The 71100-nt window shown below is 46.5% G+C and overlaps 4 protein-coding genes across 5 annotated transcripts in view; 2 read left to right on the forward strand and 2 right to left on the reverse strand.

Annotated features, from left to right (window-relative positions):
• dhx9 (DEAH (Asp-Glu-Ala-His) box helicase 9) overlaps positions 1-5103 on the reverse strand; it is a 39198-nt gene extending 34095 nt beyond the window's left edge. Inside the window, exons 1-4 of the mRNA XM_034555532.1 lie at positions 4837-5103; positions 4560-4733; positions 745-885; positions 249-378 (exon numbers count right to left, since the gene is read on the reverse strand). Of these exons, the coding sequence (XP_034411423.1) occupies positions 249-378; positions 745-885; positions 4560-4670 (382 nt within the window). The 5' untranslated portion in view covers positions 4671-4733; positions 4837-5103. The remainder of the gene's footprint in view (positions 1-248; positions 379-744; positions 886-4559; positions 4734-4836) is intronic.
• Positions 5104-8452: 3349 nt separating this feature from the next.
• Positions 8453-28121, forward strand: lamc2 (laminin, gamma 2). Its single transcript, XM_034555534.1, is given in 22 exon segments — positions 8453-8559; positions 10399-10575; positions 10669-10786; positions 12570-12685; positions 12796-12927; positions 13459-13648; positions 14753-14865; positions 15427-15819; positions 16501-16743; positions 17126-17262; positions 17438-17594; positions 17681-17886; positions 18183-18262; positions 18347-18484; positions 18902-19046; positions 19136-19285; positions 19406-19520; positions 20145-20281; positions 20283-20342; positions 21253-21411; positions 21487-21586; positions 26518-28121. Coding segments are annotated over 22 exon segments (3405 nt in total). The 5' UTR covers positions 8453-8471; the 3' UTR covers positions 26769-28121.
• A 795-nt stretch (positions 28122-28916) lies between these two features.
• On the reverse strand, positions 28917-57197 carry nmnat2 (nicotinamide nucleotide adenylyltransferase 2). Its single transcript, XM_034555555.1, has 11 exons — positions 57004-57197; positions 46661-46749; positions 43565-43632; positions 43046-43124; positions 38387-38513; positions 38209-38289; positions 36848-36892; positions 36635-36711; positions 30271-30372; positions 30121-30188; positions 28917-30003 (listed from the first exon to the last, which is right to left on the reverse strand). Exons 1-11 carry the CDS (start codon positions 57086-57088, stop codon positions 29901-29903), a joined length of 924 nt encoding a protein of 307 aa, XP_034411446.1. The 5' UTR covers positions 57089-57197; the 3' UTR covers positions 28917-29900.
• Positions 57198-66841: 9644 nt separating this feature from the next.
• The window catches only part of smg7 (SMG7 nonsense mediated mRNA decay factor), a 32089-nt gene continuing 27830 nt past the window's right edge, over positions 66842-71100 (forward strand). For both annotated transcript variants that reach the window (XM_034555536.1, XM_034555537.1), the window contains exons 1-4: positions 66842-66956; positions 68812-68843; positions 68970-69087; positions 69179-69311. In XM_034555536.1, the coding sequence (XP_034411427.1) occupies positions 66931-66956; positions 68812-68843; positions 68970-69087; positions 69179-69311 (309 nt within the window). In that variant the 5' untranslated portion in view covers positions 66842-66930. The remainder of the gene's footprint in view (positions 66957-68811; positions 68844-68969; positions 69088-69178; positions 69312-71100) is intronic.

Here is a 71100-nt window from a genome sequence, read left to right on the forward strand (position 1 = left end):
ACATGAGTACTGGCTGAAGGTAAATGATATCGTTCTCATGATGCGTTCAGGCTCTGCTCAGTGAACATGAGTACTGGCTGAAGGTAAATGATAACGTTCTCATGATGCGTTCAGGCTCTGCTCAGTGAACATGAGTACTGGCTGAAGGTACATGATAACGTTCTCATGATTTTAATAATACATTATCTGGATCCTTGATCAATAAGTAGCATCATCTGAACCTTTAAATCTCTAACAGAGATTCGTACCTTGTTCTGTTTTCAGCACCAGGTGAGGAGGCAGAGGACCGCTGGAGGGGAGGCTCCCAAAGACCCCGCCTCCTCTGCCTCCTCCGGCTCCTCCTCCATCAGGTTGGTCTCCACCTGGAGGAGCGCTCACCTGTTGGAACGAGACTTTAACCTCGAGTGTAAAGCTTCAGTGGTCCAGTCCCAGGGTCCCCCAAAGCCTGAAGACCTGAACCCTCAGGGACTCACTGAGAGACTTTGTAAACAAACACACGTTGTGTACAAGTGTGTGTTTATTTTACTGTTATATTCACAGCTTCACTAACGAAACGTCTTTATCTTTAACGTTGTGTAAATATTATATTACAGACTGAACACCTGTCTTTGGTCACGTCTCCATGGTAACTGCGTGTTTAACCTCACATGGCTATGAATTGTGGGTAATTCTCTTGGGCAAAGTCTACATCTAATGCTGACTTATGGAAAGAGTTCATGAAGTGTATTGTGTGTGTGTGCTGACCCCCATAGCCGGGACCTCCGCCGCGCTCATCTCTCCGGTCCGGACCAGGTAGTTGACGAAGTCTCTGGCGGCGTTGGTCTGCGCGTCCTTCTTGTTGGTCGAGTTGCCCATACCGGTGTAGCTGTAGCTCTCCACGCGGGCCTAGGAGGGTTAGAGGAGGGTTAGGGGGGTTAGGAGGGGGGTTAGGGGGGTTAGGGGGGGGGGGTTAGGAGGAGGGTTAGGAGGGTTAGGGGTAGGGTTAGGAGGAGGGTTAGGAGGGGGGTTAGGGGGGTTAGGAGGGGGGTTAGGAGGAGGGTTAGGAGGGTTAGGGGTAGGGTTAGGAGGAGGGTTAGGAGGAGGGTTAGGAGGGGTTAGGAGGGGGGTTAAGAGGGTTAGGAGGGGGGTTAAGAGGGTTAGGAGGGTTAGGGGGGTTAGGAGGAGGGTTAGGGGAGGGTTAGGGGGGTTAGGAGGGGTTAGGATGAGGGTTAGAGGAGGGTTAGGGGGAGGGTTAGGGGGGTTAGGAGGGGGGTTAAGAGGGTTAGGAGGGTTAGGAGGAGGGTTAGGGGGGTTAAGAGGGTTAGGAGGGTTAGGAGGAGGGTTAGGGGGGTTAGGAGGGGGGTTAAGAGGGTTAGGAGGGTTAGGGGGGTTAGGGGTAGGGTTAGGAGGAGGGTTAGGAGGAGGGTTAGGAGGGGTTAGGACGAGGGTTAGGAGGGGGGTTAGGAGGGGGGTTAGGAGGAGGGTTAGGAGGGGTTAGGAGGGGGGTTAAGAGGGTTAGGAGGGTTAGGGGGGTTAGGAGGAGGGTTAGGGGAGGGTTAGGGGGGTTAGGAGGGTTAGGAGGGGTTAGGATGAGGGTTAGAGGAGGGTTAGGGGGAGGGTTAGGGGGGTTAGGAGGGGGGTTAAGAGGGTTAGGAGGGTTAGGGGGGTTAGGAGGAGGGTTAGGGGAGGGTTAGGGGGGTTAAGAGGGTTAGGAGGGTTAGGAGGAGGGTTAGGGGGGTTAGGAGGGGGGTTAAGAGGGTTAGGAGGGTTAGGAGGAGGGTTAGGAGGATTAGGAGGAGGGTTAGGGGGATTAGGAGGAGGGTTAGAGGAGGGTTAGAGGAGGGTTAGGGGGGTTAGGAGGAGGGTTAGGAGGGGTTAGGACGAGGGTTAGAGGAGGGTTAGGGGGGGTTAGGAGGAGGGTTAAGAGGAGGGTTAAGAGGGGGGTTATGAGGGGTTAGGAGGGTTAAGACGAGGGTTAGGGGGGGGGGTTGGAGGGTTAGGGGGATTAGGAGGAGGGTTAGGGGGGTTGGGGGGGGTTAGAGGAGGGTTAGGGGGGTTAGGAGGAGGGTTAGGGGGGTTAGGAGGAGGGTTAGGAGGAGGGTTAGGGGGGTTAGGGGGGGGGTTAGGAGGAGGGTTAGGAGGGGGATTAGGAGGGGGGTTAGGAGGGGGATTAGGAGGGTTAGGGGGGTTAGGAGGGGGGTTAGGAGAGGTTAGGACGAGGGTTAGGGGGGGTTAGGAGGGGGGTTAGGAGGGGTTAGGAGGAGGGTTAGGAGGAGGGTTAGGAGGGTTAAGACGAGGGTTAGGGGGGGGGGGTTAGAGGGTTAGAGGATTAGGAGGGGGGTTGGGAGGGTTAGAGGAGGGTTAGGGGGTTCGGGTTAGAGGAGGTTTAGAGGGTTTCGGGTTAGAGGAGGTTTAGAGGGTTCGGGTTAGAGGAGGTTTAGAGGGTTCGGGTTAGAGGGTTCGGGTTAGAGGAGGTTTAGAGGGTTCGGGTTAGAGGAGGGTTAGAGGGTTCGGGTTGGAGGGTTCGGGTTGGAGGGTTTGGGTTGGAGGGTTCGGGTTGGAGGAGGTTTAGAGGGTTCGGGTTAGAGGAGGTTTAGAGGGTTCGGGTTAGAGGAGGTTTAGAGGGTTCGGGTTAGAGGAAGTTTAGAGGGTTCGGGTTAGAGGAGGTTTAGAGGGTTCGGGTTAGAGGAGGTTTAGAGGGTTCGGGTTAGAGGAGGTTTAGAGGGTTCGGGTTAGAGGAGGTTTAGAGGGTTCGGGTTAGAGGAGGTTTAGAGGGTTCGGGTTAGAGGAGGGTTAGAGGGTTCGGGTTGGAGGGTTCGGGTTGGAGGGTTCGGGTTGGAGGGTTCGGGTTGGAGGGTTCGGGTTAGAGGAGGTTTAGAGGGTTCGGGTTAGAGGAGGTTTAGAGGGTTCGGGTTAGAGGAGGTTTAGAGGGTTCGGGTTAGAGGAGGTTTAGAGGGTACGGGTTAGAGGAGGTTTAGAGGGTTCGGGTTAGAGGGTTCGGGTTAGAGGAGGTTTAGAGGGTTTGGGTTAGAGGAGGTTTAGAGGGTTCGGGTTAGAGGAAGTTTAGAGGGTTCGGGTTAGAGGAGGTTTAGAGGGTTCGGGTTAGAGGAGGTTTAGAGGGTTCGGGTTAGAGGAAGTTTAGAGGGTTCGGGTTAGAGGAGGTTTAGAGGGTTCGGGTTAGAGGAGGTTTAGAGGGTTCGGGTTAGAGGAAGTTTAGAGGGTTCGGGTTAGAGGAGGTTTAGAGGGTTCGGGTTAGAGGAGGGTTAGAGGGTTCGGGTTGGAGGGTTCGGGTTGGAGGGTTCGGGTTAGAGGGTTCGGGTTAGAGGAGGTTTAGAGGGTTCGGGTTAGAGGAGGTTTAGAGGGTTTGGGTTAGAGGAGGGTTAGAGGGTTCGGGTTGGAGGGTTCGGGTTGGAGGGTTCGGGTTGGAGGGTTCGGGTTGGAGGGTTCGGGTTAGAGGGTTCGGGTTAGAGGAGGTTTAGAGGGTTCGGGTTAGAGGAGGTTTAGAGGGTTCGGGTTAGAGGAAGTTTAGAGGGTTCGGGTTAGAGGAGGTTTAGAGGGTTCGGGTTAGAGGAGGGTTAGAGGGTTCGGGTTGGAGGGTTCGGGTTGGAGGGTTCGGGTTGGAGGGTTCGGGTTAGAGGGTTCGGGTTAGAGGGTTCGGGTTAGAGGAGGTTTAGAGGAGGTTTAGAGGGTTCGGGTTAGAGGAAGTTTAGAGGGTTCGGGTTAGAGGAAGTTTAGAGGGTTCGGGTTAGAGGAGGTTTAGAGGGTTCGGGTTAGAGGAGGGTTAGAGGGTTCGGGTTGGAGGGTTCGGGTTGGAGGGTTTGGGTTGGAGGGTTCGGGTTAGAGGAGGTTTAGAGGGTTCGGGTTAGAGGAGGTTTAGAGGGTTCGGGTTAGAGGAGGTTTAGAGGGTTCGGGTTAGAGGAAGTTTAGAGGGTTCGGGTTAGAGGAGGTTTAGAGGGTTCGGGTTAGAGGAGGTTTAGAGGGTTCGGGTTAGAGGGTTCGGGTTGGAGGGTTCGGGTTGGAGGGTTCGGGTTGGAGGGTTCGGGTTAGAGGGTTCGGGTTAGAGGAGGTTTAGAGGGTTCGGGTTAGAGGGTTCGGGTTAGAGGGGGTTTAGAGGGTTCGGGTTAGAGGGTTCGGGTTAGAGGGTTCGGGTTAGAGGGTTCGGGTTAGAGGAGGTTTAGAGGGTTCGGGTTAGAGGGTTCGGGTTAGAGGGTTCGGGTTAGAGGGTTCGGGTTAGAGGAGGTTAAGAGGGTTCGGGTTAGAGGGTTCGGGTTAGAGGAGGTTTAGAGGGTTCGGGTTAGAGGGTTCGGGTTAGAGGAGGTTTAGAGGGTTCGGGTTGGAGGAGGGTTAGAGGGTTCGGGTTAGAGGAGGTTTAGAGGGTTCGGGTTAGAGGAGGTTTAGAGGGTTCGGGTTAGAGGAGGTTTAGAGGGTTCGGGTTAGAGGAGGTTTAGAGGGTTCGGGTTAGAGGAGGTTTAGAGGGTTCGGGTTAGAGGAGGTTTAGAGGGTTCGGGTTAGAGGAGGTTTAGGTTAGAGGAGGTTTAGAGGGTTCGGGTTAGGACTGGACCCCCAGCAGAAGGACTCACCTCGCACATGAACTTCTGCCGGTTCTTGTTGCCTGCAGCTCGGATGTCGTAGCTGGGAGTCAGCTTCTTCTTCCCACACCAGGCGTACAGGAAGTTCTTGATGTCGGCCATGTTCACCTGCCAGGGGGGGGGGGGGGGTACCTTACCTTAACCCTAACCCGGGGGGTACCTTACCTTAAAGAAGAAGAGAACAATAGGAACTTCATTCATCGTGGTTCCAGTGCATAACACACGTCCACAGAACCCACTCTGATAAGAGAACTCGTTGTTATCTCACCGGAAGTCAGCGCTGGTGAAAGGTTAAAGGTCGCAGAAGGAGAACACCTGTACGTATGACGTCATACAGGAGAGGAGCGCGCGGCTTCGGGGGAAGAAAGGAGATCTCCGACAACAACGGCGCGTCGGGCTGAACGTCACCAATTAACACGGGCGCCTCTTCCAGCGGAACACCGCAGCGATGCGGTTACAAACGTCCGTAAAGTCCACTTCCGGGAGTAAACGCGCAGGTTTGTTTCTTCCGAGCAGCGGGCGGAAGCTCGTCTGTTTCCGGGGAACTCGTCCTGTGTGGTTCACTGCCGCTCGGCTCGTCGGTGGCGCCGCCTGCCGGACTGGAGGCGAACCGCGTTGATCCTTTTATCCTGTTTCTGTGGCTCCGTGTTTATTTAAAATAATACTTATTATATAATATATATAATAGTTAATTTCATCCGACTTAAAAGTAACCAACGTTACTTATTGTCATAATGCACAGAGTGCTGAAATAGAAAAACACAATAACAAAAATATAATAACAACAAAATATAATATTTTATAATATAATTATATAATAAATAAAAATATCAGGAGGAAATATAACTAAATATATAATATGTGTAAGATATAATTAAACATAATAGTCACACAACATCTCTGCACGCCCGTTATTTATTATTATTATTTATTGTTTTTACAAATCTGCTACTTTTGTACTTTTACATTTTTGTAAAAAATAAATAAATGTACAGAGGGATTAAAGGTAAAGTACTTCTATACAAGTACCGTACTCAAACTTAGAGGTACTCTACATCTCTACATTTACCTGACAATATTATTTACTTCAGCTTCAGCTCTGTTTTTACTCCAAACAAAGTATTCCTAATCTGTGGTATTACGAAGTACTTTGACTTCAGTACCAGATCAAAGTACTTCTTCCACTCTGTCTCTAAGTGTCCGATAGATTAGGTTACGTTTTAATAAAGAGTACAACATGCGTAGTACATGTACTAGAACACGGCTAGTGAAGCTGAAAAGTGAAGTGTTGAGAAATGCAGCCAGGTATTTATATTGTGTGTGTGTGTGTGTGTTCAGGGTGTGGCGTTGAAAAGGAACAAGCCAGGGCGTCGCTGGGTGTGTGTGTGTGTGTGTGTGTGTGTGTGTGTGTGTGTGTGTGTAATACAGCCTGCAGCGGTGTATTTGTGCAGGTGGGAAAGTGTTTGTGTGTAACCAGTACAGGCAGGGTGTGTGTGATGGGTCATAATGAGTGTGTGTGTCTGCAGGGTGTGTTTGAAGCCTCAGGAAACAGTCTACATGGAAACAATCCTCATTTTGAATGTTTAGTCAGTCGGTCGTTCAGACATTTTAACCTCCAAGACAACAAACAAACAAAAACATGAACAACACCTGACGCTGTTGTCGTAACAATCATGAGGAACATCATTTATATAATATTCATGACATATCATACAAACATACAACCTGAGTACTTCTGATTGGTGTCTTATTGGTGTTTTATTGGTGTCTTATTGGTGTCTTATTGGTGTTTTATTGGTGTTTTATTGGTGTCTTATTGGTGTCTTATTGGTGTCTTATTAGTGTTGTATTGGTGTCTTATTGGTGTCTTATTGGTGTCTTATTGGTGTCTTATTGGTGTTTTATTGGTGTCTTATTGGTGTCTTATTGGTGTTTTATTGGTGTCTTATTGGTGTCTTATTGGTGTTTTATTTGTGTTTTATTGGTGTCTTATTGGTGTTTTATTGGTGTCTTATTGTTGTCTTATTGTTGTCTTATTGGTGTCTTATTAGTGTTGTATTGGTGTTGTATTGGTGTCTTATTGGTGTCTTATTAGTGTTGTATTGGTGTCTTATTGGTGTCTTATTGGTGTCTTATTGTTGTCTTATTGGTGTCTTATTGGTGTCTTATTGGTGTCTTATTGGTGTTGTATTGGTGTCTTATTGGTGTCTTATTGTTGTCTTATTGGTGTCTTATTAGTGTTGTATTGGTGTTGTATTGGTGTCTTATTGTTGTCTTATTGGTGTCTTATTAGTGTTGTATTGGTGTTGTATTGGTGTCTTATTGGTGTTTTATTGTTGTCTTATTGGTGTCTTATTGGTGTTTTATTGTTGTCTTATTGGTGTCTTATTGTTGTCTTATTGGTGTCTTATTGGTGTCTTATTGGTGTTTTATTGGTGTTGTATTGGTGTCTTATTGGTGTCTTATTGTTGTCTTATTGGTGTCTTATTAGTGTTGTATTGGTGTTGTATTGGTGTCTTATTGGTGTCTTATTGTTGTCTTATTGGTGTCTTATTAGTGTTGTATTGGTGTTGTATTGGTGTCTTATTGGTGTTTTATTGTTGTCTTATTGGTGTCTTATTGGTGTTTTATTGTTGTCTTATTGGTGTCTTATTGTTGTCTTATTGGTGTCTTATTGGTGTCTTATTGGTGTTTTATTGGTGTTTTATTGGTGTCTTATTGGTGTCTTATTGGTGTCTTATTGTTGTCTTATTGTTGTCTTATTGGTGTCTTATTAGTGTTGTATTGGTGTTGTATTGGTGTCTTATTGGTGTCTTATTGTTGTCTTATTGGTGTCTTATTAGTGTTGTATTGGTGTTTTATTGGTGTCTTATTGGTGTTGTATTGGTGTCTTATTTGTGTCTTATTGGTGTCTTATTGTTGTCTTATTGGTGTCTTATTAGTGTTGTATTGGTGTTGTATTGGTGTCTTATTGGTGTTTTATTGTTGTCTTATTGGTGTCTTATTGGTGTCTTATTAGTGTTGTATTGGTGTTGTATTGGTGTCTTATTGTTGTCTTATTGGTGTCTTATTAGTGTTGTATTGGTGTTGTATTGGTGTCTTATTGGTGTTGTATTGGTGTCTTATTGGTGTTTTATTGGTGTCTTATTGGTGTCTTATTGGTGTTGTGTTTGTGTCTTATTGGTGTCTTATTGATGTTTTATTGGTGTTTTATTGGTGTTTTATTGGTCTCTTATTGGTGTCTTATTGTTGTTTTATTGGTGTTTTATTGGTGTTGTATTGGTGTCTTATTGGTGTCTTATTGGTGTCTTATTGGTGTCTTATTGGTGTCTTATTGGTGTTGTATTTGTGTCTTATTGGTGTCTTATTGGTGTCTTATTGGTGTCTTATTGGTGTCTTATTGGTGTTGTATTTGTGTCTTATTGGTGTCTTATTGGTGTCTTATTGGTGTTTTATTGGTGTCTTATTGGTGTTTTATTCATATTCAATCCGAACGTCAGTCTGAATCTAAATCAGACGAATATGAATTATGATACCAGCGGGACAGAGCGAGTATTCTTTTATATTTCTGTCTTGTGAAACGTCTTTGTGTCATAAAAATGTAAATATGGTGGAAAGAGTCCGAGTGAAGGTCCATCACAACACACACACACACTCTCACACACACTCACACACACACACACTCACACACTCACACACTCACACACACACACACTCACACACACACACACACTCACACACTCTCACACACACACACACTCACACTCAGTCACATCCTCTGACTGTGTGTGAGTCAGTGTGTCTCACTCTGCTCGGCGTGCCCAGGCCTGCAGGCAGCAGCAGAGGAGATAAAAGCCCACGCCTGACTTTGTGCTTCACAGTTTCTTCTGCTTCATCCTGAAGATGAGGAGCGGCTGGACTTCCCTCTTCGTTCTGCTTGTGGCGGCGCTTGTTGCCGTGCAGGCCGCCTACACACACTACACACACTACGGTGAGTACCGGCTTCAACGCCACTTCTACTTCTCTCAAAGGACATCTTGAGATCTCCTCCAGGAGCAAAGTTCACTTTCAGCTCCTGCTCGGCCTTCAGGAGAAGGAGGTGTTCAAACTGAGCTCTGAACCGCTGGTTCTCTTCAGTTGAGACGCTTCCAGAACATTTATTCTTTATTCTAAGTCTTCACAACAAACTCAAAGAACTTCTTTAGAGTTTGAAACAATCTTTTAAAACACTTTATAATGTATCACCTCTGGTTGTTTTGGTAGTTCATTTATTATTATTATATTTAATATTGCTTTACCTGTATGTATAAATGCTGCTGTAAAGTAATTATCTATTGATCTATAATAAACAGTAATATTATTAGGAATAGAAAGTACATACAAATCATGTGGTGTTTACAGCTGAATAGATAAAATGATGTAATCATATTTATATAATTTCTGCCGAGAAGAGGAAAGAAAATTATCAAAAGGTCAAAAACGATCAAAGTTATTATTAATATTTATTATTATTATTATTATTATTATATCCTGCCAACAAGCAAACAGAAGTACCGTGATATTTTAAACTAGATTATTTTATAAGCAGCCAGGATTTTAAAAACAGGGTCGAGGATCATTTGTTGACCTTTTTGTCCGTTTAGTTTTTATGTTTTGTTGTTGATGGTATTTATGGAACCACATTGTGTGTTCATGAGAAATCCTGTTTAGACAAGAGTTAGATCAGATATACCAGAGTGAGTCACGCGGAGTGATACGGAGGTGAGGCGGTCAGACACCAGAACACTGACGCCCCGGCGGAGTGATACGGAGGTGAGGCGGTCAGACACCAGAACACTGACACACCTCCAACTCCTTCGACCTTTTAAAAAGTCCTAAAACCTGAAACTGTGTTTCTGTGGTTGGAAAAGACCAGAAGCACGATGCTAACAGTCTTTGTGCTAATCTAGGCTAAACACATCCTGGATGATCGGACATCCTTTGACATAATTAACTTCTATTGGAGCAGTGTTCAGGGTCTTGCTCAAGGGCATCCCGGCAGCACCCAGGAGGTAAACTACCTGTCCGCACTGCTGCATTCTGGGAATTGAACTGGCTATACTCCCGACTGAGCTACGCTGCGTTAGCATTAGCTCTACTTTGAATTGTTTCAAAAGTTTTCACACATTACATTTAAATTAATTCAACACTTGAAGAAGAAGTGAACTAAAAATAAAGAACTAACGTTAGCTAACCCTCGCTTTCACGTGTTCGCTAGCAGCAACCTGCAAAAGTCTGTCTTGTGATCGTTGACGCTTAAAACTAGACTGGTATTGACTGGTTTGGACCAGGGTAGGCTGGTATAGACCAGTATTGACTGGTATCCACTGGTTTAGACCTCTGGAAACATTTCTACAACTCACTGAGCTTTTGAGGAAAAGAGAACATTGAGTCTTTTTAACACTTTGCACTAAATGCACAGATTTCCTTTAAATTTGTGGGTTAATAAAATTGAATGTGCAGTTTTATTGAAACGTTCTCATCTCATTTTTGTTCTTCAGAGGATCAACCATTTATATAATCCCCCCTCAAAAGAATAAACACATGGCCATTCTTCTTGAGCCACCTTCAGGACATACGTTACATTTCTACAATATCTAAATAAAAAAAAAAAAGTGATGTTATGTAAATTATGTAAAAAATCCTAAAAAACATCTAAATTGCACCTTAAAGCAAACCTTAAACTGTGAAAGTATTTCGGACAAATGCAAAACAATGATTCGATGAAACTAGAATGTGAAAAAGACCAAACAAGACGAGATAACCCTCTGAACCGCCTCCACTCCTGCAGCAACAGTGCGCTGTGACTGCAATGGCAGATCTCGGTACTGCCTCCGGGACGCCCAGGGCCTCCACTGCGTCGACTGCCAGGGAAACACTGCGGGCCGCCACTGCGAGCGCTGCAAGGACGGCTTCCACCTGGCAGGGGCAGCACTGAGCTGCACACCCTGCCGCTGCAACCTCACCGGTGAGAAACCACAGCAGATATCTTCAATCTATATGCTCCCAAAGCTGTGAAAAAGAGCCACTAATCCCTTTTATTACGTTTCTTTGCCTCCAGGTTCTGTCAATGCCACATGTGACAGCAGGGGGCGCTGCAGCTGTAAAGAAAGAGTCACAGGAGATAAATGTGACCGCTGCCTAGACGGACCGATCGGACCAAACGGCTGCTCGCAAAGGTGAAGAAACACATCAGATTCCTTAAAACTTAATAGATGGATAGGTAGATAGGTAGATAGATAGATGGATGGATGGATAGGTAAGTAGAGAGATGGATAGGTAGGTAGGTAGGTAGATAGATAGATAGATAGATAGATAGATAGATAGATAGATAGATAGGTAGGTAGGTAGATAGATAGATAGATAGATAGATAGATAGATAGATAGATAGATAGATAGATAGATAGATAGATAGATAGATAGATAGATAGATAGATAGATAGATAGATGGATGGATGGATAGGTAAGTAGATAGATAGGTAGGTAGGTAGATAGATAGATGGATAGATGGATAGGTAAGTAGAGAGATAGGTAGGTAGGTAGGTAGGTAGATAGATAGATAGATGGGTAGGTAGATAGATGGATATGGATGTAGATAGATAGATGGATGGATGGATAGGTAAGTAGATAGATAGGTAGGTAGATAGATAGATAGATAGATAGATAGATAGATAGATAGATATATGGATATGTAGGTAGATGGATGGATGGATGGATAGATAGATGGATGGATAGGTATGTAGAGAGATATATAGGTAGGTAGGTAGATAGATAGATAGGTAGGTCGATAGATGGATATGTAGGTAGGTAGATAGATAGATGGATGGATGGATAGGTAGGTAGAGAGGTAGGTAGGTAGGTAGGTAGATAGGTAGGTAGATAGATGGATATGTAGGTAGGTAGATAGATGGATGGATGGATGGATAGGTAGGTAGAGAGATAGATAGGTAGGTAGGTAGATAGATATATAGGTAGGTAGATAGATGGATATGTAGGTAGGTAGATATATAGATAGATGGATGGATGGATGGATAGGTAGGTAGAGAGATAGGTAGGTAGGTAGGTAGATAGATAGATAGATAGATATATGGATATGTAGGTAGATGGATGGATGGATGGATGGATAGATAGATGGATGGATAGGTAGGTAGAGAGATAGGTAGGTAGGTAGATCCTCTTCACCTGTTCCGGATAGTCCAATTTGCAGAGGAGACAGATGAGGGCTGTGAACTAAACCTATTGAAGAAGGGGTTTAGCTTGTTGGTCCTCTCCAGGGAGCCCCCTGGTGGTCTCCCTCCACCTTTGAAGCCAGTTATCTGCTTCATCTCGGTCCACACCTCCCTCACATTGTTCTGCTGAAGCTTTAACACATGAGCTCAATCCTGTCCCCAGACCTGAAAGCTGATTTCTTCTTAAGAAGTGCTTTCAGGTCACTGGTGATCCACGGCTTGTGGTTTGGGAAGCAGCGTACAGTCCAGGGATGGTATGGTGGTGTGTTCACAGAATTTAATGTATTCTGTGATGCAGTACGTCATGCTCTTGATGTCCACCCCATGTGGTCCACACAGCACATCTCAGTCCGTTGACTCAAAGCAGTCCTGCAGGGTGTCATTAGCCCCCCTAGACCACCTCCTAACAGTCTTGGTGGTCACAGGCAGCCTCTGCACCAGAGGAACATACCTGGGTGTCAACAGGACCAGGTTGTGATCAGACCTGCCAAGGGGGGGAGTGGGAGTGTATGCATCCTTAGCATTAGCATACAGTAGGTCCAGAGTTGTATTGTTCCGTGTGGGGCGGGGCTTCATCTGCTTCTCTTTTTCATTGTGCTTGAATTAAATGTAACTGCAACTCAGCACACAGACATTATCACATATAAAACTATTGGTCACAAAATTCTTCTTCTTACTATTTTTTCATTTCACATTTTCTTTGCCACTTCTTGCCGCTCGTTGTGTTTTTCAGCCGTCGGCCCAGAGAGGATTCTGGGAGTCAGATGTGTTTCTGTTACGGTCACAGCAGCAAATGTTCTGCACAATCCAGTTACTCCGTTCACAGCATCACCTCCACCTTCGCCGACGGTAACTTTCAACCCGGTTCATTTTCACAATAAAAGTCAATCTCAATAGTTAATTTCAAAATAAAATCTCCCAGAGAACTCCGGCTGTAAAAGACTGTGACGTGTCTTCAGGTCCGGATGGCTGGAAGGCGGCGACGGCACAAGGCATCACCCCCGACGACGTTCACTTCCGCTGGTCACCAACACACCACGACCTGGAGGTGATCTCCAAAAACAGCCTCCCCGTTTACCTGTTCGCTCCAGGTGAGAACAAGCCCCGCCTCCTTTGTGCTCCTCCTGTCATCTGCTTGTCTTGACGCCTACAGGACACTCCCTGTCGTTTCTCCCCTCCTTGCCTCTCCCAATGTATCCTTCTTTCTCCTCCTACCACGTCTACTTGTCCTTGTTTCCTTTCTTTCTCTCTCCTCCCTTCTCCAGCTATCATGTCTCTTCTAAGTCTCATGCCCTCTCTTCTCTCTCTTCTTTCCTTACTCCTCATACTCTCTCCATGTCTCCTTATCCTCCTCTCCTTTTCGTTACTTCCTCAAATCTCCTTATTTCCTTACCTCTTCTCCTTCTCATCTCATCTTCTCTGCTCATTTCTCCTTTCCATTCTTTCTTTTCCTCTCATCCTCCTTCTTACCTTTTCTGTATTTCGTTGCCTCCCCTCCTCACTTGCCCAGCCCGTTTTCCTTTCCCCCTTTCGCCTCCTTTTTTCTTCTCCTATCCTCTTTGCACACATCTTTATTGTCTTGTCTCCTCCTTCCGACCAGTTGTTTCTCTCCTCTGCCACAGCTCCTTACCTGGGGAACCAGCTGCTGAGTTACGGTCAGAACTTTTCCTTCTCATTGCGTCTGGACCGCGGCGTCCGACACCCGTCCACCAACGACGTGGTTCTGGAAGGAGCCGGCCTCCGAGCAGCCGCCTCGCTGGGCGACCTGCGATCCATCGTCCCCTGTGGACAGAAAAGAAACTACAGTTTCAGGTGAGAACGTGGACATGCTGAGAGGCGATTCCATAGTCACTGGTGACACGATAAACCCCACCCACCTGGCGCTCCAGGCTGCTCAAATCAAACACTCACGTGTGGCTGGGATTCAGACACGACAGTCAGGGTTCGACCTCTCCCTTTTTCCAACTTAAATATTTTTTATCAACATTCCTGAAGGATCCTGCTGCCGCGATCAGACAAGTAGTAACAAAGTCCTCCAACAGAAGCTGAATGCCTAACGCGTCCTTAAAATTCTCATGTTCATGGAAAATAATTTAACTTAATGAGAAAGGAACGGTGCAGAAGGGAGACGGAAGGCATATCGCTAGATAGGCCTTCAGCGTTCGACACACTTTAAATCTTTAATTGTAGATACATATAAAGTTCCAGCTGAAGGTCTCAGGGAAGGGCCGATGCTGAAGGTCTCAGGGAAGGGCCGATGCTGAAGGTCTCAGGGAAGTGCCGATGCTGAAGGTCTCAGCGAAGGGCCGATGCTGAAGGTCTCAGGAAAGGGCCGATGCTGAAGGTCTCAGGAAAGGGCCGATGCTGAAGGTCTCAGGGAAGGGCCGATGCTGAAGGTCTCAGGGAAGGGCCGATGCTGAAGGTCTCAGGAAAGGGCCGATGCTGAAGGTCTCAGGGAAGGGCCGGTGCTGAAGGTCTCAGGGAAGGGCCGATGCTGAAGGTCTCAGCGAAGGGCCGATGCTGAAGGTCTCAGGAAAGGGCCGATGCTGAAGGTCTCAGGAAAGGGCCGATGCTGAAGGTCTCAGGGAAGGGCCGATGCTGAAGGTCTCAGGGAAGGGCCGATGCTGAAGGTCTCAGGAAAGGGCCGATGCTGAAGGTCTCAGGGAAGGGCCGGTGCTGAAGGTCTCAGGGAAGGGCCGATGCTGAAGGTCTCAGGGAAGGGCCGATGCTGAAGGTCTCAGGAAAGGGCCGATGCTGAAGGTCTCAGGGAAGGGCCGGTGCTGAAGGTCTCAGGGAAGGGCCGGTGCTGAAGGTCTCAGGGAAGGGCCGATGCTGAAGGTCTCAGGGAAGGGCCGGTGCTGAAGGTCTCAGTCAGTGATGCAAAGTGTGAAAACATTTCTTCTGTCCAATGAACAGACTGGATGAGCAGCCCGGCAGCAGGTGGAGGCCTCAGCTCTCAGCCTCACAGTTCCAGACGCTCCTCCAGAACCTCACCGCCATCAAGATCCGGGGAACATTTGGCGAAAATGGTAAGCTTCCTTTGTTGTTTTTTCTTACTTCCTTTCCTCATCCACCCTGTGCTTCCTTTAGGGAGCACACTTCACATTCCTTCAGCTTCCTCCAAAAGACATTTTGGTCAGATTTCGACACTTGGATTCTGGATATTTGGTGGACGATCTTGATCTTTGGGCTGCACGGTGGTGTAGTGGCTAGCACTGTCGCCTCACAGCAAGAGGGCCGCGGGTTCGATTCCCGGTCGGAGCGGTCCTTCTGTGTGGAGTTTGCATGTTCTCCCCGTGGCAGCGTGGGTTCTCTCCGGGCTCTCCGGCTTCCTCCCACAGTCCAAAGACATGCTGCAGGTTAATTGATCTCTAAATGTCCCATAGGTGTGAATGTGAGAGTGAATGGTTGTATGTCCCTACATGTGCCCTCGATGGACTGGCGGCCTGTCCAGGGTGTCCCCTGCCTTCGCCCTATGTCAGCTGGGATAGGCTCCAGCGCCCCCTAATGAGGATAAGCCGTATTGAAAATGGATGGATGGATGGATGGATCTTGATCTTGATTGAACCGTTGTGTCTGTTTTTTTTCAGGACGCGGATATCTCGCCAATGTGCGGCTGGTGACGGCGCGGCGGGCCGATGGCACCCCGGCCCGTTGGGTTCAGACATGCAGCTGCCCGCCGGGTTACGAGGGCGAGTTCTGCGAGCAATGCTCAGATGGCTTCAGGCGCAGAACCCCCGCGGACGGCGCCTTCAGCCCTTGTGAGCCTTGCAGCTGCAGAGGAGGCAGCTGCGACCCGCAGACGGGCGACTGCTACTCCGCCGACGAGACGCCCGGAGAGCTCAGCTGCTCCAAGGGCTTCTACCGCGACCCCTGGCCGCCTCGCACCTGTGTGAAGTGCCCCTGTCCGGAGGGGGTGACCTGCTCGCTGGCTGCCGGTTCACTGGCGCCCCGATGTGACCGCTGTCCAACCGGAACCACAGGTTGGTCCACAGACTATTACGTCACCTATTTGCACCTCATACTATTAAAATGGTTTCAAAGAAAGATTTCTATGAATAGACCTCTTTCAAAAACCCCGCCCTAAAGCATTCCCTGTTTTATGGTCTGTTTGACTCTAAATGACCATAATTTACTAAATGAACATCATTCTGTATTGAAGAAGACTTGAAACTAAAGATTGAGACCAAAAACTAATGTTTACAATGTTTACTGAGGGAATAAATCAAGAGAAGTAGAGTCATTTATATAGACTTCTATGCAACCAGAGGAGTCGCCCCCTGGTGGTCAGGAGAGAGAATGCAGCTTTAACACATGAAGCATAGACTTCTATACAACCAGAGGAGTCGCCCCCTGGTGGTCAGGAGAGAGAATGCAGCTTTAACACATGAAGCATAGACTTCTATACAACCAGAGGAGTCGCCCCCTGGTGGTCAGGAGAGAGAATGCAGCTTTAACACATGAAGCATAGACTTCAATACAACTAGAGGAGTCACCCCCTGGTGGTCAGGAGAGAGAATGCAGCTTTAACACATGAAGCATAGACTTCTATACAACCAGAGGAGTCGCCCCCTGGTGGTCAGGAGAGAGAATGCAACTTTAACACATGAAGCATTTTACGTGGACATTGTTCTTGAGTATTGTTCTATTCGATGTCCCCTCAGGTCCTCGCTGTAACGTCTGTCAGGAGGGGTTCTATGGCGTGCCTCCTCGTGGCGACGCCACCCAGCAGACCTGCCGGTCTTGCCAGTGTAACGGACACATCGACGTCGACATGGAGGGAAGCTGCGATCGCAGCAGCGGCGAATGTCTGAAGTGTCTGAACAACACGATGGGGCTGAGCTGCGAGGCCTGCATGCCGGGTTTCTACCGCGGACCCGCCGCCGCCGCCACCGCTGCCTGCAAACGTAAGAACAATCCGGACGCCGCTGATGCACGAAGCTCTCTGTTCTCGTCCAAAGGAATTGATCGTAATAATCAATTCATTCTTTTAATGATTAGCAAGCTATTAGCTAACATTTAATGTGGTTTAAAACAATCCTTCACACACAGAACCAAGAATCTGCACATTTTACAAACAAATAAATGACCATTGAATCGTGAGATGAAGCTTTTACTGTATAGTTACAGCCTCCACATTTACGGGGAAACTGCAACAGTTCAAAGAGGAAAAGCAAAGAACATGTTTTGTATTTCTGATGAAGTTGGTTAACACAGTGGTTACGCCCAAACCTTTTTCCCCTGTTCATCAACATGCATTGACGGTTGTTCACTTGTTTCATGGGCCAGCGTGTGACTGCGACCTTCGGGGCTCTGAGTCCAGACGGTGTGAAGACGGGGGTCGCTGTCGGTGCAGACCGGGCTACGAGGGTCTGAGGTGCCAGAGGTCCGACTGTCCCGCCTGTTTCAGCCCCATCAAGACAAAGGTAACAACAACCGTACGCAGAATCTGGTTTGTCTGTCAGTTCAAGAAACGTACAATCGAATCGAGGACAACTTGTGGTTCAGTGTCTCTCTCAAGGACACTTCCACAGGAGCAGTCGGGGGTCGAACCTGCGACCCCGTGGTTAGTCACACAAGGTTGAACTCTTTGTGTTTCAGATGGAGGCGTACGGCGGCAAGCTGAAGGAGCTGAAGACTCTGTTCTCAGACACGGACGCAGGTTTGAAACCAGCCGGCAGGGGCCAGATAGAAGCCGCTCTGAGGGCCACCGAGGAGCTGGTGGACGACCTGCAGTACGACACGGAGCTGCTGGCAGGTAAGACATCCATTCGCCCTGTTTTAAGATCGTCTCCTATCCAACGCTCGACGGCAAAGTGACTCCACGCCTCTTGTGTCCAACAGGCCTGGAGAAGAACCTGCAGGGCCGCCTGGCGTCCATCAGCAGGAGCCAGCTGGCCGAGGGCCGGGTCCTCCAGGACGTCGGCGACGTGGCGGACGACGTCAAACGAAAACAGCAGACGTACAAGACGAAGGTGGAGGAGGTTCAGGGTCTGATGGAGGAGATGAAACGCAAGCTGGACGAGGCCAAGGCCAACCTCAGATCAGCCGTAAGACACATGAAGCAGAAGGTCACGTCTGGAGTTTAAAGGAGCATAACATGTTTCTACTGATGTGTAATAACATATAAGATGGTAATCTTCACTTACTGGAGTCAGTCTTCATGACGTCTGATGAATCAGATTAATGTTGACGTGACGTGATGTTCGTCTGTTTCAAGTAAGAATTTCATGAAGTGAAACCGCTGGATTAAAGGAAATGTAAAAGAGGTTTGATCAGCGAGTAACCAGAGAGGTGTGACGATGAGTAGTACTTCCCTCTAACAGCTGCTCTTCCTTCCTGTCAGGAGATTCCTCTTGGAGACGCTCCGTCGGGGTCCAACCTCCTCTCTTCTCTGGAGCAGACGGCCAACAGTCTGGCTGACAAGTGAGTCATGTTTATGTCCCGCTGAAGACCCATGAAGAGGTTTACACCACGTGTTCATCACTTCCTGTCTGTCCCGTCCTGCAGACATCAGGCGAAGGCGGACGCTGTGCAGCGGAGCGCCAACGAAGCTCTGAGCGACTCGGAGAAGAGTCTGGCTCTGGTCCGATCCCTCATGAACAAAGAGAACAAAGTCAAGGAGCTGATAGGAGATCTCAAAGCCACGTGAGTCTCCTCAGTCGGGCCGAGCTCCTTCGCTTAAGATTCCTAATTTCTAACAGGGGGATTATGGGTAATTAGTCTGTAACGTTAAGAGTGACGGACACTACGAGTCCCACCGGTCACCTCGGTGAGGACGGTTGCTTCCTCTGTGAAGTGTGTCCTTGATCCGGTCTTCAGAGCAGCGTGAAGGAGGTCAGTCTGAGTAGAACTCGTTGGGTCCAGCAGCTGGTGCAGTGTTTTTAATCCTGAATTAATTTATGAGGGGTTCTCCATAGGCATGGCCGCTGAGGCTCATGGGTATTGTATTCTTTAAGGTACTCTATGAACCGGGATGGCGTGGACGGTGATCAATAATCCAGGACCCTGGGACGATCGTTAACGTGCGCTGAGACTCTGAACTAATGGCGTCTGTGTGTTCAGGTATGACAAGGCCTCGGCCCAGGTGAAGGGTTTGGAGAACCAGGCGACCCGGCTGAGCGGCGAGGCCCGAGACGAGAGCAGCATGGCGGACGGCATGCTGAAAGACATCGCCAGCATGGGGCGAAACATCCCGTTGTCCCTGAAGGTGAGACTAAGATGTGAGCGGTCCACCTTTTTGAAAAGTCCTCAAGACCTCGGGAGACACTCAAAGTTCTGTTTTCCCATCATGCTCAGGGACAGGTGGACGCCATGGTTTCCAGGTTGGACGGCGTGAATCAGGCGGTGGACGGGGACATTTCAGACTTGAAGGCGCTGCAGGACGGCGTGCAGCGAGACAAGGCCGCCACTGGGGACTTGCTGGAAATGGGCAAGGTTGCCCAGAAGGTACTGAAGGATTATGGGAACCCAGTCCGATGTCCAGTGTGCACAATACCGGGCGGGGGGGGGGGGGGTCTGAACACGTCTGAACGTGTCTGAACTTCCCGGTTGGTTTCCTCTCTGCAGGGTTTCAACGAGCTGCTGGACAGAGTCAACATGGCCAAGGCCGACACGGAGAGCGTTCTGCAACGTATCCATAGCAACACCGATGAGCTGGACAACGCCCTAGACACCCTGAGAGGTAGACAGACAGAGAGACAGACAGAGAGACAGACAGACAGACAGACAGAGAGACAGAGAGACAGACAGACAGACATACAGACAGAGAGAGAGACAGACAGACAGACAGAGAGACAGACAGACAGACAGACAGACAGACAGAGAGACAGGCAGGCAGACAGACAGACAGAGAGACAGACAGAGAGACAGACAGGCAGACAGACAGACAGACAGAGAGACAGACAGACAGACAGACAGACAGGCAGACAGACAGACAGAGAGACAGACAGACAGACAGAGAGATAGGCAGGCAGACAGACAGACAGACAGAGAGACAGACAGACATACAGAGAGAGAGACAGAGAGACAGACAGGCAGACAGACAGGCAGGCAGGCAGACAGACAGACAGAGAGACAGACAGAGAGACAGACAGGCAGACAGACAGACAGACAGACAGAGAGACAGACAGAGAGACAGACAGACAGACAGACAGACAGAGAGACAGACAGAGAGACAGAGAGACAGACAGACAGACAGACAGAGAGACAGACAGACAGACAGACAGACAGACAGACAGGCAGACAGACAGGCAGGCAGACGCTCTTCGGTTATAAACTCAACTGAACTCCTCGTCTTGCTCCACAGGCTTCGACCAGCAGATCGATGGTGGCAAAGCTTCGGCGGACGCCGCCATCAAGCGCCTCCCCGGCATCGCCGCCGCCGTCAAGCAGGCCGTGGGCGACAACGCCAAGACGGCCTCCGTGCTGGGAGACCGGTCCTCAAGACTACGCCGAGGCGCTGGGAAGCATCAATGTGCTGCAGGACCTGGTCCACGGTCTGGAGGTACCGGAGCTTTTATATTTTAATATATATATATATATATAATATATATTTATGTGTGTATATATATATATATATATATATATATATATATATATATTTTATATATATATATATATATATATATATAATATATATTTATGTGTGTGTGTATATATATATATATATATATATATATATATATATATCGATGGAAAAAGTACCACCTGCTAAATAGCTATTAATAATTAATAAAATACTGGGCCCTTCAGTGCCAATAACCTCTTTGAGAAATTTAGTAGGAATAAAATGAAGGCTGCATGTGGCTGATTTCATGTGTGATATAAGTTGGGATAAAAAGGGCAATGAAACAGGCTGAAAATGACTCAAATAGTTGTGAATGTCCTACTGGCATGTACAACGTGGGTTGGGGGTAATGTGTTGTCTTATTTCATTACCTTATTATTAAAATAATGTAAAAACTTCTCACACATCTCCTGTGAGGCATCAATAAAATGACAGGGGGGGGTTATGACCTCGTCTATGACCTTGAATAAGACTCTGGGGTTTGAATGATTGTTTAGAATTAAATTGGAGAAGAAAGAGGTTTTTGATTCTTTAACTGCCTTTTGATAGTTATTCATCGCCTCTTTCCAAATATCATAGAATACGTGTAGAGCAGTTTTCCATTTTCTTTCCTTTCTCCTCCAGTCTCTCTTAAGTTCTTTGGTGGATTCATTTATCCAGGGCGGTGGTGTTCTGTTTAACTTGTTGACCTTGGGGGGGGGATTCAAAAGAGAGAGCAGCTCCAGTAGAACTCTGAACATGTGCAGACATGGAGTTAAAACTGAGGATGAAACCACACTGAACACACTCAGATATCCTGAACATATGTTGAAGGATGTCTTATGAATGGATTGAATGGATTTCCCAGGGTGCACTGGGCTCTGGGCCGTCTCACGCTGGTCTGCTGAAGGAAGCCACCGAGCTGAACCGGGAGGTCCAGGACCTGAAGACACAGGCGGCGGACGCAGCTCAAGACGTGGACCTGGAGCTGGACGCCAGCAGGACGCTGGAGGCCGACGCCGGGCAGGTAAGGCGTCACCTGTCCGTCACGGGGAGTCAGAACCTCTGAGGTCAGATCACCATGACAACGTTTCCTCCGCAGGCGGCCGAGCGAGCGGCGGAAACTCTGGACGGCGCCAGAAGAACCGGAGACGCCGTGGGGAGAACCCTGAGGGACATCCGGGGCCTGCTGGCCAACATGAGTGAGTTCAGTGCTCCTGCAGCACCTCCTCCTCTCCTCCTCCTCCTCACCTCCTCCTCCTCCTCTCCTCCTCACCTCCTCACCTCCTCCTCCTCTCCTCCTCCTCCTCACCTCCTCCTCCTCCTCTCCTCCTCACCTCCTCACCTCCTCCTCCTCTCCTCCTCCTCCACCCCTCCTCCTCCTCCTCTCCTCCTCACCTCCTCTCCTCCTCCTCCTCTCCTCCTCCTCCTCCACCCCTCCTCCTCCTCTCCTCCTCCTCACCTCCTCCTCTCCTCCTCACCTCCTCACCTCCTCCTCCTCTCCTCCTCCTCCACCCCTCCTCCTCCTCTCCTCCTCCTCACCTCCTCCTCCTCCTCTCCTCCTCACCTCCTCCTCCTCTCCTGCTCCTCCACCCCTCCTCCTCCTCTCCTCCTCACCTCCTCCTCCTCCTCTCCTCCTCACCTCCTCCTCCTCTCCTCCACCCCTCCTCCTCCTCCTCCTCCTCTCCTCCTCTCCTCCTCCTCCTCTCCTCCTCACCTCCTCCTCCTCTCCTCCACCCCTCCTCCTCCTCACCTCCTCCTCTCCTCCTCTCCTCCTCCTCCTCCTCTCCTCTCCTCTCCTCCTCACCTCTTCCTCCTCTCCTCTCCTCCACCCCTCCTCCTCCCCTCCTCCTCCTGTCCTCTCCTCTCCTCCTCCCTCTCCTCTCCTCCTCCTCCTCTCCTCCACCTCTCCTCCTCCTCTCCTTCTCCTCTCCTCCACCCCTCCTCCTCCTCTCCTCCTCCTCTCCTTCTCCTCTCCTCCACCCCTCCTCCTCCTCTCCTCCTCCTCTCCTTCTCCTCTCCTCCTCACCTCCTCCTCCTCTCCTCCTCACCTCTTCCTCCTCTCCTCCACCCCTCCTCCTCCTCTCCTCCTCCTCTCCTTCTCCTCTCCTCCTCCTCTCCTCCTCACCTCTTCCTCCTCTCCTCCTCCACCCCTCCTCCTCCTCTCCTCCTCCTCCTCCTCCTCCTCTCCTTCTCCTCTCCTCCACCCCTCCTCCTCCTCTCCTCCTCCTCTCCTTCTCCTCTCCTCCACCCCTCCTCCTCCTCTCCTCCTCCTCTCCTTCTCCTCTCCTCCTCCTCCTCCTCTCCTCCACACCTCTTCCTCCTCTCCTCCACCCCTCCTCCTCCTCTCCTCCTCCTCCTCTCCTCCTCACCTCCTCCTCCTCTCCTCCTCACCTCTTCCTCCTCTCCTCCACCCCTCCTCCTCCTCTCCTCCTCCTCTCCTTCTCCTCTCCTCCTCCTCTCCTCCTCACCTCTTCCTCCTCTCCTCCTCCACCCCTCCTCCTCCTCTCCTCCTCCTCCTCCTTCTCCTCTCCTCCACCCCTCCTCCTCCTCTCCTCCTCCTCTCCTTCTCCTCTCCTCCACCCCTCCTCCTCCTCTCCTCCTCCTCTCCTTCTCCTCTCCTCCTCCTCCTCCTCTCCTCCACACCTCTTCCTCCTCTCCTCCACCCCTCCTCCTCCTCTCCTCCTCCTCCTCTCCTCCTCCTCCTCCACCCCTCCTCCTCTCCTCCTCCTCTCCTTCTCCTCTCCTCCACCCCTCCTCCTCCTCTCCTCCTCCTCCTCCTCTCCTTCTCCTCTCCTCCACCCCTCCTCCTCCTCTCCTCCTCCTCTCCTTCTCCTCTCCTCCTCTCCTCCACACCTCTTCCTCCTCTCCTCCACCCCTCCTCCTCCTCTCCTCCTCCTCCTCCACCCCTCCTCCTCTCCTCCTCCTCTCCTTCTCCTCTCCTCCACCCCTCCTCCTCTCCTTCTCCTCTCCTCCACCCCTCCTCCTCCTCTCCTCCTCCTCTCCTTCTCCTCTCCTCCTCTCCTCCACACCTCTTCCTCCTCTCCTCCACCCCTCCTCCTCCTCTCCTCCTCCTCCTCCACCCCTCCTCCTCTCCTCCTCCTCTCCTTCTCCTCTCCTCCTCCTCTCCTCCTCACCTCTTCCTCCTCTCCTCCTCCACCCCTCCTCCTCCTCTCCTCCTCCTCCTCCTCCTCCTCTCCTTCTCCTCTCCTCCACCCCTCCTCCTCCTCTCCTCCTCCTCTCCTTCTCCTCTCCTCCACACCTCTTCCTCCTCTCCTCCACCCCTCCTCCTCCTCTCCTCCTCCTCCTCCACCCCTCCTCCTCTCCTCCTCCTCTCCTTCTCCTCTCCTCCACCCCTCCTCCTCTCCTTCTCCTCTCCTCCACCCCTCCTCCTCCTCTCCTTCTCCTCTCCTCCTCCTCTCCTCCTCACCTCTTCCTCCTCTCCTCCTCCACCCCTCCTCCTCCTCTCCTCCTCCTCCTCCTCTCCTTCTCCTCTCCTCCATCCCTCCTCCTCCTCTCCTCCTCCTCTCCTCCTCCTCTCCTCCTCCTCTCCTTCTCCTCTCCTCCACCCCTCCTCCTCCTCTCCCTCTCCTCCTCCTCTCCTTCTCCTCTCCTCCTCCTCCTCCTCCTCCTCCACCCCTCCTCCTCTCCTCCTCCTCTCCTTCTCCTCTCCTCCACCCCTCCTCCTCCTCTCCTTCTCCTCTCCTCCTTCTCTCCTCCTCACCTCTTCCTCCTCTCCTCCTCCTCCTCCACCCCTCCTCCTCCTCTCCTTCTCCTCTCCTCCACCCCTCCTCCTCTCCTCCTCCTCTCCTTCTCCTCTCCTCCACCCCTCCTCCTCCTCTCCTCCTCCTCTCCTTCTCCTCTCCTCCTCCTCCTCCTCTCCTCCACCCCTCCTCCTCCTCCTCCTCTCCTCCTCCTCCTCCTCTCCTCCTCCTCTCCTTCTCCTCTCCTCCACCCCTCCTCCTCCTCTCCTCCTCCTCTCCTTCTCCTCTCCTCCTCACCTCCTCCTCCTCACCTCTTCCTCCTCTCCTCCACCCCACCTCCTCCTCCTCTCCTCCTCACCTCCTCCTCCTCTCCTCCTCTCCTCCTCCTCCTCTCCTCCACCCCTCCTCCTCCACCCCTCCTCCTCTCCTTCTCCTCTCCTCCATCCCTCCTCCTCCTCTCCTCCTCCTCTCCTCCTCCTCTCCTCCACCCCTCCTCCTCCTCTCCTCCTCCTCTCCTTCTCCTCTCCTCCTCCTCCTCCTCTCCTCCACACCTCTTCCTCCTCTCCTCCACCCCTCCTCCTCCTCTCCTCCTCCTCCTCTCCTCCTCCTCCTCCACCCCTCCTCCTCCTCCTCCACCCCTCCTCCTCCTCTCCTCCTCCTCTCCTTCTCCTCTCCTCCTCACCTCCTCCTCCTCACCTCTTCCTCCTCTCCTCCACCCCTCCTCCTCCTCCTCTCCTCCTCCTCTCCTCCTCTCCTCCTCCTCCTCTCCTCCTCCTCCTCCTCTCCTCCTCACCTCTTCCTCCTCTCCTCCACCCCTCCTCTCCTCCTCACCTCCTCCTCCTCTCCTCCTCCTCTCCTTCTCCTCTCCTCCACCCCTCCTCCTCCTCTCCTCCTCCTCTCCTTCTCCTCTCCTCCTCCTCCTCCTCTCCTCCACCCCTCCTCCTCCTCTCCTCCTCCTCTCCTTCTCCTCTCCTCCTCCTCCTCCTCTCCTCCACCCCTCCTCCTCCTCCTCCTCTCCTCCTCCTCCTCCTCTCCTTCTCCTCTCCTCCACCCCTCCTCCTCCTCTCCTCCTCCTCCTCTCCTCCACCCCTCCTCCTCCACCCCTCCTCCTCTCCTTCTCCTCTCCTCCATCCCTCCTCCTCCTCTCCTCCTCCTCTCCTTCTCCTCTCCTCCACCCCTCCTCCTCCTCTCCTCCTCCTCTCCTTCTCCTCTCCTCCTCCTCCTCCTCTCCTCCACACCTCTTCCTCCTCTCCTCCACCCCTCCTCCTCCTCTCCTCCTCCTCCTCTCCTCCTCCTCCTCCACCCCTCCTCCTCCTCCTCCACCCCTCCTCCTCCTCTCCTCCTCCTCTCCTTCTCCTCTCCTCCTCACCTCCTCCTCCTCACCTCTTCCTCCTCTCCTCCACCCCTCCTCCTCCTCCTCTCCTCCTCCTCTCCTCCTCTCCTCCTCCTCCTCTCCTCCTCCTCCTCCTCTCCTCCTCTCCTCCACCCCTCCTCTCCTCCTCACCTCCTCCTCCTCTCCTCCTCCTCTCCTTCTCCTCTCCTCCACCCCTCCTCCTCCTCTCCTCCTCCTCTCCTTCTCCTCTCCTCCTCCTCCTCCTCTCCTCCACACCTCTTCCTCCTCTCCTCCACCCCTCCTCCTCCTCTCCTCCTCCTCCTCTCCTCCTCCTCCTCCACCCCTCCTCCTCCTCCTCCTCTCCTCCTCCTCTCCTTCTCCTCTCCTCCTCACCTCCTCCTCCTCACCTCTTCCTCCTCTCCTCCACCCCTCCTCCTCCTCCTCTCCTCCTCTCCTCCTCCTCCTCTCCTCCTCTCCTCCTCCTCCTCCTCTCCTCCTCACCTCTTCCTCCTCTCCTCCACCCCTCCTCTCCTCCTCACCTCCTCCTCCTCTCCTCCTCTCCTCCTCCTCCTCTCCTCCTCTCCTCCTCCTCCTCCACCCCTCCTCCTCTCCTCCTCCTCTCCTTCTCCTCTCCTCCACCCCTCCTCCTCCTCTCCTTCTCCTCTCCTCCTCCTCTCCTCCTCACCTCTTCCTCCTCTCCTCCTCCTCCTCCACCCCTCCTCCTCCTCTCCTTCTCCTCTCCTCCACCCCTCCTCCTCTCCTCCTCCTCTCCTTCTCCTCTCCTCCACCCCTCCTCCTCCTCTCCTCCTCCTCTCCTTCTCCTCTCCTCCTCCTCCTCCTCTCCTCCACCCCTCCTCCTCCTCCTCCTCTCCTCCTCCTCCTCCTCTCCTCCTCCTCTCCTTCTCCTCTCCTCCACCCCTCCTCCTCCTCTCCTTCTCCTCTCCTCCTCACCTCCTCCTCCTCACCTCTTCCTCCTCTCCTCCACCCCACCTCCTCCTCCTCTCCTCCTCACCTCCTCCTCCTCTCCTCCTCTCCTCCTCCTCCTCTCCTCCACCCCTCCTCCTCCTCCTCCTGACCTCCTCCTCCTCCTCCTCAGACCAGACTGGGGCGGTGGACGAGGCTCAGCTGCAGCGCCTGGAGGCCTCTGTGGCCGACGCCCAGAGGGGCGTGGCCGGCCTGAGGCCTCGTCTGAGGGCCGTGGAGCAGCTGGAGGCCGACCGGCGGCGCCAGCTGAGCGGCGTCCAGCGGGACGTCTTCAGCATCCTGAGAGACATCGAGAACCTGGAGGAGATCTTGGGGGCCGTCCCCAAGGGCTGCTACAACAGCCTCCCCGTGGAGAAGCCCTGAGGACCTCCTGGTCCACCATGAGCACCTCCTCTAAAAGGATGAGGACCTCCTGGTCCACCATGAGCACCTCCTCTTAAAGGCTGAGGACCTCCTGGTCCACCATGAGCACCTCCTCTTAAAGGCTGAGGACCTCCTGGTCCACCATGAGCACCTCCTCTTAAAGGCTGAGGACCTCCTGGTCCACCATGAGCACCTCCTCTTAAAGGCTGAGGACCTCCTGGTCCACCATGAGCACCTCCTCTTAAAGGCTGAGGACCTCCTGGTCCACCATGAGCACCTCCTCTTAAAGGCTGAGGACCTCCTGGTCCACCATGAGCACCTCCTCTTAAAGGCTGAAGACCTCCTGGTCCACAATGAGCACCTCCTCTTAAAGGCTGAAGACCTCCTGGTCCACCATGAAGACCTCCTGGTCCACAATGAGCACCTCCTCTTAAAGGCTGAAGATCTCCTGGTCCACAATGAGCACCTCCTCTTAAAGGCTGAAGACCTCCTGGTCCACAATGAGCACCTCCTCTTAAAGGCTGAAAACCTCCTGGTCCACCATGAAGACCTCCTGGTCCACCATGAAGACCTCCTGGTCCACAATGAGCACCTCCTCTTAAAGGCTGAAGACCTCCTGGTCCACCATGAAGACCTCCTGGTCCACAATGAGCACCTCCTCTTAAAGGCTGAAGACCTCCTGGTCCACAATGAGCACCTCCTCCTATCATCAACTATCCTTTTGTTTAAATGAACTATAGCACTTGATCCTACATTTCCCACAATGCAACCTGATACCAAGGCTGAAACGTTCCTCATGTCATTCACACCGTAGAACAGTTCAGGGTCAAAGGTCTTGCTCAAGGACACGTGGACCAGGGATCGAACCGCCGGACTGTCGTTTCTAAAATGCTTTAATTGCATTTATTCTGCCACATTAAACCAAAACACTATTTTTGGACATTTTATTTTTATTGTATATATTATATCTGAGCGTCTCGACATGATGCTGCGTTCATGTCACGTTTCAGCGTCCGTAAATATCAGTTTCTGACTCGAGTGGAAGAAACAAAAAAGTATTCCTGTTTTTTACAGATCATTCTGGTGTTTTACAGTAAATACACTTAATTATTAAATCCAGAAACACAACTACCGAGATCCTTCTTTTTTACTAATCATAAATAATGAGCAGGTTGTTAAATATAAAAGTAGAATATCTACCCTTAGATGGAAGTGTATGAAACTACATGTCTGTGTGTCAATGTAAACATATTCTATTTACATCTGTACATAAAGTACATTTCTATATCTCTTTACATTCAGTGTTTGTTTCTGTGTTGAAACTGATTTTAAATAAAAAACTTTTTTATTGGATTTATGTTTCAGTGTCTCCTCATTCATCACTTTGATTATATTAATGTTTTTCATATTTCATACATATATTTAGACTCTTTAGATAATAACAATGAGGGTTCATGACAGTTAAATACACACATATTTAATTGAGGCAGCTTGTAAAATGCTTGAAAAATGAAAACTCATAAAATGTTAAATTATAAAATTGTTTCCATCTTTGTTTGTTTGGAGATCAAAGACATTTAAATGTTTAAAGAGTAACTTTCCCCTTAAAACTGAAAACTAGTATTTAGTCGTAATGTTGCTGATAAATCTACATTGTGTTAAATAAATATACAACAATGCTGCCATCTACTGGTCTACCGTTGTAATTTAATGGAGTTATTAGCTGATCTGGAGTCAGCTTTCATATTTAATGGAGTTATTAGCTGATCTGGAGTCAGCTTTCATATTTAATGGAGTTATTAGCTGATCTGGAGTCAGCTTTCATCACCCACATGTTAAAGGAACAGAGACCAAACCTTTTTGTGTTCTGCAGCTGCAGCATGACATCATGGTGGAGCTGGCTAGCTCGCTGACTGGTTAGCTGGCTAGCTGGATGACTAGTTAGCTGGTTGACTGGTTAGTTGGCTAGCTGGATGACTAGCTAGCCTGCTGACTAACCAGCAGCTAAATGAGGGAAATGTAACAACTTCCTGCTTCATCTACAGAACATCAAACACACAAACACACACACACACAAACACACACAACACACACACACACACACACACACATCTGGACAGAGTTCATAGAAAATGGACAGACGTGGGTGATGATGGTCCCCACTTTATATCTTAAATATTTATTTATACACTCACAACACATCAGATTCTATTAAATGATGAACGTTCATGCCAGAACCAAACATGTCTAAGCATGCAGTCTACGGTCAGAAGAGCTACAGGAGCATGTGAAGAAGAAAACACAACAACAACAACAACAACACTGCTGCTGAGGATTTGTTTCACAAAAGTTCATCATCACCATCATCATCATCAGCACCCTCAAAGCTCCGGTTCAGAGACGACCTTCGACCTTCAGCTCGGAGGTCAAACTCGGGTTTCCTTCAGAATGTTTTTGTGTGATTGTAAATGTGATTGTATTTAATTTCATTGTATTGTTCGGATTGTACGTCAACGGTGGAAAGACGAAAGACGCATCTGAGCGAGGTCGATAAAAAGAACGCCGGTTTCCTGCTGCAGACCGGAGTCAGCTGACCAGGGTCAGAGGTCAGAGGTCAAAGAACAAGATTCTAAAAAACTCCATTTCACGACATTTATTTCTTGACCTGCTTGGTTCTGTTTTATTTAAGTTAATTGAGAGTAAGAAACAATGAATTGGGTACTTTGAGACCTTCCTTGGTTCAGGCCCCAAACCCTCGTTTTTTACCCATCTGCCCCGGGGGCGCTGAGCCTGGCTGAGTGTGTGACAGAAAACAAACACTGCCGTCACCATCGCAGTGGAGAAATACACCAATGAGACGTGTGCAGCCCTTAGGGTCCCCCCCCCCCCCCCCCCCCCCCCCTCCCTGATGGTGACGTCACATGACACTAAAGCTCAAAGAAGAGTATATGTTTGACACAGAAGACAGAGAAGGAAGTTTTAGTTGTAGTTTTTTTAGGGGGCTGGGGTTGGGTGTTATATTTATATATGTCATAGGTAGCCCCCCCCCCCCCCCCCCCCCACACACACACACACACACACACACACACACACACACACACACTCTCCCTGTTCTCATGCAGGTTGACGTCTCTACCCGGAGGCGTTGATGTATAGCTGACTCTGCAGGATGTAGTCGATGACGGGCTGACTCAGGTAGTCCACAACATGGCCGTCACCGTGCTGCAGGGCCAGTCTGGGGGGGTATTAATTAACTCAGGTTATTACATTTTAGATTGAACTTCATCACTGTTAGAACATCGACTAAACTACAGAGCATCTGTTGTTCAGAGGATCTTTGTCTCTTCATCACCTGCTCTTGGTGGAGCTGACGACGGACATCGGGTGGCTCATCCCGTCCGTCACCATGGTGATGTTGTCCTGAAAACCAGAGCAGAGACCAGATGAGACAATGAAGAGGACGTTTCTCCGTCAGATGGAAGCAACGGACAGAGATGAGGACCTTGAACTTGCGGAGGACGGAGGAGTGATTCATGATCCTCTCCGTGTCGGCTCCGTCACGAGGAACCACCACGATCCCAAAGTCCCCCACGATCACCTCCATCTGAAACCACAGGAACAGCACCTTCAGTCAGACCACATGGATCCGTCTCGTGGTCTGTCCAGGATCAGGGGCTTCAGGGTCACATGTGACCCGGCGGTTAGCGGTCCTGGATTAGTTCCTACAAGACAAAGCTCTGGGACTCTGAGGAACTTTCATTTGACCTTCTGCACATTTTCTCTCATGTCCTTCTTCTTCTAACGGCGATATCGGTGTTCTAACCCTGACCCTGACCCCACACCTAACCCTAACCCCTAACCCTAACCCTAACCCCTAACCCTAACCCTAACCCTAACCACCTAACCCTAACCACTTAACCCTAACCACTTAACCCTAACCACCTAACCCCACACCTAACCCCACACCTAACCACTTAACCCTAACCACCTAACCCTAACCACCTAACCCTAACCACCTAACCCCACACCTAACCCTAACCCTAACCCTAACCACCTAACCCTAACCACTTAACCCTAACCACCTAACCCCACACCTAACCCTAACCCTAACCCTAACCACCTAACCCCACACCTAACCCTAACCCTAACCCTAACCACCTAACCCTAACCACCTAACCACCTAACCCTAACCACTTAACCCTAACCACCTAACCCCACACCTAACCCCACACCTAACCACTTAACCCTAACCACCTAACCCTAACCACCTAACCCTAACCACCTAACCCCACACCTAACCCTAACCCTAACCCTAACCACCTAACCCTAACCACTTAACCCTAACCACCTAACCCCACACCTAACCCCACACCTAACCACTTAACCCTAACCACCTAACCCTAACCCTAACCACTTAACCCTAACCACCTAACCCTAACCACTTAACCCTAACCACCTAACCCTAACCACCTAACCCTAACCCCCTAACCACTTAACCCTAACCACCTAACCCTAACCACTTAACCCTAACCACCTAACCCTAACCCCCTAACCACTTAACCCTAACCACCTAACCCTAACCACCTAACCACTTAACCCTAACCACTTAACCCTAACCACTTAACCCTAACCACCTAACCCTAACCACTTAACCCTAACCACCTAACCCTAACCACTTAACCCTAACCACTTAACCCTAACCACTTAACCCTAACCACTTAACCCTAACCACCTAACCCTAACCACTTAACCCTAACCACCTAACCCTAACCACTTAACCCTAACCACTTAACCCTAACCACCTAACCCTAACCACTTAACCCTAACCACTTAACCCTAACCACTTAACCCTAACCACCTAACCCTAACCACTTAACCCTAACCACCTAACCCTAACCACTTAACCCTAACCACTTAACCCTAACCACTTAACCCTAACCACCTAACCCTAACCACTTAACCCTAACCACTTAACCCTAACCACCTAACCTAGACTGAGTTTGACTTTCTAGATTCTTCCAGCAACAAGTCACATGACACAATAACAAAGAGGAAGAAATGAGTATATATGTATATGTATATATACATATATATATATACACATAAATATATGTATGTATATACACATATATATGTATATATACACATATATATACGCGTATATATGTATATATATATAAGTATATATATATATATACATATATGTATATATACATATATATATATATACATATATATATATACGTGTATATATATATAGGTATATATCTGTGTATATATATACCTATATATATACGTGTAAATATATATATAGGTATATATATACACATATATATATAGGTATATATATATATGTGTATATATATATAGGTATATATATACACATATATATATAGGTATATATATATATATATGTATATATATACATACATGTATGTATGTATATATATATATACGTATATATACGTATATATATATATATATAATGTTCTGACGTTCTGATGTTCCAATGTTCTGATGTTCTGACGGTCTGATGTTCTGATGTTCTGACGGTCTGATGTTCTGATGTTCTAATGTTCTGACGGTCTGATGTTCTGACGGTTTGATGTTCTAATGTTCTGACGATCTGATGTTCTGACGGTCTGATGTTCTGATGTTCTGATGTTCTGATGTTCTGACGGTCTGATGTTCTAATGTTCTGACGATCTGATGTTCTGACGGTCTGATGTTCTGATGTTCTAATGTTCTGACGGTCCGATGTTCTAATGTTCTGACGGTCTGATGTTCTGATGTTCTGACGGTCTGATGTTCTGATGTTCTGATGTTCTGATGTTCTGACGGTCTGATGTTCTAATGTTCTGACGATCTGATGTTCTGACGGTCTGATGTTCTAATGTTCTGATGTTCTGACGGTCTGATGTTCTAATGTTCTGACGATCTGATGTTCTGACGGTCTGATGTTCTAATGTTCTGACGATCTGATGTTCTGACGGTTTGATGTTCTAATGTTCTGACGGTGTGATGTTCTGATGTTCTGACGGTCTGATGTTCTAATGTTCTGATGTTCTGACGGTCTGATGTTCTAATGTTCTGATGTTCTGACGGTTTGATGTTCTAATGTTCTGACGGTGTGATGTTCTGATGTTCTGACGGTCTGATGTTCTGATGTTCTGATGTTCTAATGTTCTGACAGTCTGATGTTCTAATGTTCTAATGTTCTAATGTTCTGACGATCTGATGTTCTGACGGTTTGATGTTCTAATGTTCTAATGTTCTGACGTTCTGATGTTCTGATGGTCTGACGGTCTGATGTTCTAATGTTCTGATGTTCTAATGGTCTGATGTTCTGATGTTCTGACGGTCTGATGTTCTGACGGTCTGATGTTCTGATGGTCTGACGGTCTGATGTTCTGACGGTCTGATGTTCTGATGTTCTGACGGTCTGATGTTCTAATGTTCTGATGTTCTGACGGTCTGATGTCCTAATGTTCTGACGGTCTGATGTTCTGACGGTCTGATGTTCTGATGTTCTGACGGTCTGATGTTCTGATGTTGTGACGGTCTGATGTTCTAATATTCTGATGTTCTGACGGTCTGATGTTCTGATGTTCTGACGGTCTGATGTTCTGATGTTCTGACGGTCTGACGGTCTGATGTTCTGATGTTCTAATGTTCTAATGTTCTGACGATCTGATGTTCTGATGTTCTGACGATCTGATGTTCTGACGGTCTGATGTTCTGACGGTCTGATGTTCTGATGTTCTAATGTTCTGACGGTCCGATGTTCTAATGTTCTGACAGTCTGATGTTCTAATGTTCTGACGATCTGATGTTCTGACGGTTTGATGTTCTAATGTTCTGACGATCTGATGTTCTGATGTTCTGACGATCTGATGTTCTGACGGTCTGATGTTCTGACGGTCTGATGTTCTAATGTTCTGACGGTGTGATGTTCTGATGTTCTGACGGTCTGATGTTCTGATGTTCTAATGTTCTGACGGTCCGATGTTCTAATGTTCTGACGATCTGATGTTCTGACGGTTTGATGTTCTAATGTTCTGACGGTCTGATGTTCTGATGGTCTGACGGTCTGATGTTCTAATGGTCTGATGTTCTGATGTTCTGATGTTCTAATGGTCTGATGTTCTGATGTTCTGACGGTCTGATGTTCTGACGGTCTGATGTTCTGACGGTCTGATGTTCTGATGTTCTGAGGGTCTGACGGTTTGATGTTCTGACGGTCTGATGTTCTAATATTCTGATGTTCTGACGGTCTAATGTTCTGACGGTCTGATGTTCTGACGGTCTGATGTTCTGATGTTCTGATGTTCTGACGGTTTGATGTTCTAATGTTCTGACGATCTGATGTTCTGACGGTTTGATGTTCTAATGTTCTGACGGTGTGATGTTCTGATGTTCTGACGGTCTGGCGTTCTGATGTTCTAATGTTCTGACGGTCTGATGTTCTAATGTTCTGACGGTCTGATGTTCCAATGTTCTGATGTTCTGACGGTCTGATGTTCTGACGGTCTGATGTTCTGATGGTCTGACGGTCTGATGTTCTGATGTTCTAATGGTCTGATGTTCTGATGTTCTGACGGTCTGATGTTCTGATGTTCTGATGTTCTGACGGTCTGATGTTCTGACGGTCTGATGTTCTGATGGTCTGACGGTCTGATGTTCTGATGTTCTAATGGTCTGATGTTCTGATGTTCTGACGGTCTGATGTTCCAATGTTCTAATGTTCTAATGTTCTGACGGTCTGATGTTCTAATATTCTGATGGTCCGATGTTCCAATGTTCTGATGTTCTGATGTTCTGATGTTCTGACGGTCTGATGTTCTAATGTTCTGACGGTCTGATGTTCTGACGGTCCGATGTTCCAATGTTCTGATGTTCTGACGGTCTGATGTTCTGACGGTCTGATGTTCTGACGGTCTGATGTTCTGATGGTCTGACGGTCTGATGTTCTGATGTTCTAATGGTCTGATGTTCTGATGTTCTGACGGTCTGATGTTCCAATGTTCTAATGTTCTAATGTTCTGACGGTCTGATGTTCTAATATTCTGATGGTCCGATGTTCCAATGTTCTGATGTTCTGATGTTCTGATGTTCTGACGGTCTGATGTTCTAATGTTCTGACGGTTTGATGTTCTGACGGTCCGATGTTCCAATGTTCTGATGTTCTGACGGTCTGATGTTCTGATGTTCTGACGGTCTGATGTTCTGACGGTCTGACGGTCTGATGTTCTGACGGTCTGATGTTCCAATGTTCTGATGTTCTGACGGTCTAATGTTCTGACGGTCTGATGTTCTGATGTTCTGACGGTCTGATGTTCTAATGTTCTGATGTTCTAATGGTCTGATGTTCTGATGTTCTGACGGTCTGATGTTCTGATGTTCTGACAGTGATGTTTTGACGGTCTGATGTTCTGATGGTCTGATGTTCTGACGGTCTGATGTTCTAATGTTCTGATGTTCTAATGGTCTGATGTTCTGATGTTCTAATGTTCTGACGGTCTGATGTCTAATGTTCTGACAGTCTGATGTTCTGACGGTCTGACGGTGTGATGTTCTGATGTTCTGACGGTCTGATGTTCTAATGTTCTGACAGTCTGATGTTCTGACGGTCTGACGGTCTGATGTTCTAATGTTCTGACGGTGTGATGTTCTGATGTTCTGACGGTCTGATGTTCTGATGTTCTAATGTTCTGACGGTCCGATGTTCTAATGTTCTGACAGTCTGATGTTCTAATGTTCTGACGATCTGATGTTCTGACGGTTTGATGTTCTAATGTTCTGACGGTTTGATGTTCTGATGGTCTGACGGTCCGATGTTCTAATGTTCTGACAGTCTGATGTTCTGACGGTTTGATGTTCTAATGTTCTAATGGTCTGATGTTCTGATGTTCTGACGGTCTGATGTTCTGACGGTCTGATGTTCTGATGCTCTAATGTTCTGACGGTCTGATGTTCTGACGGTCTGACGGTCTGATGTTCTGACGGTCTGATGTTCTAATATTCTGACGGTCCGATGTTCCAATGTTCTGATGTTCTGACGGTCTGATGTTCTGACGGTCTGACGGTCTGATGTTCTGACGGTCTGATGTTCTGATGTTCTGACGGTCTGATGTTCTGACGGTCTGATGTTCTGACGGTCTGACGGTCTGATGTTCTGATGCTCTAATGTTCTGACGGTCTGATGTTCTGACGGTCTGACGGTCTGATGTTCTGACGGTCTGATGTTCTAATATTCTGACGGTCCGATGTTCCAATGTTCTAATGTTCTGACGGTCTGATGTTCTGATGTTCTGACGGTCTGATGTTCTGATGGTCTGATGTTCTGACGGTCTGATGTTCTAATGTTCTGACAGTCTGATGTTCTGACGGTCTGACGGTCTGATGTTCTGATGTTCTGACCGTCTGATGTTCTGATGTTCTAATGTTCTGACGGTCCGATGTTCTAATGTTCTGACAGTCTGATGTTCTAATGTTCTGACGATCTGATGTTCTGACGGTTTGATGTTCTAATGTTCTGACGGTTTGATGTTCTGATGGTCTGACGGTCTGATGTTCTAATGTTCTGATGTTCTAATGGTCTGATGTTCTAATGTTCTGACGGTTTGATGTTCTGATGGTCTGATGTTCTAATGTTCTGATGTTCTAATGGTCTGATGTTCTGATGTTCTGACGGTCTGATGTTCTGAGTGTGAGAGAAGAAGAGCGCTCCATGCTCAGGCATTTTCAGGTATTTCCTTTGTCTACCATCAAAATGACATTTAGAGGAACGCGAGAGGGGGTGGGGCTACATGTTGGGAGGGGGCGGGGCTACATGTTGGGAGGGGGCGGGGCTACATGTTGCTTACATCACTGTCCTTCCACAGACCAGGGATGCAGAAGGACTCCAGGAGATCACTGCCACACAGGAGCAAGATGCGTAACTCTACAGACGACAAACAAGCAGGAGGAAAGAGACAGGTCCCTAGTAAACAACATGTTTACTCAGTAAACACCATGTTTACTGGATACAAACAAACCAGAAGGAGATCCCACACAGCAGGAAGGAGAACCAGACTCACCGATCTCCTCGTACCTCATCGCGGTCCCCAGGTTCGCGTTTTCATCTGACGCAACAAACACAACACAATGTTTTAATCTCTGGAACTTTAAAAGAGATTATGAATGAATTCATTCTTTACTTATTCCAAAGTAAAGCATGAAAGATGTCCATCTAAAAGCCTTTCAAATCAAATGAGTAGTTCACTTTAAAGACAAAGACATGACTTATTAATGTGTTTTATTTGTTCAATTGTCCATTTGTTAGTCATTATAATGAAATGCTGTAGAAGCTTGGGGTGCATACACCTACTTTAAATTAAATAATAATATAATAATGATGATGATTGTATTATTGCATTGGCATGTAAGTGATGATGAGGTCATGACTGCTTGTCTTCCCTGTGTGGTGGATGATGATTGGTAAAGATGCACTCATCAATATATTAATGTAGTGGATCAATGGATCGATTGACTGTGAGTAACGTTAAAGGGTTCATCTCTGCATCACTCACATTTCCTGTCTGGTTCAGTGTTTTCACAATAAAAGCTTGGATGAAGGAATCCTGGACTTCATCAGGAGAACCCAAGACTCCTGAACTCTTTGAGGACATGAGCCACGCCTACTTGAGCTCAAACATGTCACACGTTGTGTGCTATTGGACAATGAAGGGTTTAACTATATACGAGAGGACCCAGAAGAGAACTCTGAGGAACCCCAAGTAGATATTGACAGTTATCGTACTAATTACTAATGTGTACTAATGTGTACTAATGTGTGTACTAATGTGTACTTGAATGTGTACTTGAATGTGTACTAATGTGTACTAATGTGTACTTGAATGTGTACTAACGTGTACTAATGTGTACTAATGTGTACTAATGTGTACTTGAATGTGTACTAACGTGTACTAATGTGTACTAATGTGTACTAATGTGTACTTGAATGTGTACAAACGTGTACTTGAATGTGTACTAACGTGTAATAATGTGTACTTGAATGTGTACTAATGTGTACTTGAATGTGTACTAACGTATACTAATGTTTACTTGAATGTGTACTAATGTGTACTAATGTGTACTTGAATGTGTACTTGAATGTGTACTAATGTGTACTAATGTGTACTAACGTGTACTAATGTGTACTAACGTGTACTAACGTGTACTTAAATGTGTACTAACGTGTACTAATGTGTACTTGAATGTGTACTAATATGTACTTGAATGTGTACTAACGTGTACTAACGTGTACTAACATGTACTTGAATGTGTACTAACGTGTACTAATGTGTACTTGAATGTGTACTAATGTGTACTTGAATGTGTACTAACGTGTACTTGAATGTGTACTAACGTGTACTTGAATGTGTACTTTTCTACTTACCGACGAAGGTGAAGCGGTCGAGGTGAGGACGGACGCAGCAGATCTTTCCAAAGCTCTCGCTGACCTTCCCCCACAGTTTGACTGAGCAGAGCGAGAAGGAGTTTGTTATTATTAATAATCAGAGGCTCCTTTAACCCTCGTGATGGATCAGTGATGAATATGGAAGACGCTGACTCACTGGCTGTGGGCTTGTGATTCATGTTGCTGTGGTTCTGGTAGATGGGTGGAGTCTGGTTCTGTGGCTGACCAATCACAGGAGTCGACGATGGCGTGTTGACGTTGGACAGAATGCAGCCGGTGACTCTCTGAGGAACAAAAACATGACGATGAAGAGACGCCTCAAGAAACGGCAACACGTTAAAAGACATGGAACAAGCTGTCAATCTCCCAAACGCAGACCAATATGTTGAAGATCATAACGAGATGTGACGACCACAAAGTCCACCGTAGAACACATAGAACCGCCCTGTCATGGTGATTGTTATGGCCAATCCAAGACAAAGCACTACTGGGTGCAGATCAGGCAGGCCGTATCCTTACCCGCCACTCAGCCTGGGGGTCTTGAGCATATCATTCATCCCGCCACTCAGCCTGGGGGTCTTGAGTATCCTTACCCGCCAATCAGCCTGGGGGTCTTGAGCATATCATACATCCCGCCACTCAGCCTGGGGGTCTTGAGTATCCTTACCCGCCACTCAGCCTGGGGGTCTTGAGTATCCTTACCTGCTAATCAGCCTGGGGGTCTTGAGTATCCTTACCCGCCACTCAGCCTGGGGGTCTTGAGTATCCTTACCTGCCAATCAGCCTGGGGGGCTTGAGCATATCATACATCCCGCCACTCAGCCTGGGGGTCTTGAGTATCCTTACCCGCCACTCAGCCTGGGGGTCTTGAGTATCCTTACCCGCCACTCAGCCTGGGGGTCTTTAGTATCCTTTCCGCCACTCAGCCTGGGGGTCTTGAGTATCCTTACCCGCCACTCAGCCTGGGGGTCTTGAGTATCCTTACCCGCCAATCAGCCTGGGGGTCTTTAGTATCCTTTCCGCCACTCAGCCTGGGGGTCTTGAGTATCCTTACCCGCCAATCAGCCTGGGGGTCTTGAGCATATCATACATCCCGCCACTCAGCCTGGGGGTCTTGAGTATCCTTACCCGCCACTCAGCCTGGGGGTCTTGAGCATATCATACATCCCCCACTCAGCCTGGGGGTCTTGAGTATCCTTACCCGCCACTCAGCCTGGGGGTCTTGAGTATCCTTACCGCGACTCAGCCTGGGGGTCTTGAGTATCCTTACCCGCCAATCAGCCTGGGGGTCTTGAGCATATCATACATCCCGCCAATCAGCCTGGGGGTCTTGAGTATCCTTACCCACCACTCAGCCTGGGGGTCTTGAGCATATCATACATCCCCCACTCAGCCTGGGGGTCTTGAGTATCCTTACCCGCCACTCAGCCTGGGGGTTTTTAGTATCCTTTCCGCCACTCAGCCTGGGGGTCTTGAGTATCCTTACCCGCCAATCAGCCTGGGGGTCTTGAGCATATCATACATCCCGCCACTCAGCCTGGGGGTCTTGAGTATCCTTACCCGCCACTCAGCCTGGGGGTCTTGAGTATCCTTACCTGCTAATCAGCCTGGGGGTCTTGAGTATCCTTACCCGCCACTCAGCCTGGGGGTCTTGAGTATCCTTACCTGCCAATCAGCCTGGGGGGCTTGAGCATATCATACATCCCGCCACTCAGCCTGGGGGTCTTGAGTATCCTTACCCGCCACTCAGCCTGGGGGTCTTGAGTATCCTTACCCGCCACTCAGCCTGGGGGTCTTTAGTATCCTTTCCGCCACTCAGCCTGGGGGTCTTGAGTATCCTTACCCGCCACTCAGCCTGGGGGTCTTGAGTATCCTTACCCGCCACTCAGCCTGGGGGTCTTTAGTATCCTTTCCGCCACTCAGCCTGGGGGTCTTGAGTATCCTTACCCGCCAATCAGCCTGGGGGTCTTGAGCATATCATACATCCCGCCACTCAGCCTGGGGGTCTTGAGTATCCTTACCCGCCACTCAGCCTGGGGGTCTTGAGCATATCATACATCCCCCACTCAGCCTGGGGGTCTTGAGTATCCTTACCCGCCACTCAGCCTGGGGGTCTTTAGTATCCTTTCCGCGACTCAGCCTGGGGGTCTTGAGTATCCTTACCCGCCAATCAGCCTGGGGGTCTTGAGCATATCATACATCCCGCCAATCAGCCTGGGGGTCTTGAGTATCCTTACCCACCACTCAGCCTGGGGGTCTTGAGCATATCATACATCCCCCACTCAGCCTGGGGGTCTTGAGTATCCTTACCCGCCACTCAGCCTGGGGGTTTTTAGTATCCTTTCCGCCACTCAGCCTGGGGGTCTTGAGTATCCTTACCCGCCAATCAGCCTGGGGGTCTTGAGCATATCATACATCCCGCCAATCAGCCTGGGGGTCTTGAGTATCCTTACCCGTCACTCAGCCTGGGGGTCTTGAGTATCCTTACCCGCCAATCAGCCTGGGGGTCTTGAGCATATCATACATCCCGCCACTCAGCCTGGGGGTCTTGAGTATCCTTACCCGTCACTCAGCCTGGGGGTCTTGAGTATCCTTACCCGCCAATCAGCCAGGCGGTCTTGAGCATATCATACATCCCGCCACTCAGCCTGGGGGTCTTGAGTATCCTTACCCGTCACTCAGCCTGGGGGTCTTGAGTATCCTTACCCGCCAATCAGCCTGGGGGTCTTGAGTATCCTTACCCACCACTCAGCCTGGGGGTCTTGAGCATATCATACATCCCGCCACTCAGCCTGGGGGTCTTGAGTATCCTTACCCGCCACTCAGCCTGGGGGTCTTGAGTATCCTTACCCGCCAATCAGCCTGGGGGTCTTGAGTATCCTTACCCGCCACTCAGCCTGGGAGTCTTGAGTATCCTTACCCGCCAATCAGCCTGGGGGTCTTGAGTATCCTTACCCGCCACTCAGCCTGGGGGTCTTGAGTATCCTTACCCGCCACTCAGCCTGGGGGTCTTGAGTATCCTTACCCGCCACTCAGCCTGGGGGTCTTGAGTATCCTTACCCGCCACTCAGCCTGGGGGTCTTTAGTATCCTTTCCGCGACTCAGCCTGGGGGTCTTGAGTATCCTTACCCGCCAATCAGCCTGGGGGTCTTGAGCATATCATACATCCCGCCAATCAGCCTGGGGGTCTTGAGCATATCATACATCCCGCCACTCAGCCTGGGGGTCTTGAGTATCCTTACCCGTCACTCAGCCCGGGGGTCTTGAGTATCCTTACCCGCCAATCAGCCTGGGGGTCTTGAGTATCCTTACCCACCACTCAGCCTGGGGGTCTTGAGCATATCATACATCCCGCCACTCAGCCTGGGGGTCTTGAGTATCCTTACCCGCCACTCAGCCTGGGGGTCTTGAGTATGCTTACCCGCCAATCAGCCTGGGGGTCTTGAGTATCCTTACCCGCCACTCAGCCTGGGAGTCTTGAGTATCCTTACCCGCCAATCAGCCTGGGGGTCTTGAGTATCCTTACCCGCCACTCAGCCTGGGGGTCTTGAGTATCCTTACCCGCCACTCAGCCTGGGGGTCTTGAGTATCCTTACCCGCCACTCAGCCTGGGGGTCTTGAGTATCCTTACCCACCACTCAGCCTGGGGGTCTTGAGCATATCATACATCCCGCCACTCAGCCTGGGGGTCTTGAGTATCCTTACCCGCCACTCAGCCTGGGGGTCTTGAGTATCCTTACCCGCCAATCAGCCTGGGGGTCTTGAGTATCCTTACCCGCCACTCAGCCTGGGGGTCTTGAGTATCCTTACCCGCCAATCAGCCTGGGGGTCTTGAGTATCCTTACCCGCCACTCAGCCTGGGGGTCTTGAGTATCCTTACCCGCCACTCAGCCTGGGGGTCTTGAGTATCCTTACCCGCGAATCAGCCTGGGGGTCTTGAGTATCCTTACCCGCCACTCAGCCTGGGGGTCTTGAGTATCCTTACCCGCCACTCAGCCTGGGAGTCTTGAGTATCCTTACCCGCCACTCAGCCTGGGGGTCTTTAGTATCCTTTCCGCCACTCAGCCTGGGGGTCTTGAGTATCCTTACCCGCCACTCAGCCTGGGGGTCTTGAGCATATCATACATCCCGCCACTCAGCCTGGGGGTCTTGAGTATCCTTACCGCCAATCAGCCTTGGGGTCTTGAGCATATCATACATCCCGCCACTCAGCCTGGGGTTCTTGAGTATCCTTACCCACCACTCAGCCTGGGGGTCTTGAGTATCCTTACCCGCCACTCAGCCTGGGGGTCTTGAATATCCTTTCCGCCACTCAGCCTGGGGGTCTTGAGTATCCTTACCCACCACTCAGCCTGGGGGTCTTGAGTATCCTTACCCACCACTCAGCCTGGGAGTCTTGAGCATATCATACATGCCACCACTCAGCCTGGGCAACTCTGGAAAAGGATCGGGTCCAGCTCCTTTCCAGGAATTTGGTTCCAGAACCGGTGCTATGAGCCCAACTAGTGTATATGTGGTTTATTGTATTTGATACCTCTACATATTTCCCACCATAGAGGTGAGGTCCTTAGAGCCAGTCTGCCATGCCGGGGGTCGGCCAGCTCGCAATGCACCCGGCCCCGGTGCCTATCCCTGCGAGTAGTGGGCCCACAGTGTGGCGGCTCCACGTACATTTCTTCCGTGCCATGACCCGGCCACCAGATGCTCGCCGGCAAGCTCCCCTCCTCGGTCTGACTCCAGAAGAGTAGCCAACTGGCTCCTGGTCTGGCCCTCCTCTGGGACCACTCAAACAAATTGAAAGAGAAACAGTCCTCACCTTCATGAGGTCTCGGTGATGCTCCAGCACGCTGCAGGTCGTCTGCCAGGTGTCCTGGTAACACTCCCAGGGGTCCACCCTGCACCAGACCCACAGCCAAAACCACTGATTACAACAGACTCTGGGTTCATAATCTATATGTGACAGAGTATATCATACATCTCATGATACATATGTGACAGAGCATATCAAACATCTCATGATCTATATGTGACAGAGCATATCAAACATCTCATGATCTATATGTGACAGAGCATATCAAACATCTCATGATCTATATGTGACAGAGCATATCAAACATCTCATAATCTATATGTGACAGAGCATATCATACATCTCATGATCTATATGTGACAGGGCATATCATACATCTCATGATAAACACGTCATAATATAACTAAACATCTCACATGATAAACACATCATTATATAACTAATACCTCTTAATATAGTGACTGAATGTGAGTCTGGTTCCATACCTTTAATCAAGAGGTCTAACAAAGAGAAGAGGGGTCTCACCTGATCCAATCAGAGGACTGGACCGCCATCTGACACATGGTGAGACGATGTCTGCTGGGCACCAGACCCTGGAGACGCAGTGTTAGAGTTATGTAGTATTAATATATCAGTAATAACGTCACTAGTGTTAATATATCAGTAATAACATCACTAGTATTAATATATCAGTAATAACGTCACTAGTGTTAATATATCAGTAATAACGTCACTAGTGTTAATATATCAGTAATAACGTCACTAGTGTTAATATATCAGTAATAACGTCACTAGTGTTAATATATCAGTATTAACATCACTAGTGTTAATATATCAGTAATAACGTCACTAGTGTTAATATATCAGTAATAACGTCACTAGTGTTAATATATCAGTAATAACGTCACTAGTGTTAATATATCAGTAATAAACTTCACTAGTGTTAATATATCAGTATTAACATCACTAGTGTTAATATATCAGTAATAAACTTCACTAGTGTTAATATATCAGTATTAACGTCACTAGTGTTAAAATATCAGTAATAAACTTCACTAGTGTTAATATATCAGTATTAACGTCACTAGTGTTAATATATCAGTATTAACATCACTAGTGTTAATATATCAGTAATAACGTCACTAGTGTTAATATATCAGTAATAACGTCACTAGTGTTAATATATCAGTAATAAACTTCACTAGTGTTAATATATCAGTATTAACATCACTAGTGTTAATATATCAGTAATAAACTTCACTAGTGTTAATATATCAGTATTAACGTCACTAGTGTTGAAATATCAGTAATAAACTTCACTAGTGTTAATATATCAGTATTAACATCACTAGTGTTAATATATCAGTAATAAACTTCACTAGTGTTAATATATCAGTAATAAACTTCACTAGTGTTAATATATCAGTATTAACGTCACTAGTGTTAAAATATCAGTAATAACGTCACTAGTGTTAATATATCAGTAATAAACTTCACTAGTGTTAATATATCAGTATTAACATCACTAGTGTTAATATATCAGTAATAAACTTCACTAGTGTTAATATATCAGTAATAACGTCACTAGTGTTAATATATCAGTAATAACATCACTAGTGTTAATATATCAGTAATAAACTTCACTAGTGTTAATATATCAGTATTAACATCACTAGTGTTAATATATCAGTAATAAACTTCACTAGTGTTAATATATCAGTAATAACGTCACTAGTGTTAATATATCAGTAATAACATCACTAGTGTTAATATATCAGTAATAAACTTCACTAGTGTTAATATATCAGTATTAACATCACTAGTGTTAATATATCAGTAATAACGTCACTAGTGTTAATATATCAGTATTAACGTCACTAGTGTTAAAATATCAGTAATAACGTCACTAGTGTTAATATATCAGTAATAACATCACTAGTGTTAATATATCAGTAATAACGTCACTAGTGGTAATATATCAGTAATAACATCACAAGTGGTAATATATCAGTAATAACATCACTAGTGTTAATATATCAGTAATAAACTTCACTAGTGTTAATATATCAGTATTAACTTCACTAGTGTTAATATATCAGTATTAACATCACTAGTGTTAATATATCAGTAATAAACTTCACTAGTGTTAATATATCAGTATTAACGTCACTAGTGTTAATATATCAGTAATAACATCACTAGTGTTAATATATCAGTAATAACGTCACTAGTGGTAATACATCAGTAATAACATCACTAGTGTTAATATATCAGTAATAACGTCACTAGTGTTAATATATCAGTAATAACGTCACTAGTGTTAATATATCAGTTATAATGTCACTAGTGTTAATATATCAGTAATAACATCACTAGTGTTAATATATCAGTAATAACATCACTAGTGTTAATATATCAGTAATAACGTCACTAGTGTTAATATATCAGTAATAACGTCACTAGTGTTAATATATCAGTAATAACATCATTAGTGTTAATATATCAGTTATAATGTCACTAGTGTTAATATATCAGTAATAACGTCACTAGTGTTAATATATCAGTAATAACATCACTAGTGTTAATATATCAGTAATAACGTCACTAGTGTTAATACATCAGTAATAACGTCACTAGTGTTAATATATCAGTTATAATGTCACTAGTGTTAATATATCAGTTATAATGTCACTAGTGATAATATATCAGTAATAATGTTAATAGTGTTAATACATCAGTAATAATGTTAATAGTGTTAATATATTAGTAATAATGTCACTAGTGTTAATATATCAGTAATAACATCACTAGTGTTAATATATTAGTAATAATGTCACTAGTGTTAATATATTAGTAATAATGTCACTAGTGTTAATATATCAGTAATAACGTCACTAGTGTTAATATATTAGTAATAATGTCACTAGTGTTAATATATTAGTAATAATGTCACTAGTGTTAATATATTAGTAATAATGTCACTAGTGTTAATATACCAGTAATAACATCACTAGTGTTAATATATTAGTAATAATGTCACTAGTGTTAATATATCAGTAATAACGTCACTAGTGTTAATATATTAGTAATAATGTCACTAGTGTTAATATATTAGTAATAATGTCACTAGTGTTAATATATCAGTAATAACATCACTAGTGTTAATATATTAGTAATAATGTCACTAGTGTTAATATATTAGTAATAATGTCACTAGTGTTAATATACCAGTAATAACATCACTAGTGTTAATATATTAGTAATAATGTCACTAGTGTTAATATATTAGTAATAATGTCACTAGTGTTAATATACCAGTAATAAACTTAATAGGGGCAATGTACTCATGATAATGAGTTCGTACTTTTAGTGTGGTATTAGTACTTTTACTGTGGTATTAGTACTTATACTCCTGTATTAGTATTCTCCTGTACTTCCTCCACCACGTTGATGCATCATTGTGTGCAGGATTAGTTTGTGAGGGTCGTCAGCATGTTGGATATTAACGAGCTCATAATTGATGTGAATAATTGATGTTGTGTTTCTTCAGAAGCAGAAGTAGGACACCAGTGTGTGTGCGTGAGGAAGAGGACGACGCTGCTCTTCCTCTTCAGGACTCACAGGCTTCCCGTACGAGTCGTGCACCGGAGAGATGATTCCTCCGATCACAATGAAGCGTCCCGATTGGTGCAAATACTCTCTGGCTTGTTCTGTGGAGAGAAGAACCATCAACATGTCTTCCAGGACTTTATGAAGTATATATAGATTACATCTGCATAAAACACATGTTTATATATTAACACATTTACGGAGAACGGATAGAAACAGACCATCTTCTCTCAGGTGGAGGTCTCTAGAGGACCAGGACTAAACTGGGTAGGGACCAGGTCCAGGTTCCTCACTGTCACTTTAAATGAATAATTCAATTCAATTCAATTCAATTCAATTCAATTCAGTTTAATTTGTATAGCCCAATATCACAAATTACAACCTCCCCTCAGAGGGCTTTACAATCTGTACACATACGACATCCCTGACCTTTGACCTCACATCGGATCAGGAAAAACTCCCCAAAAATAACCTTTGACAGGGAAAAAAGGGAAGAAACCTTCAGGAGAGCAACAGAGGAGGATCCCTCTCCCCGGATGGACAGAAGAATAGATGTCATGTGACCAGATGAACAGAGTTACAGAGTTACATAAACACATTACATGAATATGACAATGTATGAATGGAACTCCAATCCATGAAACAGAAGGAGGTAGAGAGGAGGGGGGGCGGGGCATCAGCAGGGCCAATGGGAGGCCGGCTCACCAGCATCAGACACCTCCAGGTCCGATGGACCCTATGAGACGTGAAGTCACAACGACTCCGGGGAGGAAGCAGAGTTAATAAGGTGCAATGGAGAGATGTAAATTCATCCATAAGGAGAGAGAGAAGAGGAGAGAGGTGCTCAGTGTATCCTAAAACATCCCCCAGCAGCCTATAAGCCTATAGCAGCATATCAAGGGGCTCGACCAGGGCAAACCTGATTCAGCCCTAACTATAAGTACTATTAAAGAGGAAAGTCTTAAGTCTATTCTTGAATGAGGTGACTGTGTCTGCCTCCAGGACTGAAAGTGGAAGCTGGTTCCATAAAAGAGGAGCTTGATAACTGAAGGCTCTGGCTCCCATCCTACTTTTTAGGACTCTAGGAACCACAAGTAGCCCCGCATTTAGTGAGCACAGCTCTCTAGTGGGGCAATATGGTACTACAAGCTCCTTAAGATATGATGGTGCATCACCAATCAAGGCTTTGTAGGTGAGGAGAAGAATTTTAAATGTGGTTCTTGATTTTACAGGGAGCCAGTGCAGCGCAGCTAATACAGGAGTCATGTGATCTCTTTTCTTAGTTTTTGTGAGTACACAAGCTGCAGCATTCTGGATCAACTGGAGGGACTTAAGAGACTTATTAGAGCAGCCTGATAATAAGGAGTTGCAGTAATCTAGTCTGGAAGTAACAAACGTGTGAACCAGCTTTTCTGCATCTTTTTGGGACAAGATGTGCCTGATTTTTGAAATGTTACGTAGATGAAAAGATGCAGTCCTTGAGATTTGCTTAACGTGGGAGTTAAAGGACAAGTCTGGGTCAAAGATAACTAGAGATTCTTTACAGTGGTGTTGGATGCCAGGGAAATGCCATCTACAGAAACCACATCACCAGATAATTGATCTCTGAGGTGTTCAGGGCCAGTAAAATAACTTCAGTTTTGTCTGAGTTTAACATCAGGAAGTTGCAGGTCATCCATGTTTTTATGTCTTTAAGACATTCTTGAATTTTAGCGAGCTGGTTGGTCTCCTCTGGTTTGATCGATAGATATAATTGAGTATCGTCTGCATAGCAATGAAAGTTTATGCAGTGTTTCCTGATAATGTTGCCCAAAGGAATCATATATAAGGTAAATAAAATTGGTCCAAGCACAGAACCTTGTGGAACTCCGTGATTAACGTTGGTGGTCATTGAGGCTTCATCGTTTACAAATACAAATTGAGATCGATCTGATAAATAGGATTTAAACCAACTTAGTGCGGTACCTGAAATGCCAATCGACTGATCCAGTCTCTGTAATAGGATGTCATGATCAATGGTGTCGAACGCAGCACTAAGGTCTAATAATACCAGTACGGAGATGAGTCCTTTATCAGCACTAAGGTCTAACAAGACCAGTACAGAGATGAGTCCTTTATCAGCACTAAGGTCTAACAAGACCAGTACAGAGATGAGTCCTTTATCAGCACTAAGGTCTAACAAGACCAGTACAGAGATGAGTCCTTTATCAGCACTAAGGTCTAATAATACCAGTACAGAGATGAGTCCTTTATCAGCACTAAGGTCTAACAAGACCAGTACAGAGATGAGTCCTTTATCAGCACTAAGGTCTAACAAGACCAGTACAGAGATGAGTCCTTTATCAGCACTAAGGTCTAACAAGACCAGTACAGAGATGAGTCCTTTATCAGCACTAAGGTCTAATAAGACCAGTACAGAGATGAGTCCTTTATCAGAACTAAGGTCTAACAAGACCAGTACAGAGATGAGTCCTTTATCAGAACTAAGGTCTAACAAGACCAGTACAGAGATGAGTCCTTTATCAGAACTAAGGTCTAACAAGACCAGTACAGAGATGAGTCCTTTATCAGCACTAAGGTCTAACAAGACCAGTACAGAGATGAGTCCTTTATCAGAACTAAGGTCTAACAAGACCAGTACAGAGACGAGTCCTTTATCAGCACTAAGGTCTAACAAGACCAGTACAGAGATGAGTCCTTTATCAGAACTAAGGTCTAACAAGACCAGTACAGAGATGAGTCCTTTATCAGAACTAAGGTCTAACAAGACCAGTACAGAGATGAGTCCTTTATCAGAACTAAGGTCTAACAAGACCAGTACAGAGATGAGTCCTTTATCAGAACTAAGGTCTAACAAGACCAGTACAGAGATGAGTCCTTTATCAGCACTAAGGTCTAACAAGACCAGTACAGAGATGAGTCCTTTATCAGAACTAAGGTCTAACAAGACCAGTACAGAGACGAGTCCTTCATCAGCACTAAGGTCTAACAAGACCAGTACAGAGATGAGTCCTTTATCAGAACTAAGGTCTAACAAGACCAGTACAGAGATGAGTCCTTTATCAGCACTAAGGTCTAACAAGACCAGTACAGAGATGAGTCCTTTATCAGAACTAAGGTCTAACAAGACCAGTACAGAGACAAGTCCTTTATCAGCACTAAGGTCTAACAAGACCAGTACAGAGATGAGTCCTTTATCAGAACTAAGGTCTAACAAGACCAGTACAGAGATGAGTCCTTTATCAGCACTAAGGTCTAACAAGACCAGTACAGAGATGAGTCCTTTATCAGCACTAAGGTCTAACTAGACCAGTACAGAGATGAGTCCTTTAACAGCACTAAGGTCTAATAATACCAGTACAGAGATGAGTCCTTTATCAGCACTAAGGTCTAACAAGACCAGTACGGAGATGAGTCCTTTATCAGCACTAAGGTCTAACCAGACCAGTACAGAGATGAGTCCTTTATCAGCACTAAGGTCTAACAAGACCAGTACAGAGATGAGTCCTTTATCAGCACTAAGGTCTAATAATACCAGTACAGAGATGAGTCCTTTATCAGCACTAAGGTCTAACAAGACCAGTACAGAGATGAGTCCTTTATCAGCACTAAGGTCTAACAAGACCAGTACAGAGATGAGTCCTTTATCTGATGCATTAGGAGGTCTGTCTCTGTGGTTTTTTCTAAATCCTGACTGAAACTTCTCAAATAAACTATTCTGATGTAGGAAGTCACTCAACTGATGTGCGACTACTTTCTCAAGGATCTTAGAGAGGAAGGGAAGGTTAGAGATCGGTCTGTAGTTAGCCAACACCTCTGGATTAAGAGTGGTCTTCTTCAGGAGAGGTTTAATTACAGCTACTTTGAAGGAATGTGGTACATGGCCTGTTAGCAAAGACACATTAACAATATCCAACAGAGAGGTGCCAATTAAAGGCAACACGTCTTTAAGCAGCCTCGTTGGGATGGGGTCTAAGAGACAGGTAGACGGTTTAGAAGTAGAAACCGTTGAGGACAATTGGTCTAGGTTAATGGGAGAAAAGCTATCCAAATATACACCAGGGCATACAGCCGTTTCCAAGGCCACTCCTCTTGATGACAGATCGGCAGTAGTTGAGGGCAAGAGAGCATCAATCTTGCCTCTAATAGTTCAAATCTTTTCATTGAAGAAGTTCATGAAGTCATTACTACTGAGGTCTATAGGAATACACGGCTCCACAGAGCTGTGACTCTCTGTCAGCCTGGCTACAGTGCTAAAGAGAACCCTGGGGTTGTTCTTATTTTTCTCTATTACTGATGAGTAATAGGCTGCTCTGGCATTACGGAGAGCCTTTTTATATGTTTTAAGACTATCTCTCCAAACTAAGCGTGATTCTTCCAGATTGGTGGAACGCCATATGCTTTCAAGCTTTCGTGAAGTTTGCTTTAGGTCGCGGGTCTGAGGGTTCTACCAGGGAGCAAACCTCCTTTGCCTCACTGTCTTCTTCTTCAGTGGGGCTATCGAGTCTAGTGTCATTCTCAGTGAGCCTGTAGCACAATCGACAAGATGATCAATCTGGGACGGACTAAAGTTAGCACAGGAGTCCTCCGTCACATTGAGACGTGGTATTGAATCAAATGCAGAAGGAATCTCTTCTTTAAATGTAGCTACAGCACTGTCAGTTAGACATCTGGTGTAGAAACTTTTGACTAACGGTGTACTACTCCGGGAGTATAAACTCAAAAGTTATGAGGTAATGGTCTGACAGAAGAGGGTTCTGTGGGAAGACCTCCAAATGCTCAATGTCAATGCCATATGCAAGAACAAGGGGGTGTGGCCAAAGCAGTGAGTGGGTTTCTGTACTCTCTGACAGAAGCCAATCGAGTCCAACAATGAGATAAATGCAGTACTAAGGCAATCATTATCAATATCCACATGAATATTAAAATCTCCTACAATAATAACCTTATCAGTTTTCAGGACTAAACTTGATAAACACTCTGAAAATTCAGATATAAATTCTGAATATGGACCTGGTGGCCGGTACAGTATAACAAATAGGATTGTCTGTAATGTTTTCCAGGTTGGATGTGAAAGACTAAGAACAAGGCTTTCAAATGAGTTGTAGTTTAGTTTAGGTTTAGGATTCATTAATAGGCTTGAGTCAAAGATGGCTGCTACTCCACCTCCTCGGCCGGTGCCTCGAGGAATGTGAGTATTAATATGACTTGGAGGAGTTGATTCATTTAGGCTGACATATTCTTCATGGCTCAGCCAGGTTTCAGTAAGACACAATAAATCAATGTGATTGTCTGATATTAAATCATTTACTAATACAGCTTTAGATGACAGAGATCTAATATTTAGGAGTCCACATTTAATTATCTTGTTTTGTTGCACTGTGGCAGTAGTGATGTTAACCTGTATGAGGTTATTTTGTATGACTCCTCTTCTGGTTACTTTTGATTTAATTAATTTAAGTGGCCGTGGGACAGACACAGTCTCTATAGAGTTAAGGTTAAGGGTGGGTAACTGCTCCAATGGAAGTGCAGAGAAGGGTGGAAGACTACAACTCTGCTTCTGCTTCCTGATCTGAACTCTGGGTCATGGATTAAGTCCGTTAATCAACTTGGCCATGTTTGCAGAAATGAGACGCGCTCCATCCCAAGTGGGATGAATGCCGTCTGGACTCATCAGATCAGGCTTTCCCCAGAAAGTCCTCCAGTTATCTATGTAGCCCACATTGTTTGCTGGGCACCACCTGGACAACCAGCGGTTGAATGACGACATGCGGCTATACATGTCATCATTGATCAGATTGGGGAGAGGGCCAGAGAAAACTACGGTGTCCGACATTGTCTTGGCATAAGTACACACCGATTCCACATTAATTTTAGTGACCTCCGACCGCCGCAGTCGGGAGTCATTACCGCCGGCGTGTATTATAATCTTACTGTAACTACGCTCATCTTTAGCCAGCAGTTTTAAACAAGATTCAATGTCGCCCGCTCTGGCCCCCGGGATGCATATGACTTTGGTCCCTGGCTTCCCTATCTTCACGTTTCTGACTATGGAGCTACCTATAACCAGAGTGGGTTTCTCAGCGGGTGCGTCGCTGAGTGGGGAAAACTGGTTTGAAACGTGAAGAGGTTGGCGGTGCTCAGTGGGCTTCTGTTTAGACTTAAAACCCCTTTGAACAGTCACCCAGCCATCCGGCTGCTCGGGGGCTGCCGGGGGACAGCTAACAGAGGCTAACGCTAGAGGCTCCGCCCGGGCTATGGGGGGTGGCGGGCTAACTAGCGTAACTGTCTGAGCTTCGATGGTGCGGAGCCGTGCATCTAACCCACTTAGAACTGCCTCCAACCAGCAAATGAACTACACTTGTTGCATGTACCGTTATCATTAAGGGAGGCAGAGGAATAGCTATACATGAGACACTCTGAGCAAGAGGGAGGGGGAGGGGGAGAGGAAGACATCGCGAGCTGCTAAGCTGGCAACCGGAAGTGATGCAATACGCTTACCGGAAGAGAGAGAGCGATGCATTCAGGAACCTCACAACCTCACATTGTAATAATTAATAATGAGACGTTCCTAATTGTTGAATTTGAAGAAGCGTTTCACATTATGAGCTCAAATGAAACATGATCTGTCATAATAATGTGTAAATAACAACAGTTCACGCTTCATACTTTGTGTTTGTCTTCAGCACTGAAACGAAGACGGCTGATTGGCCCTTCATGACCTCATCACACTGACATCACAGGTGAGAAGGAACCGCCCCTAACCACAAGATGTCAATCAATGAATGTGCTTTCATGATGGGAGACAGAAGAAGAAGGTTTTCATGCTTCATGTTTCAGTGGTGGCCTCGTTACTCTTCTTCTTCTTCTTCTTCTTCTTCTTCTTCTTCTTCTTCTTCTTCTTCTTCTTCTTCTTCTCCTTTGTCTCCAGACTCATGAAGAAGTAAAAAGGTTGCATGCGACACACGAAGGAGGAGGAGCTACTGGTGGAAGTAGGTCACCATGGAAACATGGCTACTGCATCTTCAAACATCCAATCAGAAGTGACGATGCACACGGCCAATCAGAACAGTGGACAGATAACAGGAACATTGACCTCTAGTTCAGAATCAGAATCAGAAACAACTACTTCTACTTCTGAAGAAACACAACATCAATTATTCACATCAACAACAAACAACAAACAACAATCAACGCGACAGCAACAGGGCAATGTGTGTTTTAACTTCAGTAACAAAGAACGTTACAGTGTTTAGGTGTGTGTTTCAAGTGACATGTGTGTGGAGGAGGAGGAGGAGGAGGAGGAGGGAAGAAGAAGGAGGAGGAGAGAGGAGGGAGGAGGAAGAAGGACGAGGAGGAGGAGGACGAGGAGGAGGAGGAAGGAGGAAGAAGGACGAGGAGGAGGAGGAGGAGGAAGGACGAGGAGGAGGAGGACGAGGAGGAGGACGAGGAGGAGGACGAGGAGGAGGAGGAGGAGGAAGGAGGAAGAAGGAGTGAAGATGAGGAGGAGGAGGACGAGGAGGAGGAGGAGGAAGGAGGAAGAAGGAGAGAAGATGAGGAGGAGGAGGAGAGAGGTAGGAGGAGGAAGAGCCTGAGGAGGGAAGAAGAAGGAGGAGGAGAGAGGAGGGAGGAGGAAGAAGGAGGAGGAGGAAGGAGGAGGAGGACGAGGAGGAGGAGGAAGGAGGAAGAAGGAGAGAAGATGAGGAGGAGGAGGAAGAAGGAGAGAAGAGGAGGAGGAAGATTAATCATAATAATAATAATAATGATAAAACTTATATTAATAAGGATAATGATAATAATAACAATACGGATAATGATAATAATAACAACAATAATAATAATAACAATGATAATAATAATGATGATACTAATAATAATAATAACAATGATAATAATAATGATGATACTAATAATGATGATACTAATAATATTATTATTATTAATAATACAAACAATAAGATGAATAATAATGATAATAATAATATCAATATTAATAACTATAATGTATCGTTATAATAATAGTGTCTCTCTCAGTCAGTTGAACCCTCCCCTCCTGCTGATTGGACGACACACCGCCGGCCTGTGATTGGTCTGTGGTTTCCTTCACTGTCCATCAATCAGAAAAACACAACGTCGTGATTGGATATCTTTGTGGATCGATGAAAACGAGCTCTCTGATTGGCTGATGTGATCTGACTCTTATTGATTTCTGTTTATTGATCTTGTTCTTCTGTGATGCTCAGTCTATTGAAACAACACTAAGCATGGAAACTGTGTACTGTACTCTGTGTACTGCGTACTATACTGTGTACTCTGTGTACTGCGTACTATACTGTGTACTCTGTGTACTGCGTACTATACTGTGTACTCGGTATACTGCGTACTATACTGTACTATGTCTACTGTATACTATACTGTGTTTACTGTGTACTATACTGTGTTTACTGTATACTATACTGTATATACTGTGTACTATACTGTGTACTGTATACTATACTATGTTTTTACTGTGTATTATACTGTGTAAATTGTGTACTATACTGTGTACTATGCTGTGTACTATACTGTGTACTATGTCTACATGTGTACTATACTGTGTACTATACTGTGTACTGTACTGTGTACTATACTTTGTACTATACTGTGTACTATACTGTGTACTATGTCTACATGTGTACTATACTGTGTACTATACTGTGTACTATGTCTACATGTGTACTATACTGTGTACTATACTTTGTACTATACTGTGTACTATACTGTGTACTATGTCTACATGTGTACTATACTGTGTACTATACTTTGTACTATACTGTGTACTATACTGTGTACTATGTCTACATGTGTACTATACTGTGTACTATACTGTGTACTATACTGTGTACTATACTTTGTACTATACTGTGTACTATACTGTGTACTATGTCTACATGTGTACTATACTGTGTACTATGTCTACATGTGTACTATACTGTGTACTATGTCTACATGTGTACTATACTGTGTACTATGTCTACATGTGTACTATACTGTGTACTATGTCTACATGTGTACTGTACTGTGTACTATACTGTGTACTATACTGTGTACTATGTCTACATGTGTACTATACTGTGTACTATACTGTGTACTATACTGTGTACTATGTCTACATGTGTACTATACTGTGTACTATACTGTGTACTATGTCTACATGTGTACTATAATGTGTACTATACTGTGTACTATGTCTACATGTGTACTATACTGTGTACTATGTCTAAATGTGTACTATACTGTGTACTAAACTGTGTAAACTATCTTGATTATTATAATTCATCAAATAAGTTCTTATTAAATCACCAAAAGCTTCAAAGTCCCCCTTGTTGTTTATTATTTGGGTAATTAAAATGATGGTTGTTATATTATATCCCATAAATAATCCTCATCAAACCAACACACTGCTGTTTGTATCCGCACGGCCGGAACGTGAATAATTCATGTGTGCGTCCGATGAGCAAGGCACTACCTGCGCCGCTCCGCCGGGACGCCCTGAGGTCTCCGCGGAGATCGAGGCTCGTTTTGTGGGCTGCGCCACGCGGCCTGCGGGGCCTCGGCGCGGAGCGTTTCCGGGTTCACATTATGTCTTCACATTCATATTCTGGATGACGTCGTCCCGTTAAACACCACCCTGGTCCCGTTAAACACCACCCTGGTCCCGTTAAACACGACCCTGGTCCCGTTAAACACCACCCTGGTCCCGTTAAACACCACCCTGGTCCCGTTAAACACGACCCTGGTCCCGTTAAACACCACCCTGGTCCCGTTAAACACCACCCTGGTCCCGTTAAACACGACCCTGGACCCGTTCAACACCACCCTGGACCCGTTCAACACCACCCTGGTCCCGTTCAACACCACCCTGGTCCCGTTAAACACGACCCTGGACCCGTTAAACACCACCCTGGACCCGTTCAACACCACCCTGGTCCCGTTCAACACCACCCTGGACCCGTTCAACACCACCCTGGTCCCGTTAAACACCACCCTGGTCCCGTTAAACACGACCCTGGACCCGTTCAACACCACCCTGGACCCGTTCAACACCACCCTGGTCCCGTTCAACACCACCCTGGTCCCGTTCAACACCACCCTGGTCCCGTTAAACACCACCCTGCACCCGTTCAACACCACCCTGGACCCGTTAAACACCACCCTGGTCCCGTTCAGCACCACCGTGCTGGACAGCGACCAGACATATTGAGAGCGTTTTCCGCGCAGATAGTCCGGGAGGTCTATCTGCCCCCCCCCCCCCCCCCCCCCCACACACACACACACACACACACACACACACACACACACGGACAGATGCTCACCGAACATGTGCAGGTGCCCCTTGGTGATGGGGTTGAAGCTGCCGCAGGACAGCAGGATCACGTGGGTTTTGGTGTTTTCTGTCATGGTGTCTCCTTGTGCCCCCCAGGTCCGGTCCGGTCCCGGTCCTCGTGCGGGTTCTGTGTTCCGGGGTCTTGGTTGTTTTGTAGCAGGCGGACACCGCAGAGAGAGAGAGAGAGAGAGAGAGAGAGAGAGAGAGAGAGAGAGAGAGAGAGGGAGAGAGAGAGAGAGAGAGGGAGAGGGAGAGGGAGAGAGAGAGAGAGAGAGAGAGAGAGAGAGAGAGGGAGAGAGACAGAGAGAGAGAGAGAGACAGAAAGAGAGAGAGACAGAAAGAGAGAGAGAGAGAGAGAGACAGAGAGAGAGAGAGAGAGAGAGATGAGGCAGGAAGTCGCGTCACTCATACGTCAGCGCTACAATGTTGCATCCCTCACAGCTTCATCGTCACATATTTCATATCGTGTTGATAAAACCATTTTCTTATTCATAATACTCTATGCATAAAGAATAGTAGAAAGAATGATATATAAATAAAGAATAATATATGAATGAACAATAAGATATGAATAAACAATAATATATAAATAAAGAATAATATATCAAAAAAGAATAATATATAAACAAAGAATAATATATATATAAAGATATATATATATATATATATCCCCAATCTGATCAATGATGACATGTATAGCCGCATGTCGTCGTTCAACCGCTGGTTGTCCAGGTGGTGCCCAGCAAACAATGTGGGCTACATAGATAACTGGAGGACTTTCTGGGGAAAGCCTGATCTGATGAGTCCAGACGGCATTCATCCCACTTGGGATGGAGCGCGTCTCATTTCTGTGAACATGGCCAAGTTGATTAACGGACTTAATCCATGACCCAGAGTTCAGATCAGGAAGCAGAAGCAGAGTTGTAGTCTTCCACCCTTCTCTGCACTTCCATTGGAGCAGTTACCCACCCTTAACCTTAACTCTATAGAGACTGTGTCTGTCCCACGGCCACTTAAATTAATTAAATCAAAAGTAACCAGAAGTGGAGTCATACAAAATAACCTCATACAGGTTAACATCACTACTGCCACAGTGCAACAAAAGATAATTAAATGTGGACTCCTAAATATTAGATCTCTGTCATCTAAAGCTGTATTAGTAAATGATTTAATATCAGACAATCACATTGATTTACTGTGTCTTACTGAAACCTGGCTGAGCCATGAAGAATATGTCAGCCTAAATGAATCAACTCCTCCAAGTCATATTAATACTCACATTCCTCGAGGCACCGGCCGAGGAGGTGGAGTAGCAGCCATCTTTGACTCAAGCCTATTAATGAATCCTAAACCTGAACTAAACTACAACTCATTTGAAAGCCTTGTTCTTAGTCTTTCACATCCAACCTGGAAAACATTACAGCCAATTCTATTTGTTATACTGTACCGGCCACCACGTCCATATTCAGAATTTATATCTGAATTTTCAGAGTGTTTATCAAGTTTAGTCCTGAAAACTGATAAGGTTATTATTGTAGGAGATTTTAATATTAATGTAGATGTTGATAATGATTGCCTTAGTGCTGCATTTATCTCATTGTTGGACTCGATTGGCTTCTGTCAGAGAGTACAGAAACCCACTCACTGCTTTGGCCACACCCTCCACCTTGTTCTTGCATATGGCATTGACATTGAGCATTTGGAGGTCTTCCCACAGAACCCTCTTCTGTCAGACCATTACCTCATAACTTTTGAGTTTATACTCCCGGAGTATACACCGTTAGTCAAAAGTTTCTACACCAGATGTCTAACTGACAGTGCTGTAGCTACATTTAAAGAAGAGATTCCTTCTGCATTTGATTCAATACCACGTCTCAATGTGACGGAGGACTCCTGTGCTAACTTTAGTCCGTCCCAGATTGATCATCTTGTCGATTGTGCTACAGGCTCACTGAGAATGACACTAGACTCGATAGCCCCACTGAAGAAGAAGACAGTGAGGCAAAGGAGGTTTGCTCCCTGGTAGAACCCTCAGACCCGCGACCTAAAGCAAACTTCACGAAAGCTTTAAAGCATATGGCGTTCCACCAATCTGGAAGAATCACGCTTAGTTTGGAGAGATAGTCTTAAAACATATAAAAAGGCTCTCCGTAATGCCAGAGCAGCCTATTACTCATCAGTAATAGAGAAAAATAAGAACAACCCCAGGGTTCTCTTTAGCACTGTAGCCAGGCTGACAGAGAGTCACAGCTCTGTGGAGCCGTGTATTCCTATAGACCTCAGTAGTAATGACTTCATGAACTTCTTCAATGAAAAGATTTGAACTATTAGAGGCAAGATTGATGATCTCTTGCCCTCAACTACTACCGATCTGTCATCAAGAGGAGTGGCCTTGGAAACGGCTGTATGCCCTGGTGTATATTTGGATAGCTTTTCTCCCATTAACCTAGACCAATTGTCTTCAATGGTTTCTACTTCTAAACCGTCTACCTGTCTCTTAGACCCCATCCCAACGAGGCTGCTTAAAGACGTGTTGCCTTTAATTGGCACCTCTCTGTTGGATATTGTTAATGTGTCTTTGCTAACAGGCCATGTACCACATTCCTTCAAAGTAGCTGTAATTAAACCTCTCATGAAGAAGCCCACTCTTAATCCAGAGGTGTTGGCTAACTACAGACCGATCTCTAACCTTCACTTCCTCTCTAAGATCCTTGAGAAAGTAGGACTCATCTCTGTACTGGTCTTATTAGACCTTAGTGCTGATAAAGGACTCATCTCTGTACTGGTCTTGTTAGACCTTAGTGCTGATAAAGGACTCATCTCTGTACTGGTCTTGTTAGACCTTAGTGCTGATAAAGGACTCATCTCTGTACTGGTCTTGTTAGACCTTAGTGCTGATAAAGGACTCATCTCTGTACTGGTCTTGTTAGACCTTAGTGCTGATAAAGGACTCATCTCTGTACTGGTCTTGTTAGACCTTAGTGCTGATAAAGGACTCATCTCTGTACTGGTCTTGTTAGACCTTAGTGCTGATAAAGGACTCATCTCTGTACTGGTCTTATTAGACCTTAGTGCTGATAAAGGACTCATCTCTGTACTGGTCTTGTTAGACCTTAGTGCTGATAAAGGACTCATCTCTGTACTGGTCTTGTTAGACCTTAGTGTTGATAAAGGACTCATCTCAGTACTGGTCTTGTTAGACCTTGGTGCTGATAAAGGACTCATCTCTGTACTGGTCTTATTAGACCTTAGTGCTGATAAAGGACTCATCTCTGTACTGGTCTTGTTAGACCTTAGTGCTGATAAAGGACTCATCTCTGTACTGGTCTTGTTAGACCTTAGTGCTGATAAAGGACTCATCTCCGTACTGGTCTTGTTAGACCTTAGTGCTGATAAAGGACTCATCTCTGTACTGGTCTTATTAGACCTTAGTGCTGATAAAGGACTCATCTCTGTACTGGTCTTGTTAGACCTTGGTGCTGATAAAGGACTCATCTCTGTACTGGTCTTATTAGACCTTAGTGCTGATAAAGGACTCATCTCTGTACTGGTCTTGTTAGACCTTAGTGCTGATAAAGGACTCATCTCCGTACTGGTCTTGTTAGACCTTAGTGCTGATAAAGGACTCATCTCTGTACTGGTCTTGTTAGACCTTAGTGCTGATAAAGGACTCATCTCTGTACTGGTCTTGTTAGACCTTAGTGCTGATAAAGGACTCATCTCTGTACTGGTCTTGTTAGACCTTAGTGCTGATAAAGGACTCATCTCTGTACTGGTCTTGTTAGACCTTAGTGCTGATAAAGGACTCATCTCTGTACTGGTCTTGTTAGACCTTAGTGCTGATAAAGGACTCATCTCTGTACTGGTCTTGTTAGACCTTAGTGCTGATAAAGGACTCATCTCTGTACTGGTCTTGTTAGTCTTGTTAGACCTTAGTGCTGATAAAGGACTCATCTCTGTACTGGTCTTGTTAGACCTTAGTGCTGATAAAGGACTCATCTCCGTACTGGTATTATTAGACCTTAGTGCTGATAAAGGACTCATCTCTGTACTGGTATTATTAGACCTTAGTGCTGCGTTCGACACCATTGATCATAACATCCTATTACAGAGACTGGATCAGTCGATTGGCATTTCAGGTACCGCACTAAGTTGGTTTAAATCCTATTTATCAGATCAATCTCAGTTTGTATTTGTAAACGATGAAGCCTCAATGACCACCAACGTTAATCACAGAGTTCCACAAGGTTCTGTGCTTGGACCAATTTTATTTACCTTATATATGCTTCCTTTGGGCAATATTATCAGGAAACACTGCATAAACTTTCATTGCTATGCAGACGATACTCAATTATATCTATCGATCAAACCAGAGGAGACCAACCAGCTCGCTAAAATTCAAGAATGTCTTAAAGACATAAAAACATGGATGACCTGCAACTTCCTGATGTTAAACTCAGACAAAACTGAAGTTATTTTACTGTCCCTGAACACCTCAGAGATCAATTATCTGGTGATGTGGTTTCTGTAGATGGCATTTCCCTGGCATCCAACACCACTGTAAAGAATCTCTAGTTATCTTTGACCCAGACTTGTCCTTTAACTCCACGTTAAGCAAATCTCAAGGACTGCATTTTTTCATCTACGTAACATTTCAAAAATCAGGCACATCTTGTCCCAAAAAGATGCAGAAAAGCTGGTTCACGCGTTTGTTACTTCCAGACTAGATTACTGCAACTCCTTATTATCAGGCTGCTCTAATAAATCTCTTAAGTCCCTCCAGTTGATCCAGAATGCTGCAGTTCGTATACTCACAAAAACTAAGAAAAGAGATCACATGACTCCTGTATTAGCTGCTCTGCACTGGCTCCCTGTAAAATCAAGAATCACATTTAAAATTCTTCTCCTCACCTACAAAGCCTTGATTGGTGATGCACCATCATATCTTAAGGAGCTTGTAGTACCATATTGCCCCACTAGAGAGCTGCGCTCACTAAATAATGTCACTAGTGTTAATATATCAGTAATAACATCACTAGTGTTAATATATCAGTTATAATGTCACTAGTGTTAGTATATCAGTAATAACGTCACACATTACATTACATTACATTACATTACATGTCATTTAGCTGACGCTTTTATCCAAAGTGACTTACAATAAGTGCATTAAACCATGAGTCCAAACTCAGAACAACAAGAATCAAGCAAGTACAATTTCTTCAATAACGTTAAACTACAAAGTGTTATCAGTAAGATACATTTAAGTGCTACATAAGTGTTAAACTACAAAGTGCTATCAGTAAGAGACATTTAAGTGCTACTAAAGTGCTAAACAACAAAGTGCTATCGGTAAGGGACATTTAAGTGCTACTACGGCTCTACCTTCCCTATTCAAGGTATAGTCACTAAAATGTGTGTTTTTAGTTTGCGCCGGAAGATGTAGAGACTTTCTGCTGTCCTGATGTCAATGGGGAGCTCATTCCACCAATGAGGAGCCAGTTGACTTCAGGTCTGTGGTTGTTGACTTCAGGTCTGTAGTTGTTGACTTCAGGTCTAGTTGTTGACTTCAGGTCTGTAGTTATTGACTTCAGGTCTGTAGTTGTTGTTGACTTCAGGTCTGTAGTTATTGACTTCAGGTCTGTAGTTGTTGACTTCAGGTCTGTCGTTGTTGACTTCAGGTCTAGTTGTTGACTTCAGGTCTGTAGTTATTGACTTCAGGTCTGTAGTTGTTGACTTCAGGTCTGTAGTTGTTGACTTCAGGTCTAGTTGTTGACTTCAGGTCTGTAGTTATTGACTTCAGGTCTGTAGTTGTTGTTGACTTCAGGTCTGTAGTTGTTGATTTCAGGTCTGTAGTTGTTGACTTCAGACGGGTCCAGAGTGGGTTTCTTCAGGAGAGGGTTGACTCCGCCTCCTTCAGAGAGTTGGGGAAACAGCCGGTTGAGAGGGAGGTGTTAATAAGATGGGTGAGAAAGGGAAGAAGGTCCGGAGCAATGGACTGGAGAAGGTGAGACGGGATGGGGTCAAGGGGGCAGGTGGTTGGGGGGTCAGAGGTTACCAAGGTAAGAACTTGATTAGGAGACAGGGGGATAAAAGAGGAAAACAAGGGGGAAGAAGGTGAAGTTATTGGAGGTGTAGATGAGGAAGATGGATTAGTAAATGAAGAGCGTATGTCGTCTATCTTTTTGTAAAGTAGTCAACAAAGTGGCTTGGTGGAGGGAGGGGGGGGACCAGGGGGGTCAAGGAGGTTGGAAAAAATTGAGAAGAGCTTTTTGGGGTTAGATAAAGAGGATTCGATTCTGGATTGGTAGAATAGACTTTTGGCTGCAGAGATGGACGCAGAGAAGGAGGAGAGAAGAGATTGATAGGCGAGCAGGTCGCCGGTGTGTTTGGATTTTCACCATTTCCTTTCCGCTGCTCGCATTGTGGCTCTCTTGGCGCGCACCGGTTCGGACAGCCACGGAGCCGGAGAGGACTTGAGGACCTTTAGAGTCGTAAGAGGACTTGAGGACCTTTAGAGTCGTAAGAGGACAGAGAGAATCAAGAGAGGACGACAGCGTAGAGAGAAGAGTGTCAGTGGCGAAGTTAGGCTGCATAAGTGCGAAGGAATCGGTTGAGGGGAGGGCTGACAGAACAGAGGAGGCCAGAGAGGAGGGGGAGAGGGAGAGAGGGTGAGAGGGTGAGAGGGTGAGAGGATGAGAGGGAGAGAGACAGAGAGGGTGAGAGGGTGAGAGGGAGAGAGAGAGGGAAAGAGAGAGGGTGAGAGGGTGCGGATGTTGCGACGGACAGGTGCAGAGTCCGTTGTGGGAGGGTTGTCAGTTCCAAAGAGTGGGAGAGACTAAGAGATGAAGAAGTGGTCAGAGACAGGAAGTGGAGTTACAGTGAGGTTTGCTGTAGAGCAGTTTCTGGTGAAAATATAGTCAAGGTGGTGTCCAGCTTTGTGAGTAGGAGGGGAAGGACTGAGAGAGAGAGCAAAGGAAGACAGTAAGAGTAGCAGGTCACATGACTTCTCTGTCTGGATGTTGAAGTCACCCAGAAGGATGAGCGGGGGGCTATTTTCTGGGAAGTTTGATAGGAGGACATCTAGTTCTTCCAAGAAGTCTCCCAAGGAGCCAGGTGGACGGTAGAGAACAACAATGGTTAGATGAACTGGATGAGTAACCGTCACTGCATGAAACTCAAAAGACAGTTGGGTAAATAATGGAAGCGGGTAGAGAGAAAAACTCCATTTGGGTGAGATGAGTAGACCTGAACCACCACCCCGACCAGAGGGTCTGGGTGTGTGGCAGAAGGAGAAGGCCGAGGAGAGAGCAGCAGGGGTTGATGTTGTCTGGTGTGATCCAAGTCTCAGTGAGAGCCAGGAAGTCCAGCGATTGCTTGATAGCGAAGCCAGAGATGAAGTCTGCCTTGCGGTTAGCTGACTGGCAGTTCCAGAGGCCCCCAGTGACGAGGTGCTGGGTCTGTGTGGAGCGGGTTGGATAAATAAGAGAGGAGGGATTTTGGTGCATGTGTGACCGAGTCCGCGGTCTATAGTATCTACGAGTAGATGTGCACACAGGTATGGAAAGAAAACACATTATCACAGGGAAATGTTTATACTCTGCCACCCTCAGCCACCACCGAAGACTCCCACGAAAGACTCCTAGGTCTTTATCCTCAGAGTCTTGACTCCAACGAAAGATTCCTGGGTCTTTATCCTCCGAGTCTTGACTCCCACGAAAGACTCCTAGGTCTTTATCCTCTGAGTCTTGACTCCAACCAAAGATTCCTGGGTCTTTATCCTCCGAGTCTTGACTCCCACGAAAGACTCCTAGGTCTTTATCCTCTGAGTCTTGACTCCAACCAAAGACTCCTAGGTCTTTATCCTCAGAGTCTTGACTCCAACCAAAGACTCCTAGGTCTTTATCCTCTGAGTCTTGACTCCAACCAAAGACTCCTAGGTCTTTATCCTCCGAGTCTTGACTCCAACCAAAGACTCCTGGGTCTTTATCCTCCGAGTCTTGACTCCAACGAAAGACTCCTGGGTCTTTATCCTCCGAGTCTTGACTCCAACCAAAGACTCCTAGGTCTTTATCCTCCGAGTCTTGACTCCAACCAAAGACTCCTAGGTCTTTATCCTCCGAGTCTTGACTCCAACCAAAGACTCCTAGGTCTTTATCCTCCGAGTCTTGACTCCAACCAAAGACTCTTAGGTCTTTATCCTCCGAGTCTTGACTCCAACCAAAGACTCTTGGGTCTTTATCCTCCGAGTTTGACTCCAACCAAAGACTCTTAGGTCTTTATCCTCCGAGTCTTGACTCCAACCAAAGACTCTTAGGTCTTTATCCTCCGAGTCTTGACTCCAACCAAAGACTCCTAGGTCTTTATCCTCCGAGTCTTGACTCCAACCAAAGACTCTTAGGTCTTTATCCTCCGAGTCTTGACTCCAACCAAAGACTCCTGGGTCTTTATCCTCCGAGTCTTGACTCCAACCAAAGACTCCTAGGTCTTTATCCTCCGAGTCTTGACTCCAACCAAAGACTCTTAGGTCTTTATCCTCCGAGTCTTGACTCCAACCAAAGACTCTTGGGTCTTTATCCTCCGAGTCTTGACTCCAACCAAAGACTCCTAGGTCTTTATCCTCCGAGTTTGACTCCAACCAAAGACTCTTAGGTCTTTATCCTCCGAGTCTTGACTCCAACCAAAGACTCTTAGGTCTTTATCCTCCGAGTCTTGACTCCAACCAAAGACTCCTAGGTCTTTATCCTCCGAGTCTTGACTCCAACCAAAGACTCTTAGGTCTTTATCCTCCGAGTCTTGACTCCAACCAAAGACTCCTGGGTCTTTATCCTCCGAGTCTTGACTCCAACCAAAGACTCCTGGGTCTTTATCCTCCGAGTCTTGACTCCAACCAAAGACTCTTAGGTCTTTATCCTCCGAGTCTTGACTCCAACCAAAGACTCCTAGGTCTTTATCCTCAGAGTCTTCATACAAGGAGTCTTCCCTGATGCTTCAGCTGACACTACAAGCCCCAACCTGGTTATACACCCGAGTTGGCGGTAATTAGCTACAGCTGTGTCGAGCCCGCCCACAGGTTGTTGAAGGAATTGCCCACTCAGTGATCGATACTGGTAAACAGGGGATCCTCGCTAACAGTGAAGTCTCAGTTTGCTAGAATGTGAAATTCTTGCCAAACTGATTAAGGACAAAGATCAGTTTACCTCAAGGTAAAAAGTAGAATAAAGTTTAGTCCCTAGTAGATTTGGATTACAGAGCAAATACTGAAATCCTAGCTGGTTTGGTTGACTTTTCAGTCACTTGTGTAAAAAAGCAAGAAATCGCAGCTCAAAGTGTTCAAATTAGAAAGACAGTACAGACTAGCATTCTAGTATAACTAAATACAGCAGATACAGTAGTAATATAGCAGAGAAACCTCTTTAAAGAATATACTCAGCAAGATACAGGAAGTCCCAGAAGTCAGTGGACTCACAGCTCAGATGCACAAATATAGTTGTTGTTGTTGTTGTTGTTTTTGCTTCCCTATGTAGTAAACAACAATCTAAATGACAGTGTGCACACCACGTGGTACAAAGGCCAATAAACTCAGATTCCACTGCAGAAGCCGAGCTATTATTATTTATTTATAAAATAAGATTAGATCAAAATATCCTTTATTATTCATATAAATAGTCAAATAAGTATTATACATACGTAATAACAAGTAAAGAATATTAACTCAGTCAAAAAGGAAACAAATAAAATATACATATAAAAAGTTATAATAATAAATTAAAACTAAAAACATGACTAAGTTGCTAATGTCCCTATTATACTCCCCCCCCCCCCCTGTGTGGGTCAGACAGGAACAACATGGCGGCGGGAGGAGCGTTAGCTTCTGGACCAGTCGTCTTCTGAGAGACCGGCGATCCGGATCAGGATGAACCTCTGCGCTACGTACCTCCGGTAAGTCCCGTCGCGCGGTGTCCACGCGGCCGGTGTCCACGCGCCGGCTCACCGCTGTGACCGGGGAACGGGTCTTTTCACGCCGCTCAGCCCCCCGACAGGTGTGTTGTTTTGTTTGGGCTAGCTCGCGCTGCGGCTAGCTCGGCTAGCTCAGTTAGCTCGGTTAGCTACAACGCGTCAACAAACACGTTGTAAAGCGGTCAGCGGGGTCTCACGGGACGTTTACCGGGACCGAACGTCGCGCAGCTCGGACTCTGCGGGGTCTGTTCGCCTCTCGGAGGGCTAAGAGGCTGAATCCCGAGCAGGAGCCGGGCGAGGGGCTGTGTTATTGCTAGTTAGCATTAGCTGGGCTTTCTGCGTATGTCTCGTATCATTATACTAATATCACATTAACATATATTATTGTCATATTAACATCACATGATATCATGTCATTATATTATCATTAACATTATATTAATATCATATAAAACATCATTATATAATACCACAATATTAACGTCACATTTACGTGCTATCAACATCACATATTTACATCATAATAACATAATACCATCATCATAAAATAATAACATCTCATAATAACATCACCTATTAACATCATAATAACATCTCATAATAACATCATCATAACAACATAACATCTCATAATAACATCATAATAACATCATAACATATTAACATCATAATAACATCATAATAATATCATAACAACAACATAACATCACATATTAACATCATAATAACATCATAACAATATCACATATTAACATCATAATAACATCATAATGATATCATCATAACAACATAATAACATCAAATATTAACATCATAATAACATCAAATATTAACATCATAATAACATCATAATAACATCATAATAATATCATCATAACAACAACATAATAACATCAAATATTAACATCACAATAACATCATCATAACAACATAATAATATCACATATTAACATCATAATAACATCATCATAACAACATAATAATATCACATATTAACATAATAATAATAATATCATAACAACATAATAACATCACATTATAACATCATCATAACATCATGATAAATGTTAGCCCCATATGAGCCAGCTCGCAGCCTTAGATCCTCCGTGAGGCCCTTCAAGGCCCTTCAAGGTCCTTCAAGGCCCTTCAAGGCCCTTCTGGCCGTTCCAAAGTCAAGGCTTAAATCAAAGGGTGATCAGAGCCCCTCGACTTTGGAACAACCTCCCTGAGGGGAGAAGACTATCAGAATCAGTAGCTTCTTTTAAATCACTTCTTCAAACCCATTTTTATAGAACTGCTTTTAAGTGATGTCGTCCTTTTATGCAGTTCTTTGTTTCCCCTATTTTAGCTTTATTTTGTATTTGTAATTTTCTATTCCATTATTGTGTTCATTGCCTATATGGCATTGTCTCCTTTGCCTCCTGTATTTTCTGAAATGTTTACTTGTATTGATGTTATGTTTTTACCTTGCTTATATGTAGAGCACTTTGTAAACTCTGTTTTTAAAGGTGCTATATAAATACATGTATTATTATTATCATCATACTATAATAACATCACATATTGCCATAATAATACCATCACATAATACCATCATCATCATATCATAATAACATCATGATGTGTGTTAGTGAGGGCAGCATCGCTGTCAGCTGTGTGTGGCTAGCTGCTAGCTGTTAGCTCGTCCATGTATTAATGGAGCCGGTGAACGTGTTAGTGAGGGCAGCATCGCTGTCAGCTGTGTGTGGCTAGTGTCGCTCTTCTTACTGTGTTCATGAGGAGGAAGTGTTTCCTGATGGACCCGACTAACCTCCTCCTCTCTGTTTACACCCAACAGACAGGCAGAGGCCCTAAAGGCTGACATGACAGGTAGGTCTGCACCATCACCTCCAACATCCAGATGTTCTCACTAAACTCTGTTCAAAGAGACAGAGATCCTCAGAACAACAGATGTCCCCCCCCCCCCCCCCGTTGTGTGTTTCTTGTGGGCTTTAGATTCTAAGCTCGGGGCAGCAGAGGTGTGGACGTCCCGGCAGGCGCTGCAGGATCTGTACCAGAAGATGCTGGTGACCGACCTGGAGTACGCTCTGGACAAGAAGGTGGAGCAAGACCTGTAAGCCGCTCCGCCTGCCCCCCCACCCCCCCCACCCACCCTGTCACCTGCTGATGTCGGTGTTGATGGTGGTCCTTCTCTTTCTGTGCAGGTGGAATCATGCTTTTAAGAACCAGATCACCACGCTGCAGAGCCAGGCCAAGAACCGAGCCAACCCCAACCGCAGCGAGGTGCAGGCCAACCTGTCGCTGTTCCTGGAGGCCGCCAGTGGCTTCTACACACAGGTGAGCTCCATGGGGGGTCCAACACGGGTTCAGGGTCAGACCCCCAGGGGGGGCAGCGGACCAGCAGGACCGAGTCCAACATGGGTTCAGGGTCAGACTCCATGGGGGGGCAGCGGACCAGCAGGACCGGGTCCAACACGGGTTCAGGGTCAGACTCCATGGGGGGGCAGCGGACCAGCAGGACCGGGTCCAACATGGGTTCAGGGTCAGACTCCATGGGGTGGCAGCGGACCAGCAGGACCGGGTCCAACATGGGTTCAGGGTCAGACTCCATGGGGGGGCAGCGGACCAGCAGGACCGGGTCCAACACGGGTTCAGGGTCAGACGCCATGGGGGGGCAGCGGACCAGCAGGACCGGGTCCAACATGGGTTCAGGGTCAGACTCCATGGGGGGGCAGCGGACCAGCAGGACCGGGTCCAACACGGGTTCAGGGTCAGACTCCATGGGGGGGCAGCGGACCAGCAGGACCGGGTCCAACATGGGTTCAGGGTCAGACTCCATGGGGTGGCAGCGGACCAGCAGGACCGGGTCCAACACGGGTTCAGGGTCAGACTCCATGGGGGGGCAGCGGACCAGCAGGACCGGGTCCAACACGGGTTCAGGGTCAGACTCCATGGGGGGGCAGCGGACCAGCAGGACCGGGTCCAACACGGGTTCAGGGTCAGACTCCATGGGGGGGCAGCGGACCAGCAGGACCGGGTCCAACATGGGTTCAGGGTCAGACTCGGTTTCATTGGTCGAGGAAACTACTCTCTATTGACATGACTGATTTGTTGTTGTCACATGACTGATTTGTTGTCAAATGACTGATTTGTTGTTGTCACATGACTGATTTGTTGTTGTCAAATGACTGATTTGTTGTTGTCAAATGACTGATTTGTTGTTGTCAAATGACTGATTTGTTGTCACATGACTGATTTGTTGTCACATGACTGATTTGTTGTCACATGACTGGTCTCACATGAATCCATCATGACGTCATAGTTTCATGAGGAGCTCAGAGTTTAATGTTTTTAACACGTGTGGTTGTGGATGGGTTAGGTTTAGAGTTAGAGTTAGAATTAGGTCTAGGTTTAGGTTTAGGGTTAGAATTAGGGGTTAGGTTTAGAGTTAGGTTTAGAGTTAGGTCTAGGGTTAGGTTTAGGGTTAGAATTAGGGGTTAGGTTTAGAGTTAGGTTTAGAGTTAGGTCTAGGGTTAGGTTTAGGGTTAGAATTAGGGGTTAGGTTTAGAGTTAGGGGTTAGAGTTAGGGGTTAGGTTTAGAGTTAGAGTTAGGGGTTAGGTTTAGAGTTAGGTTTAGAGTTAGGGGTTAGGTTTAGAGTTAGAGTTAGGGGTTAGGTTTAGAGTTAGAGTTAGGGGTTAGGTTTAGAGTTAGGTTTAAAGTTAGGGGTTAGGTTTAGAGTTAGGTTTAGAGTTAGGGTTTAGAGTTAGAGTTAGGTTTAGAGTTAGGGTTAGGTTTAGAGTTAGGGTTAGGTTTAGAGTTAGGGTTAGGTTTAGAGTTAGGGTTTAGAGTTAGGGTTAGGTTTAGAGTTAGGGTTAGGTTTAGAGTTAGGGTTTAGAGTTAGAGTTAGGTTTAGGGTTTAGAGTTAGAGTTAGGTTTAGAGTTAGGGTTAGGTTTAGATTTAGGGTTAGGTTTAGAGTTAGGGTTTAGAGTTAGGGTTAGGTTTAGAGTTAGGGTTAGGGTTAGAGTTAGGGTTAGGTTTAGAGTTAGGGTTTAGAGTTAGAGTTAGGGTTAGGTTTAGAGTTAGGGTTTAGAGTTAGGGTTAGGTTTAGAGTTAGGGTTAGGGTT

This window comes from Cyclopterus lumpus, chromosome 17, assembly GCF_009769545.1.
Source record: "Cyclopterus lumpus isolate fCycLum1 chromosome 17, fCycLum1.pri, whole genome shotgun sequence".
In the NCBI taxonomy this organism is placed as follows: Eukaryota; Metazoa; Chordata; class Actinopteri; order Perciformes; family Cyclopteridae; genus Cyclopterus; species Cyclopterus lumpus.

Excerpts from the sequence above, each read along its gene's own strand:
- nmnat2 (XM_034555555.1), bottom strand. The coding sequence starts at position 57,088 with ATGACAGAAAACACCAAAACCCACGTGATCCTGCTGTCCTGCGGCAGC. Across the intron at positions 38,514-43,045 it reads ATCACCGAGACCTCATGAAG|AGAGTCACCGGCTGCATTCT; the intron begins GTGAGGACTGTT and ends TTTGTTCCTCAG. Across the intron at positions 30,189-30,270 it reads CCGTCCTCCGCAAGTTCAAG|GACAACATCACCATGGTGAC; the intron begins GTCCTCATCTCT and ends TCTGGTTTTCAG.